The 72,089-nt window shown below is 38.3% G+C and overlaps 1 protein-coding gene across 3 annotated transcripts; it reads right to left on the reverse strand.

Moving 5' to 3' along the window:
- Positions 1-253: 253 nt before the first annotated feature.
- GPCPD1 (glycerophosphocholine phosphodiesterase 1) lies at positions 254-53,436 on the reverse strand. 3 transcript variants are annotated; one of them, XM_032351362.1, is made up of 21 exons: positions 53,238-53,436; positions 47,934-48,010; positions 44,706-44,802; positions 40,431-40,515; positions 34,590-34,665; positions 32,649-32,690; positions 30,736-30,859; positions 26,801-27,032; positions 24,972-25,134; positions 24,516-24,648; positions 23,514-23,568; positions 20,402-20,494; positions 17,918-17,995; positions 17,190-17,229; positions 15,015-15,076; positions 12,654-12,719; positions 10,767-10,903; positions 10,133-10,268; positions 9,442-9,602; positions 4,891-4,962; positions 3,565-3,672 (listed from the first exon to the last, which is right to left on the reverse strand). In XM_032351362.1, the coding sequence occupies exons 2-20, from the start codon at positions 47,980-47,982 to the stop codon at positions 4,938-4,940; spliced, it is 1,854 nt and encodes a 617-aa protein (XP_032207253.1). In that variant the 5' UTR covers positions 47,983-48,010; positions 53,238-53,436; the 3' UTR covers positions 3,565-3,672; positions 4,891-4,937. The 3 variants fall into 3 exon arrangements, with proteins under 3 accessions (XP_032207251.1, XP_032207252.1, XP_032207253.1); XM_032351360.1 differs by lacking the exon at positions 4,891-4,962 and having other exon boundaries at positions 254-3,672; positions 53,238-53,435; XM_032351361.1 differs by lacking the exons at positions 4,891-4,962; positions 12,654-12,719 and having other exon boundaries at positions 254-3,672.
- Between the last annotated feature and the right edge of the window lie 18,653 nt (positions 53,437-72,089).

Raw genomic sequence — 72,089 nt, forward strand, 5'->3', positions numbered from 1 at the left:
AGCCAGGCCTGCGGGAGAAACCAGACCTCACCTTCCACTGGGTCCCACAGTTGTCCTCATTCAGCACGGAGCAGAAAATTGGTTTACGGTAACCTGTGACCTTAAACAACTGGGGCAGAGGGAACTCCACGAGTGTACATGCAGACACACATGCACACGCATGCACACGAGCACACACTCCAGACGACATAGCCAAGCAGGCCATACAAAACTGTATGCAGACTGTGAAACAATCTGAGTGAGGAAACTAGGATCGTTGCCACCGCCATTTATTTGTCTAGTTCATACCTAAGGAGAGAACATGATAGCAGTGCTAGAAATGCAAAGAAGTCCCTGCCCTTAAGGGGCTTACAATCTTAGGGAAATAGAACAGGCACATAAAAAGACCGTAAGAAAGCACATGCTAACAAATGCCACAAGAATTCAGAAGGCAGCGTAGTTTAAGAACACGGGGTTAGGAATCACAAAACCCAGTTTTAGTCCCAACCTGGTCAGTCAGTTAACTTCCCTGGGTTTAGTAGCCCAGCTGCAAAATGAAGTCGTGAGATTGAGAGGCCATAAGCATTTGTTTGCATCATGATTCTGATCGAAAGCTGAGCCAAGTTTTATGGAGGTGGTGGCACCTGAGCTGGACACAGAGGGAGGACAGAGAAGGCATTTCAGACAAGGAAAGCGGTACTGAGGTAGGTGTAAGCGTGGGGTTTGGAGGGGCGAAAACACAAGGGACGGTGGGAGTGGTGAGGTAATGGGTGGCTGTGGTAGCCCTTAGGCACTACCGACACAGGAATGAACTGTATTCCTCAAATTTACATCTAGTCAGTTACAGTACATAATTCCAGAGAGTAGAAAACACCAGAGAACAACGGCGGCATTTTATCGAACATTGCACTCGATTTCCAGAAAATATAAAATGATCTTAACATTATACCTCTACATTTAAAATTGACATCAACAAACTGTTCCAACTGTCAAAAAATGTAAACCAAAGTTTACATTCTTAGTAAACATAATTAACTCTCTTAATTCAAAAGGACATTTGATACAAATTATATTATCCCAACAATTCCAAAATTTATTCTCTACCGTGCTACACACACTGTGGAAATAGCGAGTAAGACGAGTTCCCTGCCCTGGAAAAAGCCCGCAGCCTGGTAGGTGAGCCGAACAACGCCATCTACTTAGAATGTGCTACGACACAAGGCATGATCAAGGTACGAGCATACGGCTATGGAGAGATGGATTCACACCCTTCTGCATAACTTCCAGCAAGAACTCCAGAGAGGCTGATGGCTCAGGAGAAAGGAGTGTGGCAGGGAGAGAGTGTCTGTGGGGAGGAGAGGGCTTCCAGGCAGAGGACACATGGCCACAGACAGGGCATAGTGTAGGAGCACGGCATGGCCAGGGCCTACCATGGGTATAATGTGGCCGGAGCAGAGTGTACAGGCCAACAGTTAGTGATAAGGAAGCCTAGACTCAGTCCTATAGCAATGGGGAGCTACTGCTATGCTTTAACTGTCTGCTAACCCTGGTTTGCAAGGTTGGGAAGGGACAGGAAAGAAAGGGAGCAGTGAGGTTCTGTCTGGGGCATAAGCAGTCCTTGTAAGTTCTTTGCAGCAAATTACACTGTTCAGGAAACTCCCTCCTCTCCCCATCACCTCTCCTTTCCTTTAATGATCTGTGAGTTTTCAACATGGAAGCTGCATTGCCACTGGATGGAAAGGCAGAAGGGAAGAGAGCAAACAAACAAGATCAGAAACGTACACCTATGGATAATCAAGTTACCATAAGGTAATGGTCACTGTATTGTACAAAGGTCTACAAAGAAAATGAATTCCTTTTTAGTAGTTTTCTAAAACTGCCTAACTCACACCAAAGCATGGGAAAATCTCGTTCAACGTGAGAAAAGTATACAGAACACTTGCAGAAGACTGCATTTCCTAAACTCTTCTCCATTAAATAATGGTGTTATAGCCCAACACCACAGGAGTTCAAAGCCTGTCCTCAATTAAGACTAAACCACAATTGCATTGTTTGGCTTTAAAAAAAAAAAAAAGATACAATGTGTAATTCCAAGTCTTAGGTTCTCAGCTAGTACTAAAACATGTCAATGCATGAATAAGTTGCCTAGTGAAGAACATGCAGTAAAAAGTAGATGCAAATAAACCATCACTTTAGGGTAGGATTCCAATTCTTAAATTCCAATTTCTCATAATAATAGTATAGAATCAATCCTATAAAAGTAATACCTTCTTGAAATTTTGTTTTATAAGGAAGAAAATAAATCTGCATATTTTATTTAACATTCATTCTTAAGTTACAGTTATGCCAAAACAATCAGCATGTAATGAAAGAAACCTTAGTATAATCCTAAAAACACGCATATACATTTAGAAGGCTCTTCTACATTTCTAAATAAATTACATGCCTCATATACATTAACCAATAAAGAATACCAATATGAGAATTCAGGACATTTATTTTTCTGCATGGAGATTTAACTACTGTACAACACACACACAACAAACCCACAAAGCAACGGTGTGTAATAGGTAGTGAGAGACACTTAAAATAAGCATACTGAAAATGCCTACAAACAGGCTTTTTTTTTTTTTTTTTTTTTAGCAACAAAATATTTTCAGTCCTTGACACCTTCTCACACTCACCTAGCACCACAGATGCAAGGACTTACAGTAAACGCGTACAATCTCATGCTTAAAACCTAAAGCATGCACTCAATAGGATTTATACATTATGATCTACTCTATTAACTATGTAGACATACTTCTACTATTTTATACATTAAATTACCCTGCAGCATTTTAACATTTATGCAAAACAATTTTTTGAAAGACTTATGAAACAAGTTTTCAAGGATCACCTCCAGGCTGTTTACACAGGCATTGGTTTGGTTAAGTGGGAGAATGGCAGCAGCCTCAAGATTCATACTGAATGGAAATGTTGTCTGTGCATGTCAATCCATGTAAAAAATACATATGTACATCGATGGCACAAAGATTTGTGCAGTTGGAATCACCAGTGCAAATGCATGCATTTGAGGTACTTCTTTTTCCATGGTCAGGTATAATTATGCATAGTCATGTTCCCCAAGTGCTAAGTGTTTCAGACCTGATCAAATGAAAGCTGTAAGAGCTGTAAATATATTTATATAGTTAATTTCAAAGCACTATGCTTTTAATGAACACCTGTTTAACATTATATGTTTATATATTTCGTTTAATATGTTTGCCAACCAATAAATTTTCTCATTGGAAAGAGACTGACTGGTAATTATACCTGGCCAAGTGATTTAAATAGCATACTTGAAATTCGAGCAAGAAGTGTAGTGGAAAGAGTAAAATACTTCATTATTGCTTCAGTGGACTGAGAAACCTAGAAGGCGTAGATAAGACGATGCTCGACGATGAAAAGGGAATACCCAGAACAGTGGTGCATGCCCCCAAATGGCCTCTGTCCAATAAGAACTAAGCACTCTCAACATTATCGATGCCGTTGGCATCCACATGAATATCAGGCTCCCCACACAGAGATGAGGGAACAAAGCGGCTAACAGTGGGACACAAACAGCTCTTAAGCTCTGGCAATTCTTGCTTCAGGCGTTCCAACTGCTCCACTTGGAATATATTTGGCTGTTCAGGCATCCAATCATATATCCTATGATGAAACAAACACAAAACACAAAAAATAGTATAATTTTATGGTTTACTTAAGATCCGTCTGCCTTAACCTTTTCAGGGCAATCTGATTACAGAATGCCTGGAATATCCATTGTGTAAGAGCCCACCTCCCTTTTAAAAGATGAAAGTTATCAGGTTCAGTTTAAAAATAACTTCTCTTCCATCTTTCCAACAACAAAGAATAGCAGCATTTCCTTTTGTGCCCATAATGAAAAAGAACGGATTACAAAGCAACTGAATCAGAAAATGAATAAACCTGTAGTTTACTAGTGATTGATTCGTCAGGTATCTTCTCTCCAAGCCAAGCACCCGGCAATGCCGCATTTTACTGATGGGAAGCTATTAAGAGGCAGGGTTGGAATTCATACCCAGGTGTGACTTCAAAGCACTGAAGATCTGGACTGTGAGAACTGTCCTAAAGTTGTGCAGCCTAGGCCAAGGTACCTCTAGTTGAAAGGCCAGAAAAAGTCCCATGTGACAACGGCAGCACTGCACTGCCCATCAGCAGAGAGAGGATGGCCTTTCAGGCCTAAATGTGAGGGCCAGGCAACTCATGCTACAACAGAGGTCGTTGTGACATCATAGTAGGAAAGAATTTCTAAGAGAGTGAGAAGTGACCTCTGGGTCAAGATATCAGACCAAAATCAGAAGCAACTATGCATTCTCTGTATATCCCATTAAAAAGAAAATAAAAGGATTTAAAAAGAATCCATGCGTATGGGGGGGAAAAAAAAGAGACATACAGCAACAAAATTTTGGAAGCTGGAAAACAGATGCATAAGTAATAACAAAGTGTTTCAGTTAGCAGAACATAAAAGGCCAAATCACAAGCCAGTAGTGGAAAACATGAAAAGGCTGAGTTAAAAGCAGCACCAGATTCCCCTAGAACTGGGGAAAGAGGGGGGTGGCAACTAAAACAGGGAGGATGAGTAAAGGCTCTTGAGCAGCATTAAGCATCTCCCTTCCTTCTAACTTCCTGCCATGAAGGCTGCCTGGCACCCCGCTCCCCCACTTAGGTTGATTTGATTTCGAGAACTTAACAGAAAACCTCTTGGAATGGAGGACTAGAAGACCAGGTGAGGGTTTGGGCGTTTTACAAAAGCCACCAGCACCAGGGGAATTAGAGACAGTCCATACATATAACACATGCAAAATTCAGAGACATGCCCTCCCTTCCCCAGCTCTCTTCCCTTACCTGAATCCCAAGAACCCTGGGAGCCAGATCTGGGTCCTCTAGGTAGTTTATATAGACTCTTCTGTGAGGAATCTGGTCAGCCAAAAAGTAAAGTTCTAAATCTACTGACAGCAGAACTATGACCAAACAGGCCACCCAGATCACCCCTCAGTGAACTCCAAGTTAACAAGCCCCATTCACACATTCAGGAGCCTCCAACAAGTATTTAGATCCCAGTTTCTTACCATGAGAAGGAACCAAGGATTTCCCAACAACCGAGGAAAGCTTCTAACATGTAAGATAGTGAGTTAAAGAGAAAAAAATTCCAAAGATACAAAAGAAGTCCTTGATGCCTTCACAGAAATAGTTCACTGAACCAAAACAGGATGTTATATGTAGAAGAAAAAAGCATTCAGAGAAAAAAGACAGTTCTTAAAATTGAAGACAGAAAAAACGCAATAGAATGGTGGATGATAAGGTTGGCAAAATCTTTCCAAGTAGAGCAAAAAGACAAAGATAGGAAATAGAAAACATAAGAATTAGAAGTCTGGTCCAAGAGTGAATAGTATGTAAACTAAAGGATTTCTATAACGAGCGGGAGAGAGGGAGAACCCAGAAAAACAGAAGAGACAAAAATCAAAGGATAATTCACAAAATCTCTGTGTCTTCAAAGACACATATCAACAGATTAAATGGGCTGCTGCGTGCCCAGCACAAGGGTTGGAAGGAGACCCACACCAAGATCCATCTCTATGAAATTTTATAACACTAGTGACAAAAAGAAGACTCTGTAAGCTTCCAGATAGGAAACAAAGAAATCACATGTGCAGGAACAAGTCAACATAGTTCACACTCCTCAATAGTAACACCGAAACTGTGAATGTGACAGAGAAATGCTTTTAAAATTCTAAAAGAAAATTATTCCTGACACGAAATTTTATGCCCAGCCACAATACTTCCAGGCACATAAGACCAAACATTTACTTCCATGTCTTCCTTTCTCAAGAAAATACTAAAGGATGTGTTCCATAAAAATGACAGGAAAGGGGAAAGATCAGGACTACAGTTGATGGGAGCTTTGACACAGGAGCAGTCGGGGAGCAGTCTTCACTCAGGATGACAGCAGTACCCAAAGAAGTCAGTGAGTCTAGGAGCAGTCTGAGTAAAAAGGAAGGCGTGTGGGGGACTACCATCACTCCAAGAGGGCCAATGCCACTGGACCAGCATTGTACCCTAAGGACAGAGCGCCCTACCAGGCCTGATTCAGAATCCTACTTACACATGGCTTAACCATGTGTTGATGATAATAAACTGTCAGGTAGACAGTTTGTTATGCACTGGCCTCCTCCTGAGAACTGGTAGCAGGCTACAATGGGTACAGAACCAAGGGATACAGAACCATCCACTCCACAGGACCATAATCCTTACATACTCTTCCAATACATGACCCGCAGACACCTTACAATGGAATGGGTTGGTTGCAAAACAACTTTGAAAGTTAAGACTAGCATTTAAAAACATGAAGGCCAGTGGCAAAATGGACTAGCATTTCAAAAGTACACATACAAACAGAAAATGTCCGAGGGCCATTATTTTTTAAATTCTGTTTCAGGTACTTACTTGTAGATATACCTATCAATGTGTGCACCTTGTCATAATGTAGAATGCATTTCTAGCTGGGTTGGGTCAAGAAGGTTTGAAAGTCATTGGCCTGGAGAAACTCTACACGTTTTCTAGAAGGCCTGGTTCAACAATGTTTACAGCAAACACTGCAAAAGCAAAAACCTGGCAACTCCCTAAATGTTCTCATACAGAATAAATTGTAATAGAGACATAGCCATGAGTATTATATAACCACAAAGATGAACAAATTATAGGTATATACAACAAATAGATTAATTTTAAGAATATTACCACAAGTGAGAATAAAGTACGAATAAAGTTTAAAGATAGTATATTATTTAGTCATAGAAACAGAATTTAAAGTTTTTACAAAGAGAATAATAATCTGATAAGCAGTTTTATCTGAGGGAGGAGATAAGGAATTGGATTAGGGAGAGGTATATGGGAGACCTCAAATCTAATGATAACATTCTTTACTTTAAACGGGGGTGTTTGCTACTGGATTTATTTTTTAATCATTTGAGCACAGTAATTTTTTTAATAAAAAGAGGAAACACTGCCTAATTACTGAGGCAGTATTTTCCCCGTACCAAAATGAGACAACAACCAGTTGAGAAAGGTAAATTTAAAGGTCATCTTACTCTTTATCACAAATGCAAAAATTCCAAATATCAGCATCAAAACATAATGTACCATAAAACCATGATTAAATGTAAAATCTTTATGTTACTGCCTTTGGGAAGAAGAGAAAAAATCAGTTTTGATCAACTAAAACACCCACTCTCATCAACAATTTCCCCAACGTAAAAGAGATCAAAGGCTCCAAAATCATGAATCGTTCAAAACCCTCCCTGTTATGTCTAGATTTGACAATAAGAAAAATAATAGCATAACCACATTATGTGCCAAAAGAAACAGCTAAAAAAAAAACACATTAGGGTGGGGCACTTGGGTGGCTCATTTGGTTAAGCGTGATTTTGGCTTAGGTCATAACCTCGGGTCATGAGACAGGTTCCACACACTGGACAAGAGTTTGCTTAAGACTTCCTCTCCCTATGCCCCCCAACTCCGTGCCTGCATGTGATGCGCACTCTCTCTCTCTCAGTAAAAAACATTCAGGCACAAGAACTCAGCTAAAAACAATGAAAGGGATAGGCATAGGGAACTGCTGGTTTTTATTGTAAACCTTGCATATACACACACTTCTTTAATTAAAACATTTAAAAAACCCCCAAACTTTTGCAGGTAAACACAACCCTAACAGACCGTAGCAGAAGCCCCGTCCTAGGCTATTTCCTCAACGGCTTCCACACCTTCGACACAGTCCTGCCCTGAGTCACATTATTGCTTCTGCCTAAAACTCAAATCCTGTCAAAGCAAACGGCCACTCTCAAAATCCAAATCCAGGCTTCCTCTTTGAAATTATTCTTACTGACCCAGGCCAGAAAGAGCTCACTTTCTTCAGGGCCTTTAATATAGCAAAGCATCTTCCTGTTCTCCATTACATGTCACAATTTGGTTCCAACCAAGTAAGGCCCTTCAAAGGATCTGTCTCACAAACTGTTTTCTTGCCTGAATATACTTGCAATCATTCCTTCCTCTTCCTCCAAGAAAAATATTCAAAAATTTTGCTAAAGCCAGCACTTCTTTCAAATGGTTACTGTAAAAATTTTATCTTCTTTTAATTAGTTGGAAGGGTCTATCATAAGTGATATTAACTACACAGGACAAACAGTAAAGTGAACTAAATTCAGGGAAAGTATTTTTAAAAGCAGGCCTGTAAGAATTTCATCACTTATTCTTTATATGATGTTGCTCAAGTATTACAAAGCCTGCTAATCCCTTAACAGACTAAATGACATCCCTCCTAACCCAAACTTTCTTTATATTAAGAAATCTTTTAATCTCTCAGATCAGTGGCTCTCAAATTTCTATCATAAACACCTAGGGAGCTTATTAAAAAAGGAAAAAACTTTTGTTCAACAAATATTTGAGCCCCTACTGTAGCATGTCACACATTGTTCTAACTTTCGGAGATACAGAAGTGAACAAAACAGGCAAAGAGCCTGTCCTCGTGGAGCTTATGTTTGTGTGGGTATGTTGGGGTAGGAGATGGAGGAAGAAAGACGTCAATCAGCTCACGTGGGGCCTTGAAAGGACCTTGGATTTTACTCTAGGTGACAAAGAGAACTGTGGGAGAGTTTTAAGCAGTAACAGGATCTGACTTCAGTTAGAACAGGCTCCCCTCTGGCTGCCGCACTGGGAACAGAGAGCAAGGAGGCGTAGATAAAGGAGTGGATGGTAAGCAGACAGACTTCAATAAGCCACATGAGAAATGAGCTTGTCTTAGCAGACAGTGATAGTAGTAAATATGGTGAGTGCATACATTCAGGTTATATTCTGAAGACAGAATCAGAAAGATTCTGTCCGACTGGTTTTAGAGTATGAGTTTAAGATGAGAGCCACAAAAGACTCCCAGGATTTGGAATGAGAAACCAGAAAGACAGAGTTGTCATTTATATTGAAATCGGGAAGTCTATAGAAAGGTTAGGTATTGATAGCTGGATATAAAAGTTTAGGCAGTCAGGGGAAAGACACAAAGGTTGGAGGTTTAAAAAAAAATAATTAAAGAATAAAGGTATGAAAAGACACAGAACTGGATGAGATCCCCAAGAAAGTTGGTGCGGAGAGGTATGGGGGAGATAGCCCCCCAACCCTCAAGATGACACTACACCTGGTATAGAGCCCACTTATCCAAATGTTTAATAAGCTTCCCACATGGCTGTGCTACACTCCAGAGTTTGAAAAATTCCACTGACAAATGTTAAGATAAACCTCAAGCTGAACTACAGAATTTTAACTTAACTAAGTTTAATATTATTTTTAATTTTATAAAACAACTATTTTTTTTCTAACAATCCATAGAAACTTTTCATGAAAAACAAATACCTATCATAAATTAGACCATTAACTCCAAGTTCCTTCAGTTTCTTTCTGTTTTCGGGATCATTGGTATCATCACCCCAGCAGAATATGACTAGTCCCTTAGCTTTTGCCTCTTGAATATAGGACGGGTTTCTGAGCAGGTCTTCAGTATGAGCATTGATCCCCTAAAAGAAGAAAAATTAGTTACTCATGAAAAAATAACTTACTAACTGCAAATGCTAAATGGTCATAATCTACATCAGTGTTCCCCAAAGTAGAGTGAGTAGAGAAAAAAAAGTTATAACTTTAAATTTCAGAAAATAAATTGGAAGAAAAACTTCTAACATATTTTTTCAGTCCAGCCATTTTAGATGATTCATAAAATACACTCAGAAATCTACAAAAACTCACCAAAACCCAATATTAAATGTCAACCGAACTAACCTTAAAAAAAAAAAAAAGACTGAAAGAAAAAAAAACCTATAAAAATTTACTTGACCTAGGCCAGCAAGAAAATATTTTGTTGCTCATTTAACTGCTTTTCAGTCTGAGATCTAATATCCTTATTTAAGTAGAGCTATCAGCTTGTTATAAGAGTGTCAAAACTAACCAATTAGATGTGTAAAATAACATGAAAACATATTTACTACTGCTCTCAGACATTTCTTTAAAAAAAAAAAAAGTAAAAGAAAAAAAAAAAGCAAGCATAACTTACTAGGAGGTTTTCAAATTGTGCAAAGCTCATTGCAATGGGGGTTGTCCGAGATCTGAGGTCCATGAGTTCAGGGTAAATATCAGATTTTCCTTGAGTCAGAAATAATATGGGGTATTTGTTCTGCTTCTGCCGAACCCTAAAAAAGACAATTTAAAAATACTTTTCTCATCAGAGAGATAATTCTAATATATTGTTTTAGAATTTTAGGAAGCTCTAAAAATATAAAGAAACCACCTCCCCCAAAAGAGCATAATCCCATTATTGAGATATAATCACCATTAACATGTATTACACCTGTCAATCAGAAAGAAAGATTTTAAATCATTCTATACAAGAGTTGAAAGATTCTCAGAATGGGCAATAAGAAAGCCTTTGAAGGCTTATGAGTTCATAAGGAAGATGTTACATGCCTATAAAATGAAACACAGGGTGTGAGGTACTAGGATCCAGTGGGTGTAGAGTTCATTGGAGGAGTTGGGAGGGCATCCTGTACCTAAAGGGATGTGAAAACATATGTAACCTAAGAGGTCAAGTCAAGGGTGAAGTCTGGGCAACCTTCCTACCTTCAACCACAATCTTTGTCCCCTAAATCCCAGCTACTATCTAAGGGTGAAAAAACTGAATTATTACTCACATTGTGCAAATATCTGCATCAAATGAAGAAAACACTATTCTCCTCTTCCCAGAATTTTCTAAGACAGTTTTCAAAATTATATCCAAAAACAGATTCATGTCAAAATACGTTGATAAGTTACCATCCCACACTCCATCCTATGTAGAAGAAATAAATAGGAAAACAAAAGTCATTAGATACCCTAGAATCATAGTGCCAGAAAAAAATCTTGAGATCACCTAATCTAACTCTTATTTTACCTGTGGAAATCAAAGGCCTAAGAAGATTAAATAACTTGCCCAAGACCACACAGCTACTTAGTGATTGTGCAGCTGTCGTAATTCAGGTAAAGACACATATACAAAGTGATTATACCATCAATAAACTTTTGCTTTAATAAAGTTAACAAAATAAAAGCTAAAACTCTGGAACTCTGCACTCTAATAAAATATTAGAATAAATTAATATTAAAAATATTTAAAATATTTTTATATGGGGTGCCTGGATGGCTCAGTCGGTTAAATGTCTGACTTTGGCTCAGGTCATGATCTCAGGGTGCTAGGATGGAGCCCTGCATCAGGCTCTCTGCTCAGCGGGGAGTCTGCTTCTCCCAAACTATCCCCACCCATGTTCATACTCTATCTCAAATAAATAAATAACATCTTTTTAAAAAATATAATATTTATATAATCTTCATGAACTGTAAGACAAAAGGACTTAATTTGCTAATTCATTACCAAAAAACCCAGGTAACTTTTTTTTTTTTTAAAGTAGGCTTCATACCCAGTGTGGAGCCCAGAAAAGGCTTATAGTCATGGCCCAGAGATCAAGATCCGAGTTGAGATCAAGAGTTGGATGCTCAACCAACTGAGCCTCCCAGGTGCCCCCCACAACAACAAAATCCAGGTAATTACTAATCACTAAATTAAAAGCTTCATTCTTTGGCTCTTAAAGTCATATGAAGTACCCTTAACAAATAATAAAAATATTCTCTAAATACAGCTAAGACACTAAGAGCCCTGCTGATATTCAAATATTAGATGTTTTATATACCAGTCATTAAAATAATCCTAAAAGCTCAGAAAACTAAAAATCACCTATTAAGAAAAATCACTTACAATGTTAACTGGGACCAGGTTATCATAAACAGCTACTTAGAAGGCAAGGTTTGAGGGCAGTTATAGAGTATTCTGACAAAGGAAATCCAGGATATTGCTCTGACTGCCTAGTCACACCTGAATTAAACCCTTTCAGCAACCCCCAGGCCCAAGAACCCTCTTCCCATGCATCCCAACCATTTATACATATCCCCATTGGTATATTCAATAGTTAATTGTTTTTTTCAACTAGACTGTAAGTTCCAAGAAGGTAAGGTTTATTATTTGTTCACAACTTGAACCCAGCACCCACAAAATGCCTCACTTTCAATATAAACTTTTGAACAAAAAAATGACTAAATCTGGGAATGATTTACAACACACCTACGGAAATTTCTTTTCTTGGTTAACTATTACTATCTACTACTGCCACCTAACAGGACACTGCTTAGGGAATTATTTAAAATATATATTTAGATGGAGAATAAGAAAACAAAAACTAATCAGTTATAAAGTTAACAGCCCAGTTTTCACATTCATTTTATAAGTGTATTCAGAATAATCCATATTAATGTTCACACAAGACACATGTAAACTGAAATTTACACTATGATACATTCATCATTACTTTTAAGTACTCATATATAGTATAAGGATAAAGGATGCTTTACTGAAAAGGTCCAATAATGTTGGGAGAAGCCACAGTAAGATTTCAGCTTTACTTTTCCATTAAAACAAGGAGATGGGAATAAATGTATTTAAAGAAATGAGGGGGAGAGAGGAAGAAGGCATTACTTCAAGGATTACTTACCCTCTGTTGGCAGATCCATTTTATTTCTATGTTAAACCCTACATCTTCTGGCAAAGACTCTAAAACCTAGAGTTTTGTTTGTTGGAGGTGAATTTTGTTTTGTTTTTGGTGAGATGAACAGAATAAGAGAAGAAAAAAAAGGAAAAGAGAATTATTACAAAATGCTACCTATAGTAAAACATATCACTAAGTATGGATAAAATGTTTTGTGCCTTCAGCAGAAACCACTATCTTTTCTCATACCCAAACGGACAACCTGGTTGATGATTAAGTCAAATAAGAAAGTCGACAGAAATTAAACAACAAAAGCAGCAATTTCGGGCAGTGTCAGCGATGGCAGATGCACTACCATCAAAAGGTGTATCTTTCACCTCAAATGCTTCCACCAGCATAGCTCTGGGGTCTACACCAACCCACTGCGTGGAAAGTACAGCACCTAAAACTGTGTACTCAATTTCATGTGGAGCTTTTTGACTTTCTTCTCTGATACCTTTAGCCTTATTTTATTTAATGTACCTATCACGTTTTTACTGGACTAATGCAACATTAGAAAAATAAGGACAATAGTGTATGTTAGTGTTGGGAGTGCTAAACATCAAATTTACTAAGATTCTCCTTTAAATCGAGACTTTTAGGGGCACTCAGGTGGCTCAGTCTGTTAAGCATCTGACTCCTGATTTCAGCTCGGATCAAGACCTTAAGGTTGTGAAATCGAGCCCTGAGTAGGGCTCTATGCTGAGCCTGAGCCTGCTTAAGATTCTCTTCCTCCCTCTGCCCTTCCTCCCCCAACCCGCCTTGAGCACTCTCTTTACCTCTCTTAAAAATAAACAGATTTTATTTGGTCTTTTTGGTTTTAAAATTTCTGTGATTAAATTATAGTGACAGTGCCAAAGTACATGAACAAAAGTGTGTTTAAGGTATTTGGCTAAGTAAATGTTAAACCGTTAATACACTTTTTTTTTTTTTAAAGATTTTGTTTATTTATTTGACCCACACAGATCACAAGCAGGTAGAGAGGCGGGCTGAGAGGGGGAAGCAGGCTCCCCGCCGAGCAGAGCCCAATGTGCGGCTTGATCCCAGGACCCTGGGATCATGACCAGAGCCGAAGGCAGATGCTTTAACCCACTGAGCCACCCAGGCTCCCCAATACACAATTTTTTTAAAAGTTGTTTTTAATCACAAGTCTAGGAATCATGAGATTTTTCAGAACCAAATGATTTCAGATTTTTGAACCAGAAGGAATGACGTTACTTGGCTGGGCATCATAAAAATCTGGAAAATTATTCCAATCATGTTTTACGAGCTCTCTTATAGCTTCTTTTCTGTTGTGTAAATAATCATGATGAACTGTTGCCTAAGACATCTAGTGTACCTGACATCACCAGAAAAAGGCAATGGAGAAGAAAAAAAGTTAGAGATGGAGCCAGTAGGAAAGAAAGCAGACCCAGCATGAGCAAGGAGAGCCTGGCATTCACAGGGACTTGCCTGATACTGGTCAAGGGATTCCTGTATGAATTGTGTCTTGTTTTAAAATCTTTGTACTAGTATTTGTTATACTTTTTCAAGTGAATTCTTGAAATTTGTGTCTCATTTTGAGTAACGAGGGTAGTTATTTTCTTTGGCTGGAGAATCTCATTTCTCTCTAAAAGCTAAGGAACAGTTTGTTTGTTTTCCAAGTTTTTATTTAATTAAGCTCTACACCACCCAAATGGGGCTCGAACTCACAATCCCAAAATCAAGAAATCACATGCTCCTCTGATTGAGCCAGCCAGGTGCCCAAGGGACAGTTTTAAATATTGTAAAAATGGGACGCCTGGGTGGCTCAGCTGGTTGGACTGCCTTCGGCTCAGGTCATGATCCCGGGGTCCCGGGATCGAGTCCCGCATCGGGCTCCCAGCTCCACGGGGAGTCTAATTCTCTCTCTGACCTTCTCCTCACTCATGCTCTCTCTCACTGTCTCTCTCTCAAATAAATAAATAAAATCTTAAAAAAAATAATAATAAAATAAATAAATAAATATTGTAAAAATGCTCTCTTACCATCACCAGTCCCTCCCACCCCTTCTTCTGTGCCCTCTATTTCTTGTTTATATACAGAAATATGTGAATTTCCCATTCTTATCAAATTAACCCATTGAGATGGGGATTTTTATTCATTTGGGCAGAGAAATTACTCTTAAAAAAAAGTAGCATACATACACCATACAAAAATATATCTTCTCTAAAAAGAATTAATGACAAGTTTATATAAATGCTATCTTTGACACAGTCTTTTTAGTGCCCATCTAAGAGACCAAAATAACTGATTCGGTTACAACAGAATTAATGAGACAGCCTTTGCTAGTTTCCCTAAGGAACTTACCATCTTAAGAGAAGGAAACGGCTGATTTTCAGAAAAAGAATTTTCTTCCTCAACCACAGATTCTGAAAATGAAAATTATAAAAACTCAGTAGATAGGATATATTTTATCACTAAGATCTTATCCTAAACTCTCAGGACAAAAAAAAAAAAAAAAAAGAGAGAGAGAGAGATGTAAAGGTAATTATGAAATTCCTTCATATGCAGTATTTTTGAAGGAAATAAGCATCCTTTATGAAAACTAGTTTACCACATTTCATAGAAACACGAAGTTTGAGGCCCCAACAGTTGAGTACTTTCTTACAGACACTGTAATACTACTTTTTACAAAGTAGTCACCAGCAGTAATTCATTATTTCTCAATGGAATTAAAAGCTGTGTCCTCATGCTAAGGCTTCTTTTTGAAATATTAAAATCAGCTCAGAGTTAGAAATTAAGAGAATATAAAGAAAAGTTAAAATTGTGCTTTTGTTACTCTACCATTTAATTAAAAATAGATTATATCTCAAGACACCTAAGAATTTTTTTCCAAGAGGGGAAAAAAAATTGATATCAAACTAATTATCAAGCTTTTCTTTTGTTAAGAAAAAAAACCCTGTGTATTACAAAGACTAAAGTCATATAAAAATTTCCAACTAAATAAGTAATAGTAAAAATAATAAATAACATTCATTTTGTTATTAACAGTCATGAAATAGCTACAAAGCCTACAAAGTCCTATCAGTGCTCTGGGGATAACCTCTGGAGTCTTTAACACTTTACAATATCTTCACAAAGTCATTACAACCACCCTGTTACCACAATTGCAGATAAATATCTAACGAGCACCTACTACATACAGAGCATTAGAAGTGTCTTGGGGAATACAAAAACATGTTTTCCACCCTAGAGAGATGTATATTCTAGTTGAAGAGACAGGACATATATAGAATAAAGTGTTAAAAAAAAAGGAGCCATTCACAGTTGCCAAACTGTGGAAAGAACCAAGATGCCCTCCGACAAACGAACGGATGAAGAAGATATGGTCCAAATATACAATGGAGTCCATATATACAATGGAGTATTATGCCTCCATCAGAAAAAATAAATACCGAATTTTTATATCAATGTGGATGGGACTGGAAGAGATCATGCTGAGTGAAATAAGTCAAGCAGAGGGTCAATTATCATATGGTTTCACCTATTTGTGGAGCATAAGGAATAACACAGAGGACATGGGGAGATGGGAGAGGAGAAGTGAGTTGGGGGAAATTGGAGGGGGAGATGATCCATGAGAGACTGTGGACTCTGAGAAACAAACTGAGGGTTTTGGAAGGGAGGGGGGTGGGAGGTTGGGTGAGCCTGGTGGTGGGTATTACGGAGGGCACATATTGCATGGAGCACTGGGTATGGTGCATAAAGAATGAATTCTGGAACACTGAAAAGAAATTAAAAAAAAATTTAAAATTAAAAAAAAAAAAGGAGTCATTAAACCTCAAATGAATGGCACAAACTATGAAGTTCTATGAGAGTGCCAAGTAAAGTACAATCACAAAGGGATTTTATAGGCAGGACAAGTTTCAGGGAAACTGAGGAACCAAGTGGTTAAAGTAAAGTAACCTGCCCAAGGTCACAGCTGGTAAATGTCAGAGTTGGATTTAAACTCCTGGCTCTAGGGCCAGCTTTCATACTTTATATATCGTCCACTTTGTTCTTGGGTTAAGAATCTTTGGAAAAGGGGGGCCTGGGTGGCTCAGATGGTTAAGCCTCAGCTTTTGGCTCAGGTCATGATCCCAGGGTCCTGCTTGGCAGGGAGCCTGCTTCTTCCTCTCTCTCTACTGCTCCCCCTGCTCATGCTCTCTCTCTCTCTGTCAAATAAATAAATAAAATCTTTAAAAATATATATTGGGAAAAAAAAGAACATTTGGAAAAAATGATAGGTACAAAATTACAGAGAGCTTTGATCATCAAGCTAAGAAAACTCCTAAAAGTAAAAACTCGTAATTATTATACACATGACATAAATGAATCTGAAAATGAATACATGTAAAGACTTCATGTCTATAAAATGATTTAGACAGCCCAATATTATATTCATTAAAATGACCAAGGGTATGTTAAAAGAAAAAAAAAAAAAAAGGAAATACCATATACATGTTAACTACGAAATGAAAATGGTGCCTCCATATTGGTACATACCTTTCAGATCTTTAGATTTTAGAGCAGTCACATGAGCGAGCTAGAAAACACACACACACACAAACATAAAATGCAAGAAAAAAAGCCTTAGTTTATGAAGATATGGTTAACAGAACTATAACTTGAAAAGCTAGCAAGAAAACCATAAAATGTAGACTTAATCAGTTTAGTAAGAATAATCACTAATCACTACATATATTTTACATGTGGACACATACATCTAAGATCATGATCAAATACCCAAGTAGGGAAGAATATAAAAATTCTTCAGAAACTCTTTATACTCAACCAACCATTTATATAGGTATCTAGTGAAAACAGGAAGAGTAATCGTATAAAATTACATGGTATAAAAAACATACAAAGATCCTAGTAATGGAAGTATAAAAACCAAGGAGAGCATAAAAGGTCAACTCTAACAGTTCTATAAAGAAGGGCTAATGCACACCAGAGGCAACCTAGGACTGGATGAGAAGGGTCAGCCCCTATGGTCTACACACAGACTTATAGCCTAGCCTCTTCACATACGCAGTATCAGTGGGGTCTGTGGAAACTGTTAAAGACAGATGGAGTAGCACAAACCCATTCTTCCTACTAGAACAGAGAACCAAGCATACAGTCTACTGATGCTGAATATATAGTCATCTCCATGCAAGAAAGAGAACATAAACAAGGTATAAATCATTCTAAAACTAAAAGATCATTTTCATTTTATGTATCATTACTACCTTTAACAACTGGAGTTGGTCAAATGTTAATTCCTTTACTGGAATTTCAAATAATTCAACTGGATCAGCATCAAATTTCTAAAAAGAAAATAAAGAGAAAAATAGGCCTCAAATTATTACTGAATATTTAACCCTAGACAGGCCTAACATCCCAACATAGTGAATGATGAGAACAAATGTTCAGAGCCCACAGCAAGCCCATGCAGGGGAGCTCCCCTTTAAAAAAAAAACAAACAAAAAAAAAACCTTCCAGCTCTTAAATTCTGGTTTTTGTTTTTGATGTAGGTGGGAGTGCCTAGAAGAAAAAAGCAGCTGGGAGGAGGCTAGGGCCCTGCAGACATATTGAGCCAGGAATCAGTCATTTCCCCTACTTCCTGTCATACTGCTGACATTCTGACATATGCATATCCATGCTACATGACCAGGCAATCAACATGTACAAGTACTATACAAAGATTAATTTCTGTCAATAAGTTTCTAAACTTTTCTAAACCTTTTAAACTTAAGTTTGGTTAAAAAACAGCCACATTTTTTCAATGGTCGTGGAAAAAAAAAAAAGTCTGTTTAGACTTAAGTAGTAATACTTAACAGGAACTCTAATCTATTACAAATGTTTTCCCCATGAAAAAACCCATTTTATGAGTTTACTACCATATCAAACATCACACTATTTAGGCACCCCTACCTTAAGGAAATGCATTAACGGACCACCAATAAATCATTAATCCAACAAATATGCTAAAATCTACTACATTTATATTCGTTCACATACATATGGTATAAACCTGTACATATGGCTCTTCTAGAAGACACACAAGAAACTGTTAAGAGTAAGGGAGTGTGACCAAAGACAAAGGGGAAAGGAAGATTTTTTTTCATTTCATAATCTTCTTCAGTTTTATAATGAACATGAATTGATTTTGGTAAGGAAAATAGCAGCTTGAAAATTAAAACTAAAAATACATATGATTTTTTACTTTCATTCTCTAACTCATCCAGATTCAACTTAAGAACAAGACAAAGTCTGGTGAAAACAGGATCAATAATACTTTTCCATTAACTCTCATAGGTTTTTTGAAATTACAGCTTGATTCATTAACCTCAATCTTGGTTATAAAGATCTTTCTGCTCCATTCCTTCCTGTCCACTTTTGCATTGATTTTTTTTCCCAGGGCAAAACAATCTCCTCTTTTTCTACTAAGTTATTTTACCTCTATCTAAATAGGTGTATCTCCTTCCCTCTCCTAAGACTATGGACAAGAAGGGTCAGACCCTATGGTCTACCAAGAAAGACTTACAGCCTAGCCCCTTCACATATGCAAAAACAGGGGGGTCCTCTTCTAGAAATGAAAGTATGCTTTTTCATACATCATAGCAATCCAAACCCCTATGACTGATTCAAATCCATGAGCAGGCAGGCACCTTACCATGTACACCACAACAATCAAGCCTGGTAAAGTATTGTATGTTGGCAAACTAGCCTTAACGTTAAATCACCTCAACAGAAAATAATACCCAACAGTTTAATAGAAAATGCCAAATAAACCTAGTAAGTTTTTAAGAAATCACTTGGTTAATTTATACACTAAAGTTTAAGTATTACACAATTATGTTTAAACAAGAATTTAAAATTTTTAAATCTCCTTCTGGACTTTCTCCTCCATCGTGCCATTCTCCATTCTATCTCCACTCTCGGCCAGGCTTACTGTACCTTTGGCCCCATTACCACTCCCCCTGCCTCTCTGTCCTCTTCAATTCCCCTGACATCAGGTACTTACATCTAGAGGTTTAGTTCTGAACATTTCCCTTCCTGACTCAAAAGTCTGTCACGTTCCCCTAGCTCCTAAATCTACACCCCTTTCCTAAGGCCCTCTTCCATTTGCTTGAAAGTGCTTTTCCACTGTGGCTCTTCTCTTCTGGCCAAATCATACTAACCTATTAATTTGAGGACAAGCTTGAGGCAAAACTAGAAGGGAGGCTAGAAAACAGACACTGTGACAGCTTCCTCTCTTGCTTTACTACGGGGAGAGTGGCAGACTGATACAGAAGCCACCTGGAAGGTTCCTTTGTTAGACAGTAGAAGAAAACAAATCAGCAATATAGAGACACGGCTCCAGGCAATTATTATTCTTATCTCTTTACTCAATGTTACAGGAACTTGAGAGAGGAAAGAACTGGCATTAATTGCCCCCAAAAATGAATTGGTCAACTCTAATAAATAACTGTATGCATATATGTAAAATAAACTTCCTAGCCTTTAAACCTATCTAACTGTAAGAGTTTAAAATGAAGGAATTTGGGGGCAACAGGGTGGCTCAGTCAATTGAGTGACTAACTCTTGATTTCAGCTCAGGTCATGATCTCAGGGTTGTGAGAGCAAACCCCGTGTCAGGCTCTGCACTGGGCACAGAGCTTAAGATTCTCTCTCCCTGTCCTCCCTCTCCGAAAAAATAAATAAAATAAAATGAAGGAATTTCAACATACCTTTTTCATTGTCAAACAACAGGTGAGATCATGATACACCACAGGCACAAAATCTTTTGAAAGATGTACATCAAATTCTACAAAGGCTGCACCCTAAAAGAAATAAAGGAAATGAGTACTTGAAAAACATTATCTAGCCCACAATACATCTAAAACTACAAGGACATTAGAAATTTACTGTTCACTATAAACTCACAGACCTGTACATAAAACAAAAAACTTCCTCATGAATTATGTTATGCTTTAAGCTTTTCTAAAGCAGTAGTTTCTTCTCTTACAATGTTTTTATCATTCTTCACTGTAATAGCACAGCAATTTTTTTTTCTGGCAAAAACATGGGCACACTGATCCATCTGAACACACTCTAGGGCCACTCTATGGCAGTAGCCAGCCTGTCACCTTTGCTACTACTATAAGCATAAACAGAGCCTGCCGGAACAGGGAGCGGGGTCACCTTATGCCTTATTGTCCCTAAGTACCATAGGCAGCAGACCCTCAAAGATGAGGAGGTTAAAGGAAGAAGCCACTGTCTCAGCTCTGCACCCTGGTGCACTTGGGCGGTACACCTTACAGCCTTTCCTTGCAAAACCCCAGAAGCAGAGTAAAGAGGAAATGACAGGTGCTGCTGAAAAGACAGAAAGAAGCAAGAGGGTCAAGAATGGTGCCGCACAAGCCCAATCTCCTGACAGAGTGTCAAAAGGAAGGAGGATGATAACACTGAGTTAAGGGTGCATTTTTCCAAGTCAGAACCATTCTAACACAGGAATTAATCCAAACAAAGCTGAGAACATAAACTGACCCACAAAGGTGTGCATTCACGGAAAGAAAGCTGGCTGGGATCAAAGGAAACTAGGTCTGAGCATTCTGTACGTTACTGCAACCTAGAGAAGTGCTTGTGTAAGGATGGATGATATGCTTCCACCCGTCCCCAAGCTTTAGGTCACGGAAGGGGTGTCCAACTTTTGAGGTCACATGGATCACAGACCAGAATCAAAGGAGCCTATTTCCTTGATGACTTCTGAAGCAGGAAAATAAGTTTAGCTCCTTCTAGTGCTATAAACAAGACAGTAACACAAAGCATTTCTACTAGAGAACAAAACCTGCAATCCTTAAACAAATTATAGCTCTGTAGTTTAAATGTTTAACTTTACAGGATCACCACCCTTTAGGAAGGTAATTTTACTAAGAGATAAAATCTGATCCCTAGATCCATGTGTAAGCTTTAAGAAGTAAGATAATAACACAAAGAAACCCTTTAAGGATATGTTTTTAGTATTAAAATAAACAAGCCATTAATAACCAGCATATGGCATTCTAAAATGCGATCTATATGACTTACGAAGGATCTCAACAGAACATGGAAGAAAAAAAGCTTAATGAAATTTTCTCTCGAAAAGCACAGAGGGATGCATGGATGGCTCAGTCAATTAAGTAACTGACTCTTGATTTTGGCTCAGGTCATGATCTCAAGGATGTGAGACTAAGCCCTGTGTCAGACTCTGTGCTAGGCGTGGAGCCTGCTTAAGATTCTCTCCTTCTGCTCCCTCTCCCAACCTTCCTCTCTTTTTAAAAAAAAAAAAAAAGCATGGAGACACTGCAGGTTCGTTAACATGATCTTCATGTGTTTACAGAATAAATCAATGTATAGAATAGTTATTAGCTACCATGAAAACCAGTTCCAAATAATGAAGTAGAGCCCAACACTCATAGATTTAATATCCTTTCAACAAAAAGGCAAAGAAATCCACTATTCATATTTTTAAACACTAAAATAATTAATGTAAAATGTCATGAATTATAAAGTGCTTCATATACCACTAGAAAGAGGAAAAAATGCTGCCCACGATACCAGGATGCAAGGCTAAGAAAGTAGTAAAACCCTTACCAATTGTAGAGATGCTCAAATATAAAAAAAGTATGTCTTGGAATAGATGTTTGCTCATATAAGTGATAAGATTAAACATCACACTAATCAAGTTTATTTGCTGAACTATTTTATAAAGAGGCAAAAGCTTAAGGCATGCGGAGCACACTGTGGACTGTGGAAAAAATGAAAATAAAAGAATGAGTTGTTCCTCCATTTCCTCCCTAGTTTAACTTCAGAGCATGAAGCTTTTCGGTCAGGTACAAGGCAGCAGGGGGAGACCTGGAAATCTCAGGTTCTTGATTAAAAATGTCAAGTTGGGGGCGGCTGGGTGGCTCAGTGGGTTAAGCCTCTGCCTTCAACTCAGGTCATAATCCCAGGGTCCTGGGATGGAGCCCTGCATCGAGCTCTCCGCTCAGCAGGCAGCTGGCCTCCACTTCTCTCTCTGCCTGCCTCTCTGCCTACTTGTGATCTCTGTCTGTCAAATAAATAAATAAAATCTTTAAAAAAATAAAAATAAAAAAATAATAAAAATGTCAAGTTGTAGTTGCTGAAAAAAACTAAAAGCTAAAAAATAGACTCTAACCTTTAATAAATGGTTAAAAGGAATTAAGAAATTTAATATAATCAAGTTGGTATGCAGGAGATAAACTGACACTTAAGTGTTATATAAAACCACCATCAAATCCTTCTGTAATCATTATTTCCAAAGTATCTGAATGAGACAATATTCAGTTAATGAAAACCAGTGCTTAATGGGGAATGTTTTTCTTGTCCCAATCACTCAAAATTTGTAAACTCAGGGGCTCCTGGATGGCTCAGTCGGTTGAATGTTTGCCTACACCAGGGATCATGATCTCTGGGTTCTGGGATTGAGGCCCACATTGGGCTTCCTGCTGAGTGGGGAGCCTGCTTTTCTCTCTCCCTCTGTCCCTCCCCCTGCTTATGCTCTCTTGCTCTCTCTCAATAAATAAAATCTTTTAAAACAAACAACAAAAAAACCATTGTAATCTCAAACAAAGACGCTAATGATTCTATAGTTTTCATCACAATCCTAATCAAGAATCTAAAAACAAATGCTCAAAGATACTTTACCTTCACTTAGAATCATATTCAGAAGAATGCATTTTTAACCTACTTAACCTTTATAAGCTTTTAATGGAACAGACTACCCAGGCCCACATTTCTCTACTTTGCTACCTTTGGACCAACAGTCCCAAGTTTTCAAAAAAAGAGAGGGTCACTTACATGACTAGCAGCATTTCTTAAAGAAGCAATAGTATTTTCTTGAACTTTAGCAAGCCTGAAAGAGAAGAAATATATAGATATACAGTTATAACCGACTATAGAAAGGATAAAGAAAACAAATGTAATAAAGAAGCCAACTGAAGACCCTGGAGGGCTGAGTCACTAAGCGCCTGACTTAGGTTCAGGTCAGGATCTCAGTGTTCTGGGATGGAGCCCTGCTGACATCAGGCTCTGTGCTTGGAGTCGGAGGGATAAGTCTGTTTGTCCCTCCCTGTGCTCTTGCTGTCTCTCTCTAATAAATAAGTAAAATCTTAAAAAAAATAAAAATAAAAATAAAGAAGCCAACTATGTCTCTAACAATGGAACCAGTTCAAAATTCTCTATTCTGAAGCTACTTCTGCCATCCCCAAATTAAGACTGTGACCATCACTTGGTGATGCATTTATTCCATAAAAACAAGCTCTAATGACTACAAGTACGTATAAGCCAAATATAAACATATCCCACAGCCACACATACCTCCCCCAGTAAGGTGGCCAGTCAAGGAAAACCACCTTTTGCAGTTGCATAAAGTAGAACACAAAGACTTGCTCCTTGCAATGGTGCCTCAGAGGATTTAATCCTGGCAGACCGGGAGAACGGGAAAGGCTGAGACCCGGCAGGACAGCAGTATGGAAATGATACCAAGAAGTACGGGTGAGGAAACTGAGACCCAGAAAGGGGAGCACGCGAAAAGTTGGGACCACAACACACACACTGAGGTTCAGGTTGCTTCCTGCATCAAGCTTTTCCTCCTGGCTTTCTGTTTTAATGTCCCTCTTTGCATCAGTTTAGTAGATTTTAGACAGACTGTCCAGAGTCTTATGAGAGAGTTTCTACTTAATTTGAATCACATTAAATCCCAGGTAATAAAGGATCCCTGACCTTCAGTGGGCCAACCCAACGGAGCCTTATCATGCACAAGCTACCAAGCACCAGATGCTGCTCAAATATTCAACCTACTGAGCAGTTGTTGTCGAATTCCCTGCACCTCGGTGTCCAACGTCCAATGGTGTTCTCGGCTTCCAATACTTGGAAAATGAAGATTTCATGTCACAACTGTATCCTGGTAATGGCTTAATAATTATATAGTCAACTTCCATAGAAAAAAGGGGGAGAAATAAAGATAAAGCCGATTAAAAAGGCCACAATGAGCATCTAAATAGTATTAATATTTAAGTACTTGAACCAACTTTATCAATCTCTATCAAACAGAAAACAAGTAACACACCAAAACCGATTCAAAGCAAAGCTTCCAGAAAATTTCACAGATGCCCCTTATTGCTACTATAGTAGATAATATTCTAAAAACAAATAATTTAACACCGTTCCCAAAAGCTCAATTTGAAATTAACTAACCAAAATTCAAATCTAATCTTTGCTCATTTATAAAGGGCCCCTCTGTTTCTCCCAGCTTACCTCTCACTTTGCCTATTGTTTTTCTGGAATTTCTGCTCATTATGGGAAGAGTGAGAATTCCAGCGCTCTTCCCACTCTCAGCAATGGTAGATGATAAGAGGCATGCTGTCCCTACATGTCCAGGAAGGGCATCACCCTGAACTACATGTTCACTGAGATCTTCCTGAAATAAAAAATGAGGTTTAAAATAATCCATATTCTTACACTTCAGTATTTCCCATTTGAAAGTCAAAAAACTCCCTTAAAATTAATCCAAAATCTATTGAAGAAGATCAGTAATAAATAGGAATCAAATTTATATTCAGGTAATTTAGATAGAGTATTTATAAAATAAATGATACATTTTCTTTTAGTATATAATATTTGAAAATTTTATATAGTACTTCATTAGTCATAACTCTGGTGATTGGCACTTCTGATTCTCTAACATGTATCAGATGAATTTCAAACACTGACAAAGTTTCTAAGTATCTTTATATTCAAACACTAACAAACACCTGTAGTGAGCCGTTAATGTGTATTATATTCTCTAAAAATGCTTTCCAACAGAGGACATAAAGGGATAGTTAACTCTCCAGGAAACTGAATACTCATTTGGACATTACACTGGGTATTTTATCAGCCCAGTCTACAAATAAAATAGTATTTCCAAAATTGCTAAACAAATGAAAAGCAAGTTAGGACATTTAAGAGTATTAAAAGGTACATCCTTAAGAAATAAGGAGATGTTCAACGAAAACCTCACATTTTAACAATAAAGTCCCACAGATCTCCTTACTTAGGTAAGATCAAATTATAGGTTTTTTAAAAAATAAAAGTTCCTTATTATAGTTTTCTGAAAGGAAACACTTAAAATTTCATACAATGCAAAGCAGCCAAAAAGCCAGTAGCAAAGGCGATGCATAAAGGCATCATCAAATTAAATAATTCAAAGAGTATAATAATTTTAATTGACAAGTGTAACATATGTTACTTGTGGGGTTAAATCCATTCTGTCTTCTGCTATTTTCACAAAACTGTGGTTGGGTGCCCTCATCTAAAGGAAATGGGAGTGGAAGTACCAAAGATCAAGAATCTAAGGAAAGCAATAACCACTAGCTGGGCACAATCAAGCAAGGACCTTCATTACCAAGGACCCAGCAAAACTTGTGAAGACGAGAGCACTTGTACAGCCACCAAGTCAGAGGGCTCTAGTGTTAGGAGTCATGAGTAATTCTGGAAGGCTAGCAGCAGATTCTGAACAACCTGGCACAATTTTCACAGCAACTCTTTTTTGCTACATATTTACAATATCAAGTGAAGTTGCAAAAATGAGTCCACTGTTAAGAATTCTTATAATAAAATGCCTCAATAAGCTACACACTTTAGTCATGAGGAGGCCTCAATCATACTGAGTCCTGGGTTGCCTATCAAGAGTTACACAGTCTGCTCATCCCTCTGTTTATCCTTGGAGGCTCCTTTGTATATTATTCATTTATACTTAGAATAGGCATAAGGGCGCCTGGTTGGCTCAGTCAGCAGAGCACACAACTCTTGATCTCAGGATTGTGAGTTCAAGCCCCATGTTGGTTTAAAAAAAAAGAACAGGCATAAACATTAAGACATCTGGTCTTGATGTAAAACATCAATTCAACCGAGACTTTTTTTTATAGTACTTGAGTCTATCAACTCCAAGTTTTTTAAGCTTGCTAAAATGTATAGAAAAATAAACATCTAAAAGGATGCATGAATCATGGATTTACACTCAGACTAAAATAAAAATCAAAACATTTAAAAATAAGCCCATGCCTGCATTCTTTCTCAACTCTCTCCATGAAATAATTACTCACCTCAAAAAAATCAAATATTAGCTCCAGGTTATCTGGTTCCATTGTCTGTATGCTGTACTCTGTCCAACGATCGGGCTGCAAGCCATACCCACACTCTGGCTGGGAATGCCTGCACTTGAACTCATTGTCGCTTATTAAGGATATCTCGAGGCTGTTGGACATTTTGTGAAGAACGGTGGGAGACACCCTATCATCATCATCTTCTTCCAGGCCCTCTAATGTCAGCTTTACCCTACACCGTTGGAAAAAATAATGAAATGTAAAAAAAAAAAAAAAAATGGAAAAGGAAAACTCATACAAATGTTACCTGAACACCAACTTTAAAAGTGCACCCTGAATATGCTAATCCTTCAAGTAACAAAAATATGGTATTATATGAGACTACACGTATTACTGGTTAAGGCGTTAGTTATGTTTTATAAGATATTGATGTCTTTATCTACATGTATTTCTGCAAAGAATTAAAACAAGATAAATGCTCATTGTATCTAAGGTTATCAGTAATTCTTTTTCTATAGAGGCATTTACTATTATCTCATTCATATATGGCTATCTCAATTTCTTTTGAAAAGTCTCACAAAAGAATATATGTATAAAAACAAGCATAATACTGAAACCATATTGTTAGTGTACATTACAAGACTAGAGTTGGAGGCCGTAAATTAAAAATTTTCTCCTTTCGGGTGCCTGGGTGGCTCAGTGGTTAAGCATCTGCCTTCAGCTCAGGTCTTCATCCCATCAAGCCCTGCACAGGGCTCTTTGCTCAGTGGGGAGCCTGCTTCTCCCTCTCCCACTCCCTTGCTTGTGTTCCCTCTCTCGTTGTAGTGTTCTGTGTCAAATAAAAAAATAAAATCTTTTAAAAATAGGGAGAGGGTGGTTGGGTTATGAACATTGGGGAGGGTATGTGCTATGGTGAGTGTTGTGAAATGTGTAAGTCTGACGATTCACAGACCTGTACCCCTGGGGCAAGTAACACATTATATGTTAATAAAAATAATTTTTAAAAAAATATTTTTAAAGAAATTTCCCCTTTCTTCTACCTTACCACAGTGTGTCCAGGTATTCTGTGAAAAGTACATTATTTTTAAAAAATAGTACACTAAATGTTTATTTGTATGCATGCACATTTTTTACATGTGTGTATGTACTTCCATATAACTACTTTTTAAATGAAACAAACAGGGCACCTGGGTGGCTCAGTCAGTTAAGCATCTGCCTTCAGTTCAGGTCATCATCTCAGGGTCCTGGCTTTGAGCCCCACATGGGGCTCCCTGCCCCTCCACCCCACTTGAGCAGTCTCTCTCTTACTCTCTCAAAAAATAAAAAAAATTTAAAAATTACATAAAGAATAGTTCTGGATAACTGATTCTATTAGTGAACCTCAAGGAACATTCTCCACCAGGATATATGAAGAGAGACCACATTTGGACAGTAATAAATAAGCAAGAAAGGTACAAAGATAAAAATAACTATTCTGAAAACAGCAATGTTACCAGAAAAATTTTGTAAATTTTATTTTACAAAAAAATAAATAAATTCAAGTTTAAAGGAATTTATGAAAAAATTTCAGTCATTTATATTAAATGTTTTCTTCAAACAGCTCTATAATGGTTATAATTTCTTTCCACTTACAGAGAGAGTAAACTGAATGAGAAGCTTGTTTAAAACTTAGTGGTAATGAAAAAAATTTTTTTAAAAACTTGCTGATAATGAGAAAGAACAGCATGTCTAGCATTTTATTTAAAATGCATAAGCTGTTGCTAAGTTTTTAAAGTCCTGATATTCTTGCAGACCAATTTATCTCCTACCCCATAAAGGTTTAGTTTATCATTAAATACTAGTTTGGGAGGAAAAGGTGGTCAGAACACAAATTTCTAGTTATACACAAATTTTAATAAAGTTTACCACCTTTTTTTTTTTTAAAGTAATTTCTCCATCCAACATGGGGCTCATATTCACGACCCTGAGATCAAAAGTCACATACTCTTCAGACTGAGCCAGCCAGGTACTCCATACACAATTATTTCAACAGCAATCAGTTATTTAATTTGTAGAGCCCACCGAAGTTTGGTTATAAAAAAATATTCCAATTTAAGCCTGATTAACACAATAATATATACTAACACTCAAAATAACTTCTATATAAACAAGAATGGTATAGGACTCAGTATGCATTTGCAATCAGAAATCTGCAAGCAGAACCCCAACCATTAATTTCTAAACTTAAGTCAAGGAAAGAAAAAAATCCTCGTAAGCCCAACCAACCATCTGGTTTATCTTCTACAGTTATTTCAAGGTCTTACTCTCTCTCTCTTTTTTTTTTTTTTTTAAAGATTTTATTTATCTATTTGACATAGCGAGAGAGCACAAGCAGTAGAAACGGCAGAGGGAGAGGGAGAAGCAGGCTCCCCACTGAGCAGGGAGCCAGATGACCCTGGGATCACACCCTAAGCTAAAGACAGATGCCCAGCCATCTGAGCCACCCAGGTACCCCTCAAGGTTTTATTCTTATTTTAAGAAGACCCTTTATAGTTGTAACACGATTTATTTCCTTTCCCATGTAAATAAAAGATTCAATTATGTAAACACTCCACCCCAAGCACAGAGCCAAATCTCACCACCAAGTGAGATCAATACAGGAGCCAAACGCAAGAGGCTTTACTGACTGAGCCACCCAGTCTGCCCCTCCGCCCTAGGTGGGGGGTCAGGGTGGGTCTCATGTGGGTGCATTGGAGCTCTCCTGCAAAAAAAAACCCCTAAATAAATAAAGTTTAAAAGAAAAAAGGATTCAATTATGTATGAAAAAGGCCTAGAAGCACTATGAACAAAGGTAAGATACACCCAAAACCTTTCACTTCTCAGAATAGTTAATGCAAAGGACTTCGAAATGCTACCCACTCTGTTCCTTTTTAATTTTATGACTGGAATAAGTACTACAGTATTTAAGCAGTTATTACAAAACATTTATGGGTTATTACCTACAGTATTTTTTAAGTCTTATTATAAAGACACTAAGTACTGTATTATTCATTACTTCAGTTGCTGAAAATGGCCCTTCAACCCAACCCTGACATTTTGTCAGAAAAGGATGCATTACATACCAAAACTTACAACTCTCAGTCCCTAAGTTATAAAAACTCAAATGATAGGGCTGCCTGGGTCCCTGAGAAGCCAGCTCACTTAAAGGTATATATAATGGACATTACAGAAAAATCAAGTTACCCACTATGTAGCTATTTACACATAGCTTGAAATCTACTCCTAATACAGAATTAGGAAGAAACTAATCTGGAACTGCCATGATCACTGTTAACTTTCTTCATGAAAAAATTTCATTTTCAAGCCACAGGAACACTTCAGATCACTGTAGGATATTCCCAATAGTCATTTTTCTCTGTTTATATAATTATCCCCTCATTTAGCACAAATTCATTTCTGTCATATCAATTTTAAGACAAAATATCGCTACACTAAGAAATTTTAAATGGGGGCACCTAGGTGGCTCAGTTGGTTAAATGCCCAACTCCTAGTTTCAGCTAAGGTCATGATCTCAGGATCATGGGATCTCTGCACAGTCAGCTTGCCCCTTTCCCTCTGCTCCCCCAGCTCACATTCATGGTTTCTTTCTCTAATAAATACACAAAATCCTTAAAAAAAAAAAATTCTGAATGCTAGAAACCACAAAGGTATATACATTTGGAAATCACTTACCTAGACAGAAAAATTTTCTGCTTTCAAATTTAGCAATTAATATTAACAATCTGAGTCAGGGAAGCAGTTCACTCTCACAAGACCCTTCAATAAGAAAATGTAACCTTATCTATATGTGTGCTATGTTCTTAGTATATACACTTAAAGGCTAAAAACAAATAGGTCAGAAATCTACAGCATTAGTAAAAATGAACAGGGTAAGTAACAAATTCACATGGTCATACCTAAATCTAGATTTTTTTAATTTTTTCTTTGTTATTGAGACAGGAGGTTTTTCAGAATAATGCAAACGTAATCGTATTTCAGTCTGACATGTCAGCCATCCAGAATCCAGAGTCTCAACACCATCTGGCAGAGTAAGTATGAAGAACAGTAATTATTATACACACTTTTTCAAACAATCTGGTAAGTACAACACACCTTTGACAATTCTAGTTCATGTTCACATTTGCATACACTCAGTTTATATATCACTGGAACTTCTCTCCAAAGCAAACACACATGTAGTTTTAAATTTGTTCCTCAAAAACTTTTATATGAAGTCAGGGGAAAAAAGTTAAATGTTAACAATTAGCCATATTTAACCACTTAAGTAAATTAAAATTTCTTACTGAATCCATTATCGAGGTAACAGCATCTATTTCTGAGAAAATACCACATTCCTCACTGGTTCTAACCTAATAGTGTTTCACTGAGGACCACTATCACACTTCCAAAGGGTCACATGAGCTACCCAGCTGGAACAAGTTCTACCACTAACGCTGGAGCTTGAGACAGAAGGTTGAAACCAAAACTGTGAGTCAATTCTGTATTCTTGCATTTAGAAATTCGGACATAAATAAATGGCAGGATTGTGATAACACTGTATTAGTATTATTTAACTTGAAGTTTCCTGTTAAAATAGGTCATAAAATTTTTATAAATACCAGAGAGCTGTCAGCCATTTTGGACCTAAGTTTTTTATCAATAAGACTTAAAAAAAAAAAAAAGAAGTTTTTCTCTTTAGGTATAACTTAGGTTCAATAATTACTAAATTTTAAAAGTAAAGAGAAACCACTATCCTCTCTTAATTTTAAACTGTTCTCAGAAATGGACAAATTTGGAAAGACAGTCTTCCATCCTGACAGCTAACTTAAGCTGAGTTTAAGAGAACAACTACAAAAGAGCAAAGAAATACCTGCATTTGTAACTCTGCAGAGATATTAACATACAGTAGAGGGACATGTCCTGCCTTATAGTTAGGGACATGAGAAAGCTACTTCTCCATCCAGCAAGCTCTCTAAAACATGTAGCATAAATATCTTTTGTAAATAAAGAGAACAAGACTCTAAAATACTAAAACTAAAGCTATGCAAGTATTTTAGACTACCTTACAATGTAATATAAGTCATCCCAAATAAAATTAAGGAAAAGAAGTAAAATTTCTATCCAAACACTGCCAAAGCATGTGTACATTTCTCAAGTGTATAAACATAGGCGCCTAGTATCAGCAATTTATCTCTGGTTCACGGCCAGTGCAAGTACACCTTCTGCTCACCCCCTCTGTATCTTTGACCAGTTTAGGATCTAAAACAAAAATGCAGTTTAGCATCATAACACTATTCTACTGTGAGAACCCCAGTCACCAAAGACAACTTGAACCTTAGTGAAGCACAAAAATATATGAATGCATGAAATTTTCAACATATTCAGAAGTAAAAGGATCATCTACTCCGCCATAAATTAATTTTTAAAGTCTCAGGAGAATTACTGGAACATTTTGTTTAATCTGGATTTTACTGTAAGTGCATATACACACAAACTGCACAAACCTCACTTAAGAGTCTAGAATGCTTGGAAACATTAATACCAAACACAGGGGTTAAAAGGGGATGATATATTAACAGTTAAGTATAATACTCTTAAATTAAGCATAGTAATTCATACATCTAAGTCACCAGTCAAAAACCAAAAGGATAAAATTTTAAAGCTTAAGAATTATACTGGAAACTATTATTTAACACAATGTGGTTGTTTCTTGGATCTAGCCTCTATTTTCAGTATCGTACTGTAACATTTCCCTGTGCTGTTTCTAATGAAAAGAAAGGTAACATCTCAGTGGTATCAGTAAAGACTGTCAAAATTCAGTCTCACTTACTGTGGATTCCAAATTGTCCATCGTCAATAATAATTTCAGTTTCTAGAATTGAAGGAAAATAAAAAAAACACCTAGTTAAAATTCATGATTTATACAGAATGCACAACTGAGAAATTACCCACCTTAAGGATTTTTAAAATATGAAATCTAAAATTTAAAAGCAGCCCAAAATGAATAAGCATATTTATTGTAGCCCTCAATAAAGAATTCCCTTTTAAGGAGGTACTCAAACAGAAAAAGTTCTTACAAACTTGGTGATGATTTGTGGTGTTACAAGGAAGGGAAAGAAAACTCCTCAGAGAGGCCCTCTAGAGGCACTGGGACAAACCTCTACACCCACCAATTTATATGACAGGCTGCTGGACAACAGTATCTCCTGGGTGATTTTTTAAACCAAAGGTCTTGGCACAATTAAAATGCTTATTCTTATGTAGTGCATATTCTGAACTTATCTAAAATGTAACTCTCCTCGAATCCCAACTATTCTCTAGAGCCAGCTACAAGCTTCAAAAACAGCACAAACTTACCTGCATATACAGAGCTGTGAGGAACTACCAAAAGAATAAGTGCTAGCACATTCCTTTCTAACAGAAATTTCAGCTAAATAAGAAAAGCTGGTAAGCCCCACCCTCTTCAGTAAAACACTAATGATCTTCCCTGCTACTTCCTTTCCCAGTTTAACTTTAAACGTTAAGTTTGAAATATTTGTCAAAACAGGTGTGAGAGTTCCCAATAAAAATTCTTGGTAGATTTCACGCAGCTCTTAAGTTTAGAGATTATGCTTTGCAAAAGTATAAAATTAATTTTTAAAAGATCAGAAACAAACATCCCATTTCTTATAATAAGGAAATATATTTAACTGCAAGATGCTTCCAAATGCAATTATTTTTTAAATGTTTAATACCTAATAATTTCCAACCTCAGTATGGGACTATTATAATTCTATAGTATGCTGTTCATGAAAACTTTAAATATACGATCAAAAATGTATTAAAACATAAAAGAAAATCCAATAAAGAGGATGGAATGAAGTATCTGTTTAAACAAGACATGTCCTTGCCACAGGGTAAAGCAGGATCTCTCACTACTTTCTAATCTAAGATAGCTACTAGCAAGCCATTATTATCTTTAAATTCTAATTTTCTCTAGAAAATAAAAGATACAGTTCTCAGCATGAGTGAATCTACAGATGAATCCAAGTGGCTAATTTATGCATATGATACGAACTTCAAATTTTAATCTCAGTAACGAAAAGGAAATTCAAAAATACTTGTATGAAGAGAATTGCCATTTTTTTGGCACAAAAAAACGGAATGATGTTTTAGGGGGGAAAAAAACAAGAACAAAATAAAATCAACTGAGTATCAATTTTAACATAGCCAGCAGGTATTTAAGTAAATCAGGAGGAAAATATGTCTGCTACAACCAAGAAATCTGAATGCATTCATACAAGTTTATTCAAGTATTTACTAGTTTAAAAAAACAACAACACAGAATAAATAGGATAACTTATTCTATTGCTCCTACTATTCAAAGTTAAAAATTTAAGAATTTTTGTTTTGGATTAACTCTTTCCTCAAATGTTCTCTAAGCTCTCTGAGCAAGTAATCAAATAAAGCCATGGATGCTCAGTCAAGAAGAATGTTATTTTGCAAACTTTGTTAAATATTCCAAATGAAAATAAATATTCCACAATAAATTAATCAAATCCCCCCAAATAAAAATAACCTGGCAAGCATTTCTAACAAAGTTTATAAAGAAAGGCAATTAAGAACTGTTTAGTTTTAAAAGATCCATGATATGCTAAGTGAAATTTGCAGTACTGACAATGCATTGACCTTAAACTTTAGAATAAAAATTTATTAAATCCCACTAAGCCATTGTGCAGCATATTAGTAACTTTATGCATATGCCTCAAACAGATGCAGTTAATGCCCATACCTAAAGGGGTTATTGATCGTGGTTGTAGATGAGTCTCCCACTTGTGAACTATGACTTGGCATGGACCACCGATAGTCTGCAATTTAAAAGTTAAACGTCTGCAATAATTTCTTATATCTTATTTTCTACCCATGACTCCATTAGATGTTTGTGGCCTAAGTCTTATACTAAATATGAAACCAAAAGATTCATCTTGTTATTTATCAATATTATATGCCAAAAATCAGGATGTACCAGGTCACAAAACATGAGTGCTGGAAGAAAAGGACGGTGAGGCAGTAAACAAGAAAAAGGAGATGAAACTGGCACATAAAACCATCTTAAATCCTTTCTTAAATCTGCCTACAGTACTCCTAATTAGTTGGTAAACTCCCATAAATTAAAGTTAACACCAAATATACTTTATGCCTGGTTGTCAGTGGTCAATGAGGTATTACTGAATAAAGTTATCTCAAGTAACTCTCCAAGTGTTTGGGAAAAGCCTATACTCTGTGATAGTAGGAATAGTAGGCACAAGTACTAGATCAGTGATCACACGGAACTAGAGGGCATAACAAGGTTCTTTATTATAGTAAGTAAATAACAGGAAGAACATCAGATTTCTTGTATTACAGTAACCATTGTTTCTAAAGAGTACAGGAAAACCCTAAAAGAAAATACATGTGCATGAGTAAATTCGAAGAATAAGTCTGACAAAAAGGGAACTACCATCTAGTTTTTCTCTTTATGCCCTACAGTTCAAAAACTCATACAGAGTGAAAACTAATACTGTCTTCTGTTATCAAATTCTCTTACTAAAAGGGAAAATAGAGCTTTATGCGTTAACATCTACAGCGATTTAAAAAAAAAATGAACTGTCGACTAAGATTCTCTATGTATACCTAAAGGATTGAACTACTAACTAAATGCTTCCTAATTTTAATTATTTAAAAAAATCAACTGAACTTGTGTGCCAAAATAAAACTATTAAATACATAATTTAGAAGCAAAATTTCAAACTGTAAAATTACAAGGTATTTTATATTTCTCTTCACATCTTCAGAAGACATTTAATAAAATACAAAGAAGCAAAAAGAAAACACAAAAGTCATTCATTATCATACCACTTAGGGATAATCCCTACTGATATTTTCATACATAAATCTTCAACCCCTTTCCTAGGCATATATTATATACTCTTAAAAAGCACAGAACATATAAGCTCTCTATACACTGTGTATGCCTTTAGATGGTATTAAATACTCTTCTATATCATTTTATAGCTTTCAGTATAAATAATAATGTGCTAAATGATAATCAAGTATGAGACAAATTAAGCACATTAAGTAATTAAATGCAAGAGATATTCTACTTAAAAATAACCAGAGTTTGAAATTCTTTTTAAAACTTGCAAACTTCTGAACTTTGAAAACTAATATAGCATTTGCTATTCATTCAAATCATAAAGCGAATAGGATAATTATCAAATCCTCATTTTCTTGCTGAATAAGTCCTTGTTTTAAGGGTTCAATTTATAAGTTGGTAAACTGGGCAGATGTTTTTAAAATTTTTTTACTGTGAAACTGCTCATCTTAAATACAGTGAATTTCATTTCCTTTACACTAAAACAAGGAGATAGTTTTATTCCTATATCTGTTAGATGTTTTTTATCACGACTTTCCTGTCACATTTTTTTGTATTTCTTAAACATCAAACTTTCTGATCCTCAAAAGATACAATATATACGTTAAAAAAGGAACAATGTTTCTTAGCAATAGACAGTATCCAGAAAGATCTAACCTATAATCTTCCCCCATTCCTCTCATGTCCCCTGCACATCCTCCTTCCCAAAAAAATAATCCTCTTTGCTACAAAGATGGTATAGCTAGCTCTACATTCTTACAGAAGTTACTAAACAAAGGTGACTTTAAAAGGTGCCAGGAACATAGTATTAAATACCAGCAACGATAAGAAGTGGACAGAAGAAAGGAGAGTTTATTTTTGTTTTTGTATCAATTCAGTGTCAGGGGATCTTTACAAACTGTTGACTACAATATCTACATCTAATGTCAGAATAGCCCTGTGGTTAAAATATTCGGCAGGAAATATATTTTAATAGTATTTTAATAACTCTACCCTCATCTGTTTTAGTAGCAAACCCACTCACAGCATAAAACCACCTAGGCTTGAACTGAATGGGGCATTCGAGGAGCAATCCAAAGAGCTGATTCAACAGATGACTTCTAACTGGGTATATAAGCGTTCACACTACAAATCATGTTTATTGGTACAACAAAGTGTTAAAATAAAAAAAAAATTAACCAAGTTTTAAAATACAGTTATCTTTCAAAATGGTACTACTTTGTCAAACTTTAGAAGGTAATCTTAAATTTTAGCTTACTGAACTTCTTAAAAAATATTTAAGCCCTGAGCACTGGGAAATTTAAAATCTCAGTAATGACTCCAAAACCTGCAATCCTTTTTAACAAGCTAAATGTAATAAACTCATTCTTCAAGATCTTAGAAAAAAGAACAGTTTCATTCCATAAAAGGCTGCCACAATTTTAAGCACTTTGGAGTCAAGTGCAAGGTGGATCTTTGAAGAAAAAAGTAACATCATCAGTCTAAGACATTATTCCATTAATAGTATTGATAGAGTTGTTTCACAATTTAACATATATTAAATCAGTTGATTGCTAAAATGTATGTTAAATTGTGAAACAACTCTATCAATACTATTAAGCATATTAAAAAAAAATACAAAATAATCTATTTCTGCAAAGAAAGAAAAGTATAATGACTGCTTTCGCAAGCAGTGATCAACATCACTGAGCTAGCTATATCAAACCCTGAGAGACAACATGTAGACCGAGGTTTTTGGTCTGTTTTGTTTTGAACAAAACATGTAGCAAAATCATCAACTAGTCAAGTTGTATCACTGCTTTCAAATATGAAAAATAAAACTCCTAAAATTTTACTGTTGTCTTTCCACATTTTGAAAAAGGGGGGGGGGGGCATGTAAAAGGGGCTCTGAGGAATTTGCATCTATGATGGTAAGGCCAGACCAACACTCATTTAAAAATAACGATTTTGAATAAGACTAATAAGAAAAATAGTCACTTATGGGTAACTAAAGTGGGAGGTGAAGAAAGCTAGGCAGACAGATATCTGTGAGATGGTTCAAGTTTGAGGTTAACAGCTGAGGGTATTTAGCATCCAGAAGAATTTCATTAAGAAAACCACTCAGCAAAATAAGATACCTGGGCTATTCTATAAATAAACAATGATCTGCCTATCACAGATGACTGATTCTTTTGTTAAAGGATTCAAACAAAAATCAAGGGAGATTAAGAACAAAATAAGGGTTTATAACAAATCTAATTATGAGTGAATGTGAACACCTATAAAAATTAGAAACAGAAGTTACTAAAAAATAAAGAGCTATTTCCACTGAAATGAAGGGAAAATCAAAGACAACATTATTATAAATTGGCTAACATTTCATCAGGTTACATCACTAATTCTGCCCACAAGTATAGAAGGATGGACATGGACTAAAAAAAAAATGTTTTAATTGATGTTCACACTGAAAAATTATCTCTGGTGAAGATGTGAAACTAAGGGACCATCTGCAGCTCCCACCTGTGTTTTCATTCCAAGATTACCTACAACCTTTGTTTGCTATGTTCAAGATAGTATTTGATTTGTCACCTGTAAAATTATTTTAAAATCAACATATTAACACCTCATTCTAATTCTACAGAGTGGAAGACAACAGTTAGTTATAAAAAGTTAAGTAAAGGGACTCTTATAAGCTAAAAAGAATATGCCAGAAAGAGCAAAAAATGAGAAAATACAAATGGTAAAATTTTATTTATTTGCAATAAAATTTTCACAATGGAAGGGACCTAAGAAATCCATGGTCCAAGCCCTTCATTTTATAGGTAAAAAAACTGAAATATGAACGTCAATTGACAAGACCTAAGATTTTTAGCTTAAGCTCTACAAATGCGTGGGTAGACTACCTCAGCAAAATTAATCTTATTACTCATTTCAGGCTTTTCACTGTTTCATAATTACTTTGCTTTCCTATCATTCTTTATATTTATAAAATATATATTCCAATAATTTCATTTTACAATTTAAGATTCTTTGCACATTAGTTTTATCATTTGACAATGCACAACCGAGACAAAGTTTCATAATTATTTCTATTTAAAATTAAGTGTCATTTAAAGAGCGCCACCAACTTTTAAAAGAAAAGAAGTGTCACTTTAAGCTGGCATGTGGAAAAAAAAAACCTCTAGCTATATGCATGGGATTTTATGTAGCTATTTACTCTAGTCCATGAAAAACATACTTACCATGGCAGCCCCTGCATCACACGGTACATGTGTACACGATACAGAGCACCTACTTAAAGAAACACACTCACCAACACATACTGTAAACTTTTGCAAGTATTACAAGGGGAAAAACTTGTTTTTTACTGTAAGCAGACTTCTTGCCAATTTTTTCAGAAGGCAGTCTGGACTGATTTGCTGCTTTTGGTTACACTTTAATGAAGAGGGAAAATACTGTAGGTTGGCTTAATTTATCTATGTTGACAATAGTCTTACTTTAGAAAACTATGCCCAAAGGATTCATTATGATTTGTCTTGTCCAAATGCCCCTTTAAGTAAAATTTAGTTGACTTCACGTATTACAAATTTCACATACCAGGATCCTCAAATTAACTTTCAATGTCATGAGTGCTATGACCTATTTATCACTGCACAACTGTTCAATTTAAACTGAAAAACTCTGCCACAATGCACAACCCTTAAGCCAAATAAATGATATTAAGTCATTAAAATGAGACTATTGTCAAGATAAGCCAACACAACGATCAACCATAATGTAATTTTAATTACTGAGTATTTACAATATATTGTTGGAATAAGAAACGTAATAGGTGCAAAAGACAGCTGAAGTGGCTTTGTCAGTTTTTTCTTTTCTATAATGGTGGCTAAGAGAATGAGGTAACAGTGGCTGCTTGCATTTTTCACATGTAACAAGTATTCAATGATCCCAAAGGGAAATAAAAATTTTAAAACGGTTTAATCGTTTTGCTTCCTAGATGCCTGCCTAAACCCCTGCTCACATGCAGCCTAAGTGTACTCAAAGATAAAAATCTGAAGGAAAAGAATCCTTTCAGGAAATAAGCATCTTTAAAATAAGAGGGAAAGAATCAACTTTTTTCTTTTCCAAATATGAAAACAATCCCAAAATAATAAATCATCGTGAGCAAGCAGATTAGATTTAACAGATACTCCAAAGGCCTTCAGAAAAGATCCTACTCTATCAACACCATGGTTGAAAAAAAATCTAAGAGGAATTACTTCAGTTCTGATAGGAGTTAAACAAACTCAGCCACTAAGAGATGGCTTTTATGAAATAATTTTTTAAAAATAATTACTCACTTAAAGCTGGCTATATACTCCTTCAAATGTATTTATACCACATAAGAATTAAAAAATGAAACAAAAAGAAAACTCTTTTAACTGGTTACTTTACAAAAGTTAGAGAAAAAAGCACAGCTACTGAGAACACTCGTTTATCATTAAAACCAATCTCATAACAAGAATACTGCAGAATATACTTACTATTAGTCTTTTAAAAATTCCACTGCAGACATCGTCTGCCTCTGAAATGGCTACTTGCTTGCTTTTTAGCACTAAAATATCATTAATCTAGAGTTCGGTTTCCCTTATTTGATCAAAACAAACTCGCATTACTTTCAATGTTTCCAAACTTAAATTAGTTGCTTTTGAAAGAAGTAAGTTTGTTAAAGAAACTGGAAACGAGATAAAGAAAACATACCTTTGGTTCTAGAAAGCACCCTTTGAAGTAGCGATACTGAACTGATACTCCTCTAGTGAGTACAATGGTTGCTTTCCACAACATGCTGTGAGGAAAAGAGCAGAAGCATTAATATCAAAGTACAATGCATAGACTTCATAATGCATAAAACCCCTCCAGCAAGGTCTGTGACCAATACCACTTGTTTATTCCTACACAGAGTTATACTCCAGGGCGACCCTGCATCAGGCACTGGGAACACAGTGAAGAATAAAGCAGAAAGAGCCCTATCTTCAAGTAGATTGCTTTCTGGTGAAGGGAGACAAATAACCAAACATACACAGAAAGGGCTATTTGACCTTTCTGACGTGACAGCAAGTTTTGGAGGAGAGGCCTCAATGAGGAAGAACAGTCTGAGCGGAGTCCTATGTAATGAGAAGGAACCAGCCACACAAAGACAAGGAGAAGTATTTTAAACAGAAAAAGTAACACAAAGGTGGAAGTGAGAGTCAGAATCTTTTCTGACTTTCCACTTAGTTAGAGATGTTACAGGGCTGCTAAGAGGCTTTGGGGCTGAGGCAAGTGAGTTATATTCACGTTCCCAAGTGTCCCTTGTCCTGATTTCTTCCCCAGCTTCTGGCTAATTCCCCTGGCCAAACAATTGGGATCTATATCTTACTTGTTTCAACTCAATGTCTTGCTCTGAACTATGCTATGCTAACATAGTCTACTGCTATTCTAAAGCTTTGACTCAAGTGAAAGCAGTGACTACAACTCATGATTGTAACTGATTTTTATTACCTTCTAATCACACACCAGTGGTATCCAAAGTATAATCCAAGGATCATGAATATCACCCTGGGAGACTGTTAGAAATCCAAATTTTCAGGCCACACCTAGACTTACTATAGAAACTCTGGGGGGAGAGTCCAGCAATCCGTAATTTAACAAGCCTCCAGGTGACTCTGATGATGAACACTAAAGTTTGAGAGCCGCTGTCATAGACCATTACCCAAACATTAATTCAGCATGAATAGTTTAGTGAATAAACATCAGCTCCAAATGTTCTTCCATGATACCAGATGGCAAGCACTGTTTCCCACCTGGCTCTGCCAAGGCAGGCTTTAGGGCATTATTTTCACTCGGACTCAATCCTGGGTTCCCAACAAAATACCCACAACCACCTGTCACCCCTGGTCAACAATTAGATTAATCTAGTAGTAATAAAATACATATGCCCTGGTTCCACGCTGAGAAACTATGATTCCAGAGGTCTGGGTGGAGCCCGGTCATGTGGAGTTTGCACAGGATAGGTGAAGAGGGAAGACTGGCTGAGGGCCACTGCTATAAAGCAAGACCAGCAAATGCTCAGCACAGGCGCCCGTACTACTTTTCTCTGTTAAGCCTCAGAGTCCTTTTCAACACAGCATTCCAGGCACACTCTACCAACTCTAAGGTGAAATTATTTCCCATCTCTGCTACAAAAAATGGCAAATTTCTAGTACTATTTCATTCATAAATCGGTCAGCCAGATACTGTGAAGCCAACCTCAGATGTGACCAGCAGAATTAGCAGGAAGCTCTGAAAATGTATGTGATCCCTCTCTCATGCACTATTCCTCATTCCCCAGGGGTAGGATCTAGACATGTGTATTTGTTAAATCCCTCACAAGTGAGTCTAAGTGAGCCCCTGGTTAAAAGAGATGCAGAGAGCAAAGCAATGAGTTTTTTATTTTACCTTCCTAAGTAAATGCTGCAAAGTTAAAAATGAACCGGAACTGTTCAATGACATCAAAAATGAATATAATCTGATGAAATTCAAGAAAAGTCAGGAAAGAGGGGCAACAAGGCTTAGTGCACCTGCTTTATTTTGAATGCCCTCATATCCTCCCCCAAAATACCATAAAATCTACAAGAGCAAATAAAACCACAAGTGATCCACATTTTCTGCATTACTAGGAAACAATACCACGACTTTCAAATTATCTGTAAGTTGAAAAAAAAAAAATCCTAACAGAGCTCTTGTCACTATAAGCCTACAGGTATGGAGAAGCTTAAGAGACTCTGAAAAAGAGCTCTGTACAAAGGGCTTAGATGCACAAGACACTGAAATCCAAATAGACACAATTCTAAAACACAAGAACCGTGTCCAAGGCAAATGTTTTTTGTATCCTCTTGTATCATCTACTTCCTTTCTCCATGTGAAACACTGTTTATCTGCCATATGTCAATCAATTACATTTCAGTGCATGTCAGCAAGGTAAAGTGGCTGGTCCCTTCAAGTTATGTAGTTAAGTGTTATCTCATCTGTTCACATAACTTTGATCAGGCTAGCTGAAATGGACTTAAGACAGGTGACAGTGCAGCTCAAACGTTCACAGCAAGGTGTGTTTTACGAACAAGTTCAGAAAGGCATAAGGTTTTACTTCAGACAGCAGTGGCTGAACTGAAAATGAAGGGAAAAATAGCCACTTGAAGGGAATAAACATTTCATTCCTCTGTGATTCCAGTATTATCAACTTCACTTATAAAAACAGCTGCGAACTGGCTGAGAAAATATGTCCCAATCATGGCAAGGAGGAAAAGGATGTTCTATAGACTTTTTTTTTTTTTTTAAGATTTTATTTATATTGTGAGAGAGAGGGAAAGAGCACAAGCAGGGAGAGCAGCAGGCAGAGAGAGAAGCAGGCTCCCTGCTAAGTAGGGAGCCCAGTGAGGTACTTGAGCCAAAGGTGAATGCTTAACTGACTGAGTCACCCAGGTGTCCGTTTTCCTTTTCCTTGATTTGTGTTATGGTACTGTATTTGTTATTTTCTTTTGCTCTGTCATCAGTGTTCCTCAAGCTATCTGCTGCAAAGGACCAGTTTTTGTTTGCTTGTCTGTCCTGTAACCAACACGTCTGATCTATGTATCTAGCACAACAAGAGATGAGTCCACAGTGACATACGTGAATGCCCTAACGATCTCAAAGTGCTATAAACATTTCTAAATGCATGCTCTTAATTTATGTATTTTTCATATAATGCACTGATTATTAGAAAAAGTTTTTTTTTTTTTTTTTTTTTCCCTAGCACTGGACCACAGGCCACATTTTCAGTAGCCATGCTCTACATGGAAAACAAGTTGAGCTTAATAATATGTAATCTGGTGTTTCTCCCTAGGGGCACTGTATGTATTTGTATACTGTTTAAGATCTCCTCTCTCCTTACCTCCCACATATACATCTTGACCACCCATAATGCCCCAAATATCCCTAATATTCACTGATTTTGTCCTAACCCCTTTACAATGCAGATGAGGTAACCCAGGCCTAGAGAAATCAGATCTACCCAAGACTGCAGTTAACTGTGGAACTGAAACCTGCACCCAGGCCCTTCTTTCAACAGTGCAATGCACCAATACACCCACACTAACTTTAGCATTCTATTTAATGTCAGTTGCAAACTCATTTCAGTATATTAGCTAAAATACCTGTTTCACACTCTGCTCTAGAAAAATATTTTATAGGCTAAAGAAAAAATCAGATCTTTTATTAAGAATATGTATAGAGAGGGGCTCAGGCAGTTAAGCAACTGCTTTCGGCTCAGGTCATGATCCCTGGGATAGAGCACCACATTGGGCTCCCTGATAGGCAGGGACCCTGCTTCTCTCTCTCCCTATGCCCCTCCCCCTGCTTTCTCAAATAAATAAAATCTTAAAGAAAAAAAAAAATAGAATTTGTGCCGAAAGGCACCTGGGTGGCTCAGTTAGTAAAGTGTCTGCCTTCAGCTCAGTTCATGATCTCAGGATCCTGGGATCCAGCCCTGTGTCAGAGTCCCTGCCCAGCAGGGAGCCTGCTCCTCCTTCTCCCTTTGCCTCTCCCCCACCACCGCTGGTGTGCTCTCTCTCTCTCTTGATCTCTCTCTCAAATAAATAAAATTAAAAAAATAAATATATATACCTATAGATAGATAGATAGATGTATCCATATATATAAATATATATTGAAAGCTAAAAAACAATACCTTAAAAAAGTTTAAAAAAATAAAAAATAGCAATATAATCCTGTTATTCAGAAATATAGTGGTAACTACCAAAAGAACCAGCCAAAAGTTGAAATGGTTGAAGTGGGAAACTGAGAAACAGAGAAACTTTTTTTTTTAAACAACCAACTTTGTACAACTACTTCATTCTATGCATAAGGAAGAACTATCATAAAAATTAAAAGAGAAAAACTACATGAAGGTATCTTAGAAACCCTCCACGTTTCTAATCTGGGTGTCACAATCATTCTGTAACCTTTTATTACCCTTCTTACCTTTCACCTGTCTCATTTTCTGGAAGAAGAGCCACAGCATTTTGAGGACTCCAGTTTCCCAAAGCATCACAGCTCCCACATATGGCATAAACTTCCCCTAAAGAAAGAGAACAACCAGTTATAGTGGGCTAAGTAAGGAAATTTCAGACTGTAGTTTTAGGAAGCCAAAAAAGAGCAGTCAGTTGCACTAGTTCACCTAGATGCAGAGCCCCCACTAGCAGAGATGGAGGAGCCTCACTGAGACATGTTTCAGACCTAGGTACCATACCAATACCTGCCTTCTTAACTTGACCTAACTCTACAGAACCAAAACTAAAGAAAAAGAGGGATGGATAGGGATGAACTTACTTCATTTGTTCAACCACTTAAGTGAGCTAATAACAAGCACCAAGAAGACAAAGTGATCATGCCACAATTCCTGCCTTCAAGGCAGCTTCTGATTATTTTTTTAAGATTTTATTTATTTGACAGACAGAGATTACAAGTAGGCAGAGAGGCAATCAGAGAGAGGAGGAAGCAGGCTCCCTGCTGAGCAGAGAGCCCAATGTGGGGCTCAATCCCAGGACCCTGGGATCATGACCTGAGCCGAAGGCAGAGGCTTTAACCCACTGAGTTACCCAGGCGCCCCAAGGCAGCTTCTGATTTAAAAAGGCACACACTAGGGATGCCTGGGTGTCTCAATGGGTTAAAGCCTCTGCCTTCGGCTCAGGTTGTGATTCCGGGGTCCTGGGATCGAGCCCCGAATCAGGCTCTCTGCTTGGCAGGGAGCCTGCTTCCTCCTCTCTCTCCGCCTGCCTCTCTGCCTACTTGTGATCTCTGTCAAATAAATAAATAAAATCTTAAAAAAAAAAAAAAAGGCCCACACTAAATGCAAAGAAGCATTCTAGAGAAATAGTAACCAATATTTTCCAGGAACTCAAACAGTGGCTATTTTTTTTTTTTTAAGATTTTATTTATTTATTTGACAGAGAGAGATCACAAGTAGGCAGAGAGGCAGGCAGAGAGAGAGAGGAGGAAGCAGGTTCCCTGCTGAGCAGAGAGCCCGATGCGGGACTCGATCCCAGGACCCTGAGATCATGACCTGAGCCGAAGGCAGTGGCTTAACCCACTGAGCCACCCAGGCACCCTCAAACAGTGGCTATTAAAACAAACTAAAGATTAAGAAAATTATCAATGGGACAACAACAACAACAACAAAACTTCTTCCAAAGACTTACTGAAAAATCAGTTCTCCTTACTAAATAATGACTATTGTTTTATCTGAACGCTTCTCATCAATAGACAAACCAAAATACAACTGTCACCTGTATTTGCTGAATTATACGCATTCAGCAAAAGTCTACAAGGTGCCTGGGTGGTTTAGTCAGTTGAGCATCTCACTCTTGGTTTTGGCTAGGTTCATGTTTGGGTCATGGGATTGAGCCCTGTTTTGGGTTCCACACTGAGCAGGGAGTCTCCTTGAGGTTCTCTCTCACCCGGTCCCCCGAACCCCCACCCCAGCTTGCACATGCTCTCTCTAAAATGAATAAATCTTTAAAAAAAATTCTTGGATAGAAGTATGGAGAAGTCTTTGACTTACACAGTGATATATTCTGAATTACTATTATTAAAATTCGTGGAGAAAAAGATAATGAACTGATGCCAAGTGAACAGTGCAAGACAAACTCCTCCACATTCCGAGTGGCTTTTACGCACTACTCTAGTAAAGCCAAAATTGTAGTTGGCTTTAACTGCCCTCATGAGCATTTTTTAAGGTTGGACTATCTAAAATTTAATTGAAATTTCAAATGCAATAATCACTCAGGAGTTTGGGGGGTTCTAAATACATGTTTGTCAAGAATGGAGTGGTTATATATAGAGATTTCATGTTAAAATATTCACCAATCCTTTTGAGCAACCAGATTTTGTTTTGTAATTAGGTTATCACTATCTTCTCTGATTAAAAAGAAAGATAAAGGCTGTTGCTAAATACAAATATTCATTCCCAGAGTCAAACACACTGCTGTGCACACAGTCCTCTCTTACATTCACGCCCACCACTATCTTCCCTCTAGTCCTTGAGAGTAAGACCTTGCCAAGCTCACCCTTCTAGGGCTAATTTTGTGGTTGGTCCATATGCCTGACATGGCCAGCTCCTTCTACCTTAAGTTGTCTATGTACAATTCCCTGAAAGGGTATGATACAGCTCTGCAGTCTTCTCTCCACAGAGAAGGCCACACACTAGACTAGAGGTGAGCTCTGGACCTCAGTGAGCCAACTTATCAGCTGACTAGCAATTTTCAATCTGCAGAATCCTGCCCAGAAATGAGAGCTCTCTACCAGATCATCTTGGCTAAGAATTTGAATTGGGACAAATATACACTCCATCAGCCGCTCTGATGGCTGCTAGGCCAAAGACGTTGGACATACAGAGTTAATCATTTATTTATTCCTTGAACATGTATTTACTCCTGCTCTGAGTCAGGCACTGTGTTAGGTGCATGCACTCAGCATGAAAAAATAGTCACATTTTCACAGAGCTGACAATCTATCCATAAACACAATTACTCAAATAATTCCATAAAATCTGTAGGTACTACAAAAAGTCCTAGAACCCTTAATTTCACCAGAATCCTAACCTAGCTAAATGCAGGGCTGGAGTGAAGCAGAGTTAAAGGGAAGAAGGGAGGCCACAGATCTAGACAGAGGAAACAATTTTAAGAAAGGCCCAAAACAGAGAAAGAATGTAGCAGATTTGAGGAACTGGCCAGTTGGTGAGTATATTAAATAAGGAGATACATGCCTCAGGCCTGATACTATTTTGATATGCTATTTACCCTAAAATTACTTCACACTGTGTTAGCAGACAGCAAAAAATACAATAAGCAAAAAAATTTACAAATAGGGAACAAAGTTATCTTAACCAAATATTTCACCAACTTCTTGCACTGGCAAAATTTCCCTCATTTTCATGGTACTTAAAAATCATAGCCCATAGTCTTCATCCTGTGCAAAATTAAATACATTCACAGCCTTCTTGGAAAATATGAGACTAAGACATTTACTGCTTGGGGAAGTATGTTTTTCCTTCTTATTATACTCCAAGCACATTTCTGAAATCAGAGAAGTCCTAAAGATATTTTCATCTAAAAATGAGGCCTAGTATAATAACAAATAGCATATTTAAGACAATCAAGATGGGGAAAATACTCATTTAAAATTTTGTTTTAAACTAAAACTTTACAATACCTGGTAAAAGAGTTCCTCTTATCTCAAAGGTAACCTGAGAAGGTGTCATTCTGATGGATTTATTTTACAATGTTGAGCTAGGAAGAAAAAGAGAAGATGTCATTTAAAATACATAAAAAACTTAGCTCTAGATAGCTACCACCAAGAAACAAATTAAAAAATGAAACAAAAAAACAAAAAGAAATAAATCAAAACTATGAACAAAAGATTTCAGAAAACTTACAGAAAGGTTGAGTTATTTAGGAAATACCTAGAAATATTTAAGACCTAATATTAAAACCTATTCTGTGTGTACGGACCAGAAAAAATGCAAAACAAGTGTGTTCAAACACTTTTTTTAAAGGATTTAAGATTTTGTTACAAACTTTCTCTTCTGATAAGCAGCTGTTCCAAATTCGACCTATCTTTCACAACCAGGTTCATGTTATGATGGAGGGGGAAAAAAAAGCCAAACAAAAACAAAAGCAAAAAAACAACTGCAGATAGAAAAAACTTGGCTCAAGAGTCTCAGTAAGATTACAAATTTAATAACAAGGAAACAACTGAAGAACTTAAGTACCATTCACTGAAACAAACTAGTCATGTTCTGCAACAAGATGCAGGTTCTGCTTCTAAGTAATGTAACTAATAACTTACAAAAAAAATCCTCCCCCATAAACCACTCTTTTCAAATTTTCTCTGTATTAACCATAGGACTTTCACTGCTCTAGTTCTGTAGACTCAAATTTAAAGTCTCAACTCTGTGATCTATTACTGAACCCTGTTGATTCTAATTGATCCTACATACATGACTTTCTTTGTACGGTCTGAATTTCATTCAAAATCCTAAGTATTCTAAGATATGTTTTGGATTCTGTCTTCCTAATAATACATTTTATGTCAGTTAGAATATTCTTCCTCAGGGGCACCTGGGTGGCTCAGTCAGTTAAGCGCCTGCCTTCTGCTCAGGTCCTGATCCCAGGGTCCAGGGATCGAGCCCTGCACTCAGCAAGGAGCCTGCTTCTCTGTCTGCCTGCTGCTCCCCCTACTAGTGCACTCTCCCTCTCTGTCAAATAAATAAAATCTTAAAAAAAAAAAATTCTTCCTCATGTCCCTGACTTGGAATTACTTCCATTACTAACAGAAATCTAAACCCCTAATCCTTTTCTTATTCACATTATCTCCATAGCTGATTTTTCGTTTCTTGGTTGTTTTCCCAGCCAATACAATCTGTTTACCACTCCCTAATTTAAGTACCTGAGGGAAGATAACAGATTTTCTTAAAACCATGTACAGTATCAATTCGAAAGAGTGCTATATAACTTATATATAGGAAGAACACATACTTGACACAAAGAGCAGATTCTACATAACTTCTCCAAACCCTCCCCCAAATTTTGTGCCCCAATTCACCAATATTCCTAAACCAATTCCAATGTCTTTACCCTGCATTTCATTAAGTTACCAGCTTAAAGGTTATTTGTATTTCTACATTATTTTAAAAACCATAAAGTAATTTTTATAGCTATTCATTCTTCTATTTCCCCTTTGCTCCCTTTCCCTCTCCATGAACACATACCCAACTCCGCAATGACCATTCAACCAACACTGCTGCTCAGGTAACTACACTTCCAAGTCAAGGTAATATACAGCAGCAGTTCTCACTGGAGACAATTCTGCCCTCCAAGGGATATTTGGCAATGTCAAGAGACCTTTTCAGTTGTCGCAACTGGGAGTGATACTGCCGGTATCTAGTGGGTAGAGGTCAACAGAGCTGTTAAACACCATGTAATGCACAAAACAGCTCTTCACAAATAACTGTCCAGCTCCAAATATCATTAGGGCTGAGACTGAGAAACCTGATCCACAGGGACTGCTATGAGGGCCAAGAATCCAGACTCAATGTTTGCTATGAACTATTTATCATCCCCCTCACATCAGTGATAAAATGTAAATGTTGAATATTCATATTAAACAAGACCACCAGTCAATGTGGTTTCATATCACCTGAATACAGAATTCCCTATTTGTAACTCTACCATTTCAGTTAGAAAACCTAAGACTGTGCACTAGAGAAAATCCTGTCCTTGATCAAAATAATTTGTGTCTAAGAATAAACATGATCTATTTAAAGCATATACATCCAGTTCTAGCACTGCCAAAGAATGTTCTAAATCTAAAAATAGCTGTAGACTATCAACCCCCTCATTAAGCAATCATTATCCAAGTATCTTATTAGCTCTCCTTTAATATGACATCTGATAGGAATCAGAGTACTAATTCTAAGAAAAGGAATTATTTCCCTTCTAATAATTAAATAGTTCACTTAAACACCACACTCTAACATTTATTTTATGTTATATGAAGAAACCTCAAGACTAGCAAAAGAGCTTGGCTTTTACATAACTGAATTAATTTTGAGACACAGCAAAAAGCCCCATCATCTAGCAAAACTGCTGAATAACCAAGCTTAATCTCAACCTACAACTTCTACTTTCACCCAGTATTTACAGTTACAGTTTTCAGCAAAGGACTACATAATCTCATCTGCATAATTACACAGTTGCTACAACTATTTTATGATCAATTTTAAATATCTATTTTAGCCAATTTTAGGGAAATCAAATGTAATTATTCCTATGTATTAAAATCAACAACTGGCACAAAATTACCTCTAAATTTCTACTGCATTAAATGGGAAACTTATACAAATTCAATTGATTATTAAAATTGACTTTCATTCTTAAGGTTGCTTGTAAAAGTGGCTATTGTAACTTGGTAACAGCTATAGTAACAACTGCAGTAAATGTACTGTACAAACTACATACACAAGCACAAAAATACCCCCCCCCCACCACCAAAAAACCTTCCTGGATGTCAACAAAGCATCATTTTCCACTTGAATTGCCAAAAGTCCTATAGTCTGGCTTAATTTCCTGCCGTCTTCCTCCCACAATTTAATACCATACCAAATAAAAGCCTGGGGAGCTGCTCCTACACCAGTTCACTTGATTGTGGACAGAGGCCAAAATTCTGGTGCAGGATTGGCATGCATAATTTTGGCACCCAGCTACCACCAAGACAGTAGTGACAAAATAAAATACTGTCCTGTTGTGGAATGCAAAGTTTACACACCAACACTTCCTCTTCTTTCAAACAAGCCAAAAAAAATCATCATCATCATCATCATCATCATCCCAACTTGGACTGGGGAGGTCTTCCAGATATAAACAAAACAAGAGTCAGATGAAAAAATCTAGCCATTTTCATGTACATGAGCTGATAGTAAATGTAATTCAACCAACTCAATTTGTTTTATATATAACTTCCATTTTGTGCTTTTTGAAGATAAATATCAAACAGGATTCTCATCTGAGATTTTGAGTAGCATCTAACTGTATTTTAGCACTTTTTTTAAAAGAATTAAGCAATCAGTAAAGTGTGACATTGTAATTTACATTCAAGAAATATTTCAGAGTTTACACTACCTGCTGAAATAAATTCTTCTTTATTTTTGTGGTCAGAGAAACTATCCCAACACATGACCTTACTGGTTTACCAGCTTGAGGAACAAACGGGGTATTTAAGCAAACCAAGGTACAGGAACATTTAGTTTAGAGCTAAATTGAGAGCACAGATATTTTTAGCTAAAATGTGTTTTTCTGGCCAAAAAGAACATCTCTGTCTTCCTTCAAATTTTTTCAAAGAAAAAAGCCATTTCCAAGTCTTGCTTTTTCCTAGACTCCAGCAGCTTTGGTTCTCATAACTGGCTGGCTATAAGGAATATATGAAATGCCTACGTTTTCCTGAGTTAATTTCTGGTCATCCTTTTGGAGGATTGTTATGACCCCACTATTCTGACCCCAATATACTTGAGCCAGTATTTTAAACAAATGTATGCAAAAATGAATGGATTTTCATAAAGAAAGCATTTCTGGAGATTTCACTAAGCCAGCTTTATTCCTGGTTCAACTTTCTAAGCAATGCTGTAAAAGTTTTCCAAATGTTTTCCATTTCACTTGGTCTTGATATTACTTCATGTATAGTTCATATACTTTCCCTGGTTAGGTTACATACAAGGACTTGATTCATCAACCTACTTTTTGTAGGTATCAGATTTTACTCGGTCACTATGAGATTTCTTTTGTGGTCATTATTTTTCTGAACAGAACTTTCCTAAGTCTTATTTTGTCCAGAATACTGGTTCTCCCTAGTTCTTAAGTCCAGAACAGATCAGGCCGTGTGCAGTTTTACCTGTTTGCTTTATCCTGAATTATTTGTATCCAGACCATCAGGAGTTGAAAAAAGGACTGACAGCTTGTATTTACTTCTTAACTAAGTCACAACTGTCAAAAATGTAGCAAGAGGGAGAACATGAAGAGGTAGAGGAGAGGGTAGTTACACGGCAAGAATAGGGAGCGTCAGAGAACACCATGAAGAAAACATCAAGTCTAAACATCCTGCTTGGTTCCTCTCTTTTTCTATGTCGGCACAACACGGACTCCACAGCTGCCTCAAAATGAAAGAATTCTCTACAATTCATGACAGAATTCATGAACGATTTCCTTTATAACCGGGCAGTGGGGTAAGAGGGGGCTGATGAAGCCCCTAACGGATCGAGGCTTTCCCCCAGCAGTCACCAAGGCTATCTGCAGAGCCTTGGGCCAAGTGCAGTTTTGGAGAGAAGATGCAGATTTCCCAAAACTGCATGGAGAGCAAAGATGTCTATGGCTGGGACCTCTCCTTAGGATAAGAAGGGACTTCGGGTTTGTTTTTTTTTTTCTTTTAAGAATAACTGAATTATACAAGCATGCCTTCAACTATGTGGTTAGGCAATTTCAGAAAATAAGCAGTTGCCAAAACACTATGAATTACGCATGGACAGAGCGAGTAGAGGTAGGCGAGGGGCCAGCTGCGGGCTAGAGGTGCAGGAACGACTTCAGTGGCAATTTTTGTTTCTTCGTTCCCGAAGTTCGCGTACTCGTGGCGGTCGTACGCTCTCTGCATTCTGGCACAGGGAGAATCCCGCACTTGACAAATCTTTCGGAGGGGAACTAAGCACCGGGCAGCCCAACGGGATCGTGGCAGCAAACAATAAAAGTGGAAATAGGTAGAGACTGCCCACCGACGGACCGGCTCCAACGTCCAGGCCGCTGTTTCCCGGCCGGTGGGGGAGAGGGCAGTGCCCGCGGGCGCCGGGGCACGCTGCCCACCCCTCGCCCCGCTGCGTCCCCGGCCCGGCCGCCCTGACAGCTCGGCCGCCACGTGAGCTGTCGCCGCGGCCTCCGCACCGAGCGCCGGACCAGGCCTGGCGGCCCGCCTCACCTGCCGGGTCCGCGGGTCCGCGCCGTCGTCGTCGTCGCCGCCGCCGCGCTCGAGAGCGAGGGCCGCGGGCCGAGAAGCCGGGCACCCGCCGTCAGCGCCTCGCCAGCGCTCCCCCAGGCAGCCCGCGGCGGCGCCGAGCGGCAGGAAGCGGCTCCGCTCAAACCGGTTTCAGCTGCTCCAGACCAAACCGCCAGGCCACCCCGCGGGGCGGGGCGGGAGGGGAGAGAGGGCGGGGCCTGACGTCACGCCGGCGCCTCCTGGCCAATCGGCGGCCGCGCGCAGGGGGCGGGCCCGCGCGTTCCTGGAAAGGGCTAGCGTCGGCGACCGGGGGCGGTAGGGCATCCCCGGGGTCTCCCCCGCCCGTGAGTGTTTTCCGCAGACCCGGAGCCCGGCTAGATGCAGCGCCAACACCAGGACTGTGGTATTAGACGCATTCCTTGGTCCCCAAAGCCGCCTTAGGACGACCAAACGTGGAGGCCGGAGCTGCAGTTTTGCATCGCATTTTTTGCCGTTCAAAAGTGAGGGAAGATAGCAGGCTTAGTGTTTTCTGGGAACTTACTTTCGTTACAAAACAGCAAGCACATTTGGACCAAATCTTTTAAGTCGAAAACGAAAATTGAGTGACGTAAGATGTTGGAGCGTTTATACTTTTGCTACGCAGACTCTTACAACGCCGGCAGCACCACCTGGGAGCTGTCAAAATTGCACTCCTAGAACCTTTTCAGACCTGCCTAACCTAATTTGCATTTAACAGGACGCCCGGGTTGTTTGTATGCAAACTGAAGTTTGAAGGAACTTTTCCGAAAGCAAGACAGACCCTCACAGACCCTCTCTGCAAATGTACTTTATGATTTTGTGAAAAATCAACCATACCAAAAAAAAAGTGTTTTCTCTCTTTTGAAGGTCCCAGAAAATTAATCAGCATTTACCACTTACCTAACTTCAAGTGTTACCTTCCCAGCGTCAAAGTTAACGTCTGGTTAACCTCATATAAAATTACGTTATCAATATTTCATTTAAGTGAGATCCCGAAAATTAAAGAGCCACCTTTTTAGTGGGTGTCAAAGAACTCTTGCAGTAAGAGATAGCTCCCAATTGCGAATTGGTTGAAATGGGCCTACTAAAAAAAGCATTTGTATTAGGTAAATACTAGATTTAGAAAGAGTTTCTAGTTTTATAAATCAAAGCACTCACAACCACTCACGACTCACAGCTTGATATTTCAGCTTGGATGAGATCCCACAGCATTTCTGACAATGTCACCCATTCAGTTACTAAATAATTATTAAGTGTATGCTTTGTCCCAGGCATAGGATGCAATGGTTTTTTGATGGCACTCCTTTTAATCCCAAATTTCTTAAAGAATTAAAATTTCCTCCCAATTATGTACCATTATCTGCTCAAGCCTGCTGTTGCACATTTCCTAATAGCTTGGAGTTTCATTTCACTATTGTTAGTCATACTTCAGTGATGGATTTCTTCCCTTCCAGTTTGCTTCCCTTAAATATTTATAATAGATCTTTATTTTCCTGTGATCACCACTTAGTCAAGCCATTATTTGTCTGATGTTCATAGTTCAAGTTGATGGACCAAATCCATGTTCTTTCCTTAAATCCTATTGAAATTATAGAAGAATTATACATATTTGAGAGATGTCATCAGTGGGTTGGAAGCTGAGGAACTTCTTCAAGATTTAAAATGAACCAGTAGCATTAGATGATAGGAAGAATAATGAGAACAGAGAAACATGGACCCATACAGGGGAAGAAGATACTCCGGGAAATGCCATTTTACAAAACTTTGCTTAGAAACTCTTTAATAGTGCAACATGCAGATAAGTGGCTGCCTTCAGCTCAGGTCAGGATTCTGGAGTCCCAGAATCCAGTCCCACATCAGGCTCCACACTCAGCAGGGAGTCTGCTTCTTCTTCTGATCCTCCCTCCTCATGCTCTCTCTCTCTCTCTCTTAAATAAATAAAATTTTCAAAAAAATTAGTGCAACATATTTAGATTACAACTTATATGAGATATTGAGATACTGAAATAGAATACAGAGAATATATTCTTTCCTCCTGTCACTTCTGTGGAATGTTACAATTTTTCAAAAACATGGTTAATGAGGTTAATTAACTCGTAATTTCCAGAGGGGCTCCATATGTATTGAATTTTACAAAAGATTAATATCTTATTTGATTACATAATGAAATAGGTTATCTCATTTGCCTAAAATCAACACGGCATGATCTCACTTTATACCTTAATTTTTTTGAAGGTGGTAATGTCCCCAGCTAGACTCCAAGATCTGATCTATACAGCCTACCTGCTTGTACTTGTTGTCGTCTTATATTTTCCCTTAAGTTCTTCCTTCCAGCTTTCCTCTCAACTCAGGCAAATGAAAACCTGAAACCACGCCTTAGGTGATAGCAACCACCTTAACAAGTCTTCCCTGGCCCAGAACACTCAGACCCTTTGAGCTAAATCCCAACTTTACCCTGTGCAGAGGTACCATGAGTGATCGATCGATGGAATGACCTACCATTACTTTTACCTCATTATAATATTAAAATGTCTGGCCAGGGAGGAGCCTCAGCCCCATTTACAGGACATAACAATGTGCCTATAGGCATGTTTCTTTAAGGCCCATATTCTACCTTACGTCTGACCCTATACATGCTGACAAGGCATCCCTATCTAAATATTCATCCTAACCCTAAACATAAGGTACCCATTCACCCATTCTTAGGGAGTCATGACTTTGGAAGCTGTCCTGTGTCATCTCCTTATTTGCTGCAAATGAAGTTTTTTTTTTTTCTTTGTGCAACAACTCACGTGGTGTAGTTTCTGTGGGTCACCAAGAAACAAACTAACACAAGCTTGGTTACAATAATGTTATCGATGGAAAAGCTCCATATTTCGAGGCCAGACCTAGACTTGAATTCTGCCCCTCCCCATCTCTGACATTTTGAGTATAAATAATCGTTTTTCATAATGGGGACATCTTCAATTTGATTTTGACTAAAGTAAGTTTTCATCTATAAATAAGGTATCTGTGGGTCCCATTGTGGGTCACTAACCAGCCCCACAGAGGTGTTAGCTCAAGTTTTCATATTTAGAGTAATAGGATACTATCTGTAAATGACCAGTACATTGGTAAAACCAGATATGATGAAACAGTCTCTGAAGAAAAATGACCACGTGTAACATAAACATAATTACAACTCTGGAAGGCATCTGTCTTATGGGCTCTAGGAATGAAGACGTTGTAAAACTAAGAAGTACGAGTTACATCAGAAAATACTGAACTGAGCCATTTTGTTTTTAGCCTTTTCCACTTATTATTTTTTGTCTTTCCAAATGCCTCTCAGTCTCGTACATTCTGCATTAAAATGGACTCCCCAAGGGAATTCCCATTACGGCTCAAATTGTCCAACAGCGACTGGCTACCATTTTATTATTTTAGTGAAACTATTGATGACTGTCCACAGAATGAGCTGTTGTCCTCTGGGCATATCCTTACTTTGAACAAAAGGACTCTAACAGCACCACTACCACACAGCGGCCTCAAAATCCCAGCTGCTCCCTCCCGGCTGGCAGAGCGCCAGGGAGCCGGGAGTGAAGTCAGGAAGGCAGAGGTTCTTGGCAATAGTGGTGCATTTATTATGTGAATGATTTAGATGGGGGAGATTAGAGGCAATGATTCTGCTCTCTGTTGTACTCCCAACTTGTTGGCTTACGCCGTACCATTGTTATTTTTCCTATAAAACAAAAATGAGAGTGAGAACTAACACTTGATTGCCTTAATCTGTTATGTCTCTACTTTGTTCTCCTGTCATTAGGCTCTCAAGGGCAAGGACTCTGTATTATTGATCTGCACATCCCAGCACAGTGCTTGGCACAGAGCAGGTATAAACATGCTTATAGAAATTACTGAAAATTTCAGGAAAAAGTATGAAGCAAGTGTGTCAATTCCAGATGTGAACATTTAATACTAAGCAATGTTGTGTCTACCCACTGGGGAAGCAGGGATTCATGCTATGGGTTCTGTGGTATGGCTTCCCCTTGCACTCACATCACTTCGTCTTAGGAGAGTACTGCTCTGGCTATCAACACTGACATTGAGTTAGAGGACATTCTAACCTGCAGTCATGGATGTGTGGCTCACATATCAGTGTTGTTGTTTTAAATTTAGTTGTGAATACACACCCTCATCCAGCATAGACCCTGCCACTCCCTGTTACTCATCCATTGTACTAATCATACATTTCACATGTCCTTCCTGGCCCAGATAGGCCTCTGAGTTTGGATTCCAAGGCAACAGAACAAACTGATTATCCTAGTCCAGCTAGGCTAAAGAGAACCTTGTCTTCCTTTCATGAAAATAAGTGTATGCTGTGGCTACGCTCCTTATTGCATTTCCTCCTGAAAAAGCAATTGTAAGTCCCAACCCAAGGGGCACGGAGAGAGGGTGAGAATCATCCAAATCACTTGGGATTCATCCACCTTATGCAATCAATTAATGTGACTATACATAAAAATGCTAAGCCCTCAAAAATTAAAATAATCAAAATATTTTCCTAAAGAAGAGGAAAAAGACACCAAGGACCTATGAAAGTGATGGCAGTTAGAATTTGGGGGCCATCTTTTTTTCTGAATATCTAACTACTAAGCTGGGTTTTCAAAATCTGATTAAGAGGGGCACCTGCATGGCTCAGCAGGTTAAGCCTCTGCCTTCAGCTCAGGTCATAATCTCAGAGTCCTGGGATAGAGCCCTGTATCAGGCTCTCTATTCAGGAGGAAGCCTGCTTCCCCCTCTCTCTGCCTGCCTCTCTGCCTACTAGTGATCTCTCTCTCTCTCTGTGTCAAATAACTAAATAAAATCTTATAAAAAATTTTAAAAATCTGATTAAGTGGCCTTCCTTTATTTAATACAGACATCATATCTATGATTCATGGTTAGAGGACTAAATTCTAGCGTGTGTAGTCAACCAAAGTCCATCAGAAATGGAAATCATCTCCCTGATTATTTTCTTACCCAGCTAACAGCAGAAATGAGCATTGATAAATTCAACTATTTGGCTTTAGAGATGTTTACTTTACTGAGTCTGAGGAAAGAAGACAGATATTATAGTTTATTATAGAAAAATTCTATAAAAAAATGGCCTCTGAGCCTGAGAAAGCTTGTCATTAAAATCAGTGGTTATTTCCTTAGGTATCAGGTCAGGGCCCAGAGAAGCCACTGCAGAGTCACCAAGTCACCATTCAAATCGTAGAATTATGGTCAAAGCAGCACCCATTGTGTGAGGCAAACAATCTGAATTGTTCTGTAGATAAAAACTCATTTTGGAAATTTTAAGGAACTCAAAGACCTAAGAATCCTGCAATAGCCAAAAATCTCTTTTTGTCCCCAAAATAGTGCTGACTTCACTGTGTGCTAAACTCAGCCAAACCAAAATTCCCTCCAGGATATCTATTCATCTATTTAAATATTGTTGGCATATGTTGTCTGGGTTGTATAGGCCAAGTTGTGTCAGAAACTGTATTATTATGAATCTATGGTTTTAGAAGTCTTCCCCTTTGCTTGCACGAAGTAATTCTCCAATTATATGACCTAAATGCAAGATGGTGATGGTGATTATGATGATGATGATGATAAGGAGGAGGTGGAAGGAAAGGAGGAGAAAGAGGACAAGGAGAGGAAGAATTCTTAGAAGAAAATGGCTAAGAAGGAGAAAGGGAGGAGGTCAGGAGATTTATTCTCCATAGTCTGCTTCTCTGAATTAGATTCCACCACCTCCCCCAATTTATCCCTTCTCTTTTTAGTACCCCAATGGCTCTCCACCATTAAATAGTTTTTCTTTAGCTAGTTCCCACTACCTCTCCAGTTTTGTTTCTGACCCAAGCCACTTCTTTCATTCCCAGTCATTCTAAAGGATTCAGGGCCTCCTCAATCTAGATCTTTGGCATTCAAGGTTCAATGTGTGGTTTTTGAGCCAGCGGCACTGACATTCCTTGGGAGCCTATTAGAAATGCTGAATCTCGGACCTTACCCCAGACGTGCCAATTCAAAATTTCCATTTTAACAAGAACTCTAAGGATTCGTATGAACAGAAAATTTGAGAAGATCCCTTAAAAAACCCTTCTTCACTGGACACCCACCAACCCACCCACTTGAACCAAGGTGAAAATTATCTCCAAGAAGCAATCAAGTGATCTGGTGCTCATCCTGGAAGCATTTCTTTGTAAACACCCTCCTCCCTTCTTCTTAGTTCTTCCATTATGGATGTGCCAAAACTTTCTGTGGGTAAATCTGCCTAAGTAAATGTCCCTCACAACCCGACAGAACTCTATGGAAGGTATTAGTTTCTGGTTTTCAATCTTTTCTGCCCTCCCCAACAGAGACTGTAACCTCCTTGAAGTCAAAAACCTTATTTTATTTTTATTTTGAAGTCCCAGTGCCAAGAACAATGCCTAGAAGATGGCCTTGATGAATTCTGTTGCCTGAGGAAGTGAAAGATTGACTTTTAGAGCCCATCCTATCTTATAATTAGACTCAGCCACTTAAAGGATCATCTAATCTTTAGTAGAGTTTTAAGGGATTTCAGAATCACAAATCTTGAATCTCACATGACTATTTAAATTTGGCACAGGGTTGAGCACTAAACTCTTCTCCATCCTGTTTTCTCCGTACAAATTAGCTCCTGATCCTGTTTCCAGTACAAGAGATGCCCTGAGCCAAAATGAAGCGATCTGTCACCCTACTATGCCACTGGATTGCCACAACAGGCTTACACTGTGTGCGGTGCTGTGGTCTTCAAGGTTTGAGGCCAAATACAACTCTCTTCCTCCTAAGCCTCAGGAGAGTCCCATTTGACTCTGGGTCCAAAAACTTCTCCTAGCAGCCCATGGAGCAGTTACACCCAGTCTCTAGTTCTGTGGCCTTCAACCACTTCAGTTTCCAAGAATCCTTAATAAGGAGGCAATCACGGAAATCATCTGTTTCTGTGATAAGGGTTTATAGTACCCGTTGCTGGAAGGATGTGAGGAAATGAGTGCTCTGGCATGTTAATCCTTATTGAATTCATTGATAACACTTTTTTTTTTTTTTTTTGGAGACTATTTGGATCACAGCTATGAAAAATGTAAGCGTGCATCGTTTTCAACCCAGGAATTGCACGTCTAGAAATGTATATTTACAGAAATACTAATACAGGCACATAAAAATATACCAAGAATATTCATGTAGCATAGTTTGAAATTGCCTAAGACAAACACCCCCCCACACACACACACAAAAAAAACCAGAAACAAAAACCAAAAGTGAACAGTAAAGCAAGGTAAACATCTGGCAATGGGAAGGGTGACAATGGATACTTAAGTGATGCTTATTTATTTGCACATGAAAGACACAGCCACTGAAAGGATCTGATTACTCCTCATGTACCCACTTAGAAAGACGTTCAACAGTCTATTTTTAAGTTAAAAAAAAATGGTAGCATGCATATGATGCCGCTTTTTAAAAAAGTATATGTTGATAGATAGACAGATAGGTGGGTAGATACACTTATAGCAATGGATGTTGCTATCACACTTTTTAAAAGGCTGAAGAAATGCACAAAAAGGCAGTAGGGCTATAATATTGTGGCTTTTTTGCATTTTTCTCAGTTTTTCAAAGATTCGATGTGAATAAGTGTTAATTAAAAAAAATATATTTTATTTATTTATTTGACAGAGATCACAAGCAGGCAGAGAGGCAGGCAGAGAGAGAGGAGGAAGCAACCTCCCCGCTGAGCAGAGAACCTGACACAGGGCTCGATCCCAGCACCCCGGGATCACAACCCAAGGGAAAGGCAGACATTTTAACCCACTGAGCCACCCAGGCACCCCTGTAAGTGTTAAATTTTTTATTGTGCCGGAGAACGATAGGAAAGATTTTTCATATATAAGCACTCTAAACTACAAGCCCATCTTCTAAATACTGAATTATGGTAACAAAGGAAACAAAAATAAAACGAGAATATAAAATTTGGGGAACAAAAGAAAAGTATCACTTCTTGTTTCCACTGAAAATCCTCGGTCAAATCAGGCAGAGAAATGCCATCTACCAAAAATAGCACATCCTTGGCATGCAAACCGCAAGCGCCCCTCCTCTGTCCACAGTAAGCATTATGCACACATAGCCCTGCTGTACCCCTCAGAGGAGAGGCCCTGCTGTCCTTTGCAACAGAGCGTACAACATAGGGAACACTTACCAATGACTGGGCTTGGAAGAAACACATTAGCTTTCCCTAATAATAATTTGTCTGACTTTGTTCTCTCCCCATCTCTCTTGCAACATTCATGGGGGGTATAATTTTTAGCCACTATGTGTTTCCATGGGTGTCCTGACTCTGGGCCTTGGCTGCATCTCCTTTTTTAGAACTCACAATCCAGAAAAAAAACATCATAGCACACTCGAATTGACAATGACCTTATTATTCCTCTAATTTATTTTAAAAAGTCATTTGCATACATCGGTATGCAACCTAAGCTCCCATCATGATTCAAACAAAATTGCACTCAACCATTGCTCAAATACTTCATCACTGGTAAAGTATTTCATATGTTCAGTCTGCCCTATCCAACTCATGGTTCTGCAGAACCAGAATTTTGTACCAAGGTTGTTCGCAGCTAATGTTTTTTTTTTAATTTTTAAAGATTTTATTTATTTATTTGACAGACAGAGATCACAAGCAGGCAGAGAGGGAGGAGGAAGCAGACTCCCCGCTGAACAGAGAGCCCAATGCGGGGCTCGATCCCAGGACCCTGGGATCATGACCTGAGCCGAAGGCAGAGGCTTTAACCCACTGAGCCACCCAGGCGCCCCTGCAGTTAATATTTTAAATTAAATTTTAAATTTTCTTCTTTTTTGCCGATTGGTACTTTCTAATGTTCTACAATGAATATTTATTGCATTTGAAATAGGGAAGAACTGCATACCAGACAATGTGCTAAGAATTTTACATGCATTATTTTATTAAACCCTCCCAACCATCTTGGGATACTCATATTAGCCCACTTTTCAGCAAAGGAAACAAAGGCCCTTGAGTTGAAATAACTTGCTGAGTTCAGCTCCGCTACCTGGCTTTATATGAACGCCTCATTCTTTTAGGCACTCAATTTTATGGCCTATAAACCTAAGATGTCTTCGACCTCATCAAGTGTAAAGATGAAAAAGAATGTTGAATGTGAAGGAGTTCTTATGTGCAACACTCAGTCCAAAGAACACATCGTTTTAAAATTTCTCTACAGGTGTCAAGTTTAAGTATTAAAATAAATTCCTAAGCAATAGCAGGCAGGAGCTAGCTCGTGAGTGGGTTGTGCACACCTTTTCCTGACTTCAAGTTCACTGTCTTTAAGGTTGGTGACTTGAAATGAGCCACGGTGGGAGTCGGAAACCAGCACGCACTGCGGATCAGAGCTTTTCCCACCCAAGAGTTGGTTGTTGGATATTTACTAGCACACCACAACGCCTAGATTGAAAGATAATGGATTTACTGGTTTGGCTCAAATTCAGGTTTTATTTATGTATTTAGGGAGAATGATTCATCACTTGGCTCTGCATGTCATGAGGTCTATTTTCCCAGTGCAATGTGAAGGAATTTCAAGAATGGAAAAAAGCCCCAGAAAAAGATTTTTCCTATTTCAGCTGTTTCAATCTGAATAGAGAAACAATACACCACATACAGTATCTTTGGATGTTGATGTGGGCTTTTTTTTTTTCTTCTGACTCTCTATCCTGCTTGTTGTTGCCATAAAGGGCCCAGATTAATATTTTTATGAATAGCCCCCACTTTTTTTTGTGGCATACTTGTGCCTTGGAATAAGCAAGCTCATTAATCAGACCATATTTATTCTCCCATGGACCCATATCTTGCAAGAATGCCTGGCATGGAGAAATTAAGATAGTTTATCAAAATAAGACAGTATTGGTCAACACTATTTTAACGGTTGGTATTCAAACCCAGAAAGCTTCCCTCTCCTCCATGATAAAAGTTCAAGAGCTTCTCAGTATGGCTGCAGAAGTGAGAAATTTTGGGGTTCATTGCCCCCTCCTGAAAGCAAAGTTGCAAGCCAACAAAGACAGAGAGTTAGAGTCCTACTTCCTTGTCTGTGTCTTCAAGCCACTGGCCACACTCCCTGGCCTTTCTCCAAGTGGGTCCTAGACTGCCAGCCTTCCTATATTAGACATGTAGGTCAGACGGCCCCACTTACAGTTACTCAGGCTGGGAAGCAAAGCTGACCTCTAACCGGACCAGGGTTAGACAGCCAAGCAGCTTCGCTCAGCGACTTTAGCTGGGACACTGTGATAGTTTCCTAGGACTCCTGTAACCAAGGACCACAATGTCAGTGGCTAAAAACATCCGAGACTTACTGTCATAGTTCTAAACACCAGAAGAGCAAAATCAAGTTCCAAGAACCATGCTGTCTCTGAAGGCCCTAGGAGAATCTAGTCTATGTTTTCCTCTTCTGGTGTTGTAGCAATCCTCAACATTCCTCGACTTGTAGCTGGATTGCTCACTCCAGTCTCTGCCTCCATCCTCACATAGCATTCTCCCTGTCTGTCTGTCTTGGAGACATCTTCCCTCTGTGTGTGTCTGTCTCTGTGTTTCTTCTTTTTCTCTAAGGACACCAGTTATATTGGATTCATGCCAACCTTAATGACCTCATCCTAACCTGATTATGTCTGCAAAGACCCTTATTTCCAAGTAAGGTCACATTCACAGGGATGGGGGTTGGGTTTGAACTTGTCTTTGGTGGGTCACAGTTCCTCCCATAACAGACACTGAGAAGGAAGTTCTCTGTAAGTGCTATGTATTTAGGCCAGTAGGTTGTAAATAATCAGGGCAAGTCCGAGATGAGTCAACAGGGGAAGGCAATAGGAAGAGGAAATGACAAGCAGAGTAGATGTACAGAGGGAAGCAGAAAGAAGAGTCTATGAAAGATGGATGGTGTGATCTCCATGCTTCCTTGCCATGAAAACATTCATTTTTTTTTTTTTTGTTCACTTCAGAGACTCTTTGGATAAAACCGTTAGAACTCTGCCCAGAAGAGTGATTTCCCCAAAGTGAGTGTGGACAAGTAATGATTCCTTGGAGCCATGTGCACTAGCCAGAAGAGAAATGAGAAATACAGAGGAAATGCCATAAATTCCCCCACGAAGCCAAATTTATCACATAAAAAGAGATCCTGTAATAAATACTATCTGTGTTACTTGTTAAAGGTTAAAATAGCCATTAAAACTGAAATGAGGGGTGCCTGGGTGGCTTAGTGGGTTAAGCCTCTGCCTTTGGCTCAAGTCATGATCTCAGGGTCCTGGGATGGAGCCCCGCATTGGGCTCTCTGCTCGGCAGGGAGTCTGCTTCTCCCTCTCTCTCTGCCTACCTGAGATCTCTGCCTGGCAGATGGGTGAATAAAATCTTTAAAAATTAATAATAATAATAACATGTGTTCTTGGGCTGGATCCTGCTTCAGTAAAAAGTTCCTATACAAGACATTTGGGGGCAATTGATGAAACTGGAATATGGACTACCATTAGGGAATAGTATTCTACCAACGTTAAATTTCTGTGATTTCATAAAAGAATATTGTTTTTAAGAAATATACACTGAAGTATTACGAGTAGAGAAACAGGACTGAGTGTTGGTTCCCAGGGGTTGGGGGATGTGGGAAACTGTGAGGTATTAGTCAAAGGGAGCAAACTCCCAATTATAAGGTCTAATGCACATGGGGACCTAATGTACAGCAGGGTGATTAAAGCCAACAACACTGTATCGTGTACTTGAAAGTGGCTAAGAGAGTAGATCTTACCAAAGAAATGATATTTATGCATGGAATAGAGGTGTGAGAGCCAATGCTATTTTGACGATCATTTTGCAGTATAGAAATGTATCAAATCAACAAGTTGTACACCTTAAATGTACACAAGGTTGTATGTCAGTTATCTCAATAAAGCTGGGGGAAGAAAAACCAACTCCACACAAACTCAAACCCAAAAGGTGGTTAGCTCTTGTCAGTTCTCCCCATGATATGTAAAAAAAAAAATTACACAAAAAAATGATTGGAAAGATAGCTTAAAATCTGGCTATTTGTTCTCAAGGATGATGGAATATCTAAGCAGGCATAGAGGAAAAACCAAACAAAATCCTAATTAACTCTTAAGAGTGGAATTCATGGACAAGGCAAGATTTTAATACTGCAAACTTTGAATTTCTTTTTTCTTGTTAAGCAATCAGTATAAATAATCTCCAAAATCTAAAACTCAAATCATGAGCCTAAGAAAATAAGATATGATCCTTACCGACCCTACATTAAAAAAAGGGCGGGGTGGGGGTAAGGGATAAAACAGATACAGCCTTCTGAGCTAATAATTCATGAGTGTATGTACATATATGTACAAAGAGACAGAGAGCTAGCAAATATTGTCAAATGTTAAAAATGGTGAATCTGGGGGCACCTGGCTGGCTCAGTCAGTAGGGCATCTGGCTCTTAATCTTGGGGTTGTAAGTTCAAGCGCCATGTTGGGGGTGAGGGTAGAGCTTACTTTACAAAAAAAATAAAAAATTTTAAAAAAAGGCGAATCTGGATAAAGGATATACAGAATGTCCTTGCATTATTTTTGCAATTTTCTTGAAGTGTGAAATTCTTTCAAAATAAAACAGTAACAAAAGAAAAGGGGCAGAATCCTGATGCCTTGCCTCCTGTTCAGCAACTTCAGTAAGTGATGAGATCTCAGTGACTGACCACAGGCTAGCAGAGGAGGGAGGCAAAACTCACACCTTTCCACATCCATCCACATCCACCTGTGTCTCCCCTCCTGGCTCTGCTCCAACTCGGTGGAGAGACCCATCACCACCACCTTTCAATACTCCTCTTTCAGCTCCTTTATAGATTCATGCTCCTTGTGGTTGGAATTATTTGGCTTTGCGAATACACATAAAAACGCATGAGTTGAGGGGTGCCTGGGTGGCTCAGTGGTTTAAGCCTCTGCTTTCAGCTCAGTCATGATCTCGGGATCCTGGGATTGAGTCCTACATCAGGCTCTCTGCTCAGAGCGGAGCCTGCTTCCTTCTCTCTCTGCCTGCCTCTCTGCCTACTTGTGATCTCTCTCTCTGTCAAATAAATACATTAAAAAAAAAAGAGAGAAAAACAATTAGATTAAAATGTAAAAAAAAAAAAAACAAACAAACAAAACCGCATGAGTTGAAGGTCTCTATTTCCCTGGCATATGTGTCGGGGACTGCCTCCGGCTGGGAAAGTCCCCGCCATTACAAGAAGGTGCTTGGCTCACTGCTAGCAAAGTACGCTGCAAGTATACAATGAACTTTCTGGTGAAGCCCGCCTAAAGGAGGACATAGTTATTGGCTGTATCAAATTTAATCAGCATAGTAACAGGACTCTCATTGGCTCTCCCCATTGCTTGACCCCTTATTGGTCACCCTGCTGTATATAAGCTAAGGAAGTTGATTAAATAAACGGAAATGAAGCATTAACACCATACCAGGCTCATTGTCGTCCTTGCGGGCCGAGGGCGACACATATGTTCTAGAGGGGGAGAGAGGAGAAAAAGCAGAGAGGGAGGGAGGGAGGAAGAGAGAGAGAAAGAGACTAAGAAGCAGGAGGAGGAGGAAGAAAGAGAACAGAGGAGAAATGGATGGAAGGAAGTGGGAGAGAGGTTGTCCTGGGTCTTTTGGATAATTCAGGAAAATCAAATACAATAATGGGATACCCTAGAATCTAGGACCTAAATCATGGCCTCTCAAACTCCAACTTAACCCTTGAATCACCAAGGATGTTGTTAAAGTGCAGATTCTAATTCAGCGGGTCTGGGGCCTGAAATTCTGAATTTCTAACAAAGGAGGAGGGTGGGGAGGGGGTGGCTGATGCTATCAACCTCTTTGAGCAAGAAAGTACCCTGAGTTGCAAGACTTTGAGTAGAGAGTCTTACCGCAGTCTAGCCACAGCGGAATACGTCTTGCTGTAGGCCTTTCGTGTCTGTGCTTCGTCTCTCGCCTGATATTCTTGGGTTATGTCATGTATTTTCAGGAGCTCCAGATGGCGGACCACCATCTAGACCTCAAGGTGATGCCAATATGAGTCATCAAAACACGATATGGACACCTACAATCAGAGGGTTGCCTCTTGAACGAAAGCACTCATCACTCACTGCACGTGACCTGGTACTGTGATCCCGAGTTTAAATTGCCTCCCCTGTAAAGGCTGCTTTTAGGCAGCAGGCTTGAACAATGGAGACCTGAGTGAGGTAGACGTTTCCACAGGGACCAGCAGACCAAATACAACAGGCCCATTAGACGGCCCACCTCAAAACATCCACATGTCCTGGTTGAACAATGGGGTACTTACAACTGGGCACAGGTACCCAAAAAGGAAACTTCCATACTTCCCATACCTCCTCTCGTTCCCCCTAAAAACAGCTCCCCTCCTCCCACCCCTTACTGCTTTCTGGGCTCTTCTTGGATGTCCTGCCCCACCCCCACTCCCTTGTAGTATATTCAGTAAACTTGTATCTTACCTCCTTTGTTGTGCTTTAGGCGAATCCTTTCACTGCTGCATCATAGGCCTCCTCTACCAGACTAGCTCGGTCCCACACCCACCGCCTCCTGCAGACACCAGCTAATAATTTACACCCTGCCCTTGTGTGGTTGCTTTTACATAATGACTCATGAAAGCAAACCAAAAGCGGGGAAAATATTTGCATAGAAGGTAAATAACGAACATCAAGACTATATCCAATATCCTTGGCTCCAATTTCATTTACCTTTTCCCACAACACATTTGCCAAGAACTTTGATAAATCCCTGAACTTCTTCGGCTATTTCCACAGCCAGTAAGCAGTGGCAATATATTTACAACCCATGAGGGATGTTGTGAAAACGTTTGGGTTTGGTGATCTCTCTAAAAAAAATAACAACAAAAAACAAAAAACAGAGATAAACTCTACAAATTTCCCAAGTCAAGTAGAAGTTAGGCTGAGCTAAAAGATACCATGTCCCTTTCACCTACAGAAATCTTTCTTTGGGGCTTAAAAATTCTATATGACTTGGTTATTTGGGAAAAATGTCCTTCCTCGAAGAGTATACTTGCTCAAAGGATAGCAATTTGTATTAAATGTGAATCATAGCTGAGAATGTAAACAATTGCAATATGATGTACTAAAAATACTATCAGGGGACTCCTGGGTGGCTCAGTTGGTTAAGCATCTGCCTTCAGCTCAGGTCATGATCTCAGGGTCCTGGGATTGAGTCCCTCATTGGGCTCCTTGCTCAGCAGGGAGCCTGCTTCTCCCTCTGTCTGCCACTCTTCTTGCTTGTGCATGCTTTCTTTCTCTCTCTGACAAATAGATAAATAAAATCTTTTTTTAAAAAAAGGCGCTATTGATCAAATAAATGGAAAGATAATTAGGTAAAAGTTTATTTAAATACTTAGTCCATAACTTTTTTTTTTTTTAAGTTGGCTCCATGCCTGGTGTGGAGCCCAGTGTGGGGCTTGAACTCACGACTCTGAGATCAAGACCTGAGCTGACATCAAGAGTCCGATGCTTAACTGACTGAGGCACCTGGGCGCCGCTACACTTAGCTCATAACTTTTAAAATTTATTTAACTTAATAAAGATTTTTGCATTCCAAAGGTATTTACCCGTATTGTGTTTATTACTATAAAAATCTACCCACTTTAATTTCATAATGCCACTTTTTTCAGTAACAAAAGGATTAAAGCTATCCACCCCTAAAGTGTTCTTTAAGTGACCAAAAAAAAAGTCTTCTAAGTTAAATGATACATTCATAAAATATCCTACTTATTCATTTGATACGGTGAGATTATAGAATTCTAGCTGCTTTGGTTGCCAAAATATTAAGTCATCTAAAAATTTTCCCAAGGTATATAGTAAATAACCTTTGTCTTTTACTTTTTTAGGGAAATGAAAGCCAGTGTTTCCTATCCCTGAATTCTCGGGCTTTGGAAGACATAGTAGGGTATGTACTAATCACAATACAGTAGGATAAGTACTAATTGCATTTGATTGTCTCTGCGCAAAAGATTTTGAGCCTTTCTGGATATGGAGATTAAAAACCCAACTCCGTAGATACCGGTGTATTTCCTATCCTACGCCCAGTCACCGCAGTCTTGGGTTGAAATCTTGGGCTGCAACTGCATTTACTCTTCTCACTTTTTTTTGGTGAAGTATCAGCAACTTACCAGACAGGATGGGTTCAGGCCTGTTTTAATGGTTTGGGAGTGGTTGTTGTAGAGTCTGTAACTTATCAGCAACCATCGAGACAACTTCTACGGAAAACTGCAGACGATGATTCTCACATTTTGTTCTTCAAGTAGAATAGCCTCGGAATAGCAGGTATACAAGGCAAGAGAGAAAACTTTCATCCCATTAACTCTCTTAATAGCATGTACCTCCTTTCTGAAAATAAATCCTCCTTTCTTGACGGTCTAGAACAAACCATCCACTTGATAAGCCTGGGAACACTCAGTTCCTAAATCCTTTCTCTAATGTCTCAAATATCGTTTTGTTGCCAGCCGAAGGCCCTGCCAAAGGCTTATATTGGAAAAAAAAAAAAAACACAAAAAACAAACCCAAAACCAAAACAAACATCCTACCTTAGCCAACCTCCCCTGAAGAATAAGCATTTTCATTATTAAATGGTCAACACATAATAGCTGAGTCTGAAGTATCTGTTATTGGAAGCCTTACCAAAGTCAAGAGCCAGCCCAAGATTGAGGAGGTTGACCTGACCAAAAGAAGTAATCAAAGTGACCAAAAACAGTGATAGGAAGTATATTTCCAGTATTTTGTTTGTTTGTTCTAAGTAGACTCCATGACCAACATGGGGTTCAAACTTACAACCTTGAGATCAAGAGTCACAGGCTCCACCGACTGAGTCAGCCAGTTGCCACTCTAGTGGTTTTTTAAACTTAAATTCAATTAGCCAACATATAGTTCATCATTAGTTTCAGATATCAAGTTCAATAATTCATCAATTGCATATAACACCCAGCACCTCATCACATCACGTGCCCTCCTTAATGCCCGTCACCCAATTACTCCATCCTCCCACTACCTCTCCTCCAGCAACCCTCAGTTTCCTATAGTTAAGAGTCTGTCATGGTTTGCCTCCCTCTCTGATTTCTTTCCATTCCATTTTCCCTCCCTTCCCCTATGCTCCTCTCTGCCATTTCTTGTATTCCACATGTGAAAGAAACTATATGATAATTATTTCTGATTGATTTACTTAGCTTAGTATAATACCATCCAGTTCCCTCCACATCTATGTAAATGGCAAGTATTCATCCTTTCTGATGGCTGAGTAATATTTCAGTGTGTGTGTGTGTGTGTGTGTGTGTGTGTGTATGTGTGTGCATGCACGTGTGTGTGTGTGTGTCTCACATCTTCTTTATCCATTTATCTGTCAATGGACATTTCGGCTCTTTCCATAGTTTGGCTATTGTAGACATTCCTGCTATGAACATTGGGGTGCATGTGACTCTTCAAATCATTACATCTATACTTTTTGGGGAAATACCAAGTAGTGCAATTGTTGGGTTGTAGGGTAGCTCTATTTTGAACTTCTTGAGGAACCTCCATACTGTTTTCCAGAGTGGCTGTATCAGCTTACATTCCTACCAGCAGTGTAAGAGGGTTCCCCTTTCTCTACATGCTTGCCAAAAGCTGTCATTTCCTGACATGTTAATTGTAGCCATTCTGACTGGAATGAGGTGGTATCTCATCGTGGTTTTGATTTGTATTTCCCTGATGCCAAATGATGTTGAGCATTTGTTCATGTGTATTGGGCATTTGTATGTCTTCTTTGGAGAAGTGTCTGTTCATGTATTCTACCCATTTCTTGACTGGATTCTTTGTTTATTGGGTGTTGAGTTTGATAAGTTCTTTATAGATCTTGGATACTAGTCCTTTATCTGACATGTTGTTTCTCCCATTTCTGTTTCCTTTACTGTGCAGAGGCTTTTTATCTTGATGAAGTCCCAATAGTTCATTTTTGCTTTTGTTTCTCTTGCCTTTGAAGTCGTTTCTAGCAAAAAGTCATTGTGACTGAGGTTGTAGAGGTTGCTGCCTGTGTTCTCCTCTAGGATTTTGATGGATTTCAGTCTCACATTTTGAGTTTGTCTTTGTGTATGGTGTAAGAAAATGGTCCAGTTTCATTTCTCTATATGTGGCTGTCCAATATTTCCAGCACTATTTGTTGAAGATACTGTCCTTTTTCCCTTAGATATTCTTTCCTGATTTGTTGAAGATTAGTTGACCATAGAGTTGAGGGTCCATTTCTGGGTTCTCTAATCTGTTCCATTGATCTATGTGTCTATTTTGGTGCCAGTACCATAAGCTTCCAGCACTCTGCTTCAGGATCAAGAAAAATGTTAACAATAAGAGGATGTTGATGTTTCTTCTTAAAAACTAAATAACTAACAGCACTACAAACCTTCATTGAAGGCCTGTTTGAAGCACAAGGCAGGGGGCTACCAGGATGTTCAAAAGAACAAGATGGCCATTGCCCTATGAACTGTCACCACATCATAGCTGGGAATAACTCAGTGCCTAAGTTATTACACTGGAAGACAGAAAAGGGTGATGAAATGATGTGGCCAAGAGTTCACAAGGAAAATGCTAATGGTCAACTATTAGCTGTGGGTTTTTTTAACAGGTTAATTTTGGGAGCAACACTGGCCCTAGACAACAAGACTTTGGGAGCCATATCTCCATTTTCAGGATTCTTTGCCTCCTTTTAAAATCAAATTTAGTTTCATTACATGCCCATTTATCACCCCT

Source organism: Mustela erminea, chromosome 7 (genome assembly GCF_009829155.1).
Source record: "Mustela erminea isolate mMusErm1 chromosome 7, mMusErm1.Pri, whole genome shotgun sequence".
Classification (NCBI taxonomy): domain Eukaryota; kingdom Metazoa; phylum Chordata; class Mammalia; order Carnivora; family Mustelidae; genus Mustela; species Mustela erminea.

Excerpts from the sequence above, each read along its gene's own strand:
- GPCPD1 (XM_032351360.1), bottom strand. The coding sequence starts at position 47,982 with ATGACACCTTCTCAGGTTACCTTTGAGATAAGAGGAACTCTTTTACCA. Across the intron at positions 27,033-30,735 it reads TTAAAAAAATCTAGATTTAG|GGTAAAGCTGACATTAGAGG; the intron begins GTATGACCATGT and ends CCAACGGTGTAG. Across the intron at positions 15,077-17,189 it reads AAAATCTAAAGATCTGAAAG|AATCTGTGGTTGAGGAAGAA; the intron begins GTATGTACCAAT and ends TTTCATTTTCAG.